This window comes from Periplaneta americana, chromosome 6, assembly GCF_040183065.1.
Source record: "Periplaneta americana isolate PAMFEO1 chromosome 6, P.americana_PAMFEO1_priV1, whole genome shotgun sequence".
NCBI classification, from domain to species: Eukaryota; Metazoa; Arthropoda; class Insecta; order Blattodea; family Blattidae; genus Periplaneta; species Periplaneta americana.
In genome coordinates this window covers 132,268,266-132,329,510 of record NC_091122.1, presented here as the reverse complement: position 1 = coordinate 132,329,510, position 61,245 = coordinate 132,268,266, and the positions used below count along the sequence as shown (strand labels likewise).

The 61,245-nt window shown below is 35.5% G+C and overlaps 1 protein-coding gene across 1 annotated transcript; it reads right to left on the bottom strand.

The window, feature by feature from the left end:
- Positions 1-14,215: 14,215 nt before the first annotated feature.
- Positions 14,216-60,956, bottom strand: LOC138701739 (uncharacterized). The gene is made up of 4 exons (XM_069828966.1): positions 60,796-60,956; positions 38,681-38,833; positions 27,067-27,225; positions 14,216-14,522 (listed from the first exon to the last, which is right to left on the bottom strand). Exons 1-4 carry the CDS (start codon positions 60,865-60,867, stop codon positions 14,355-14,357), a joined length of 552 nt encoding a protein of 183 aa, XP_069685067.1. The 5' UTR covers positions 60,868-60,956; the 3' UTR covers positions 14,216-14,354.
- Positions 60,957-61,245: the final 289 nt, after the last annotated feature.

Below are 61,245 nucleotides of genomic sequence, written 5' to 3'. Positions count from 1 at the left end.
TTACGACAAGTAAATTAGGATTTGAAACATTGTCTGAACGAGTGGGAAGAATTTTTTCGCTGTACAAATTTTGAAAATATTTATCCTACATAATTTATAATAGCGACGGGTCAGTTCAAAAGGGAAAGAACTCAAACTTTAAATTTTTTATAAACCTGCGTTTTAAAGCTTGATGTTGCTGTGAAAAATCTATCCATCTTGAAATTACTCCAAATTCTGTTAATGATGTTTTACATGAAATACGAAAAGCCTGAAGTCCCATAAGGGCAACGGTATCCTACAGCAGTGTAAGGTGAGCTGAAGGTCTACTACACTCGGGGAGCCAGTCCAAGAGTGCTTATACTATAAAGGTAAAGCTATCCCCGTAACATGCCATGAAGGCACTTGGGGGGGCATGGAGGTAGAGCCCCATGCTTTCCATGACCTCGGCACTAGAATGAGGTGGTGTGGTCGGCACCACGCTCTGACCGCCTTTTACCCATACACTTACAAACTAAACACGAAAAAGTATACAGACTAAGCACATAAATTATACAAACTAAAAACACACACACAAAATTATACAAACTGAACACACAAATTATGCAGTATAAACACACACACACACACACACACACACACAAGCTATCCAAACTAAATAAACAAGAAATTATGCAAACTGAACACAAATTATACAGTCTTACACACACACACACACACACACAAACTATCTAAACTAAACACACAAAAAATCTCTACAAATTGAACACGAATTATACAGTCATAAAATACAAGTCCACAACTGTTGAGTAACGGTTAGAGCGTCTGGTCGCGAAACCAGGTGGCCCACGTTCGATTCCCGTCGGGACAAGTTACCTGGTTGAGGTTTTTCAGGTGTTTTCCCTCAACCCAATATGAGCCAATGCTGCGTAACTTTCGGTGCTGGACCCCGGACTCATTTCACCAGCATTATCCCTTCATCTCATTCAGACGCTAAATAACCTAAGATATTGATAAAGCGTCGTAAAATAACCTACTAAAATAGAAACAAAAATTAAAACGCAAAACTATATAAACCAAAGACATAAATACTACAGCCTAAACACACAAGCAAACTATCCAAACTAAACACACAAAAAACTATACCAACTAAACACATAAATTGTGCCAACTAAACACACAAACTAAACACACAAAAACCATACAACTAAACATATAAATTATACCAATTAAACACACAAATTTACCAGCTAAACACGCAAACAAACTATTCAAACTAACACACACAAAAAGAACTACATAAACAATACACAACTATACACAGTTTACATAGTGTTTGGTAATTTCTTCCAGTCTTTTCCATGCCTGCCTGTCCCTCGCTGTTCTCGTCCACTGTGCTCCAGTCTCTCTCCGGAAAGTGTCCGACCACCTTCTGCTTGGACGTCTTCTGCTCCTTTTCCCAATGCGTGGGTCCCACATGGTCGAAGCATAGGTCCACCTGCTGCAGTCCATCCTACTCACGGTCTGCCCCATTTCCATGCGCCAGCATCACTGCATCCTGCATACCGCTTCTTATTCGGATGTCGGTGTTCCTTATCCTGTCTTGCTTGTGTTATATGGTGTGTGTTAACTGGATTTTTCACGGAAACATGGAGCTGTAAAATGCGGGTTTCTCAAAACTTTGAATTTGGAGTTATCTCCGTTTTGAACTGGCCAGTCGATATAGCTTCCTTTCTTTCTGTTCACTCTCAGAATTATAGGTTTTCGAACGCCAGTTCGAAATTCCAGTTATAATGTTTTATAAACATTCACTGCCATACCTGTCATGTCGATCAATCGGTAAACGACAGTTCATAAATTTTCCACCAGGTACAGGTACAGTAAGATTTGTAAATTAATAAATAATTATGTAATGTACAAAATTTATAAATACTAGGCTGCCTTACAAATAGTGTGCGATAAATATGTTAAAGTGATTTACTTTTGTTTGTAAGTATGCTACACTCATCGTGTGGCCTCGTTTAGCAAACATCCCTACTCTTAAAATAAATTGCCACTTTTAATACTTGTATCGTAAATAACATTGGCTCAAACAAGTCACCATACTAAGAAAATAGAAGCCACTGAAATTTTAATTGATTTAGTTTACCCTGGATGCATTTAACTAATTTTTTTTTTAGAAATGTCATTTACACCCCTTTACTTCTAACCGCCTCAATTGAAATTTTATTTAAATAACTAAAATACGATCATTTTGGTCGACAGAGAACTCATTTGATGTAAGGACAATTTATTTAATATGTTTCTTAATTATTATTATATTCAAATAATTAAAATAGGATTGTTTGGTTCAGGGAACATCCGTTTTTAGTACAAGGATATTTCGTTTAACATTTTTCTAAATTAGTCTTGAATGCATTCTTCAATAAATCACTCTAAATTAATGTCTATAAACAGTGTATTGCGTATGAAGAAAATTTTTATGTTTGCCTCATTGTGCATCTTTTTTTTTTTTTTTTTCCTTTGTTAAGTTTATTTATACACGCATAACATCTGTATCATGTCTGGTGTTAGAATGTATGGGTATACCAGTAAGACGTTTTTACTCGTGTTGAGTTCCTGTTTCTATTGCGTGTTATTTTCCTTAGTTATTTAACGATTCTGTATCAACTACGAGGTTATTTAACGGAATTTGTGTTAGCGAAGTGATATTTGGCGAGATGAGTCGAGGATTCGCCACAAATTACCTGACATTGAAAAAAAACCTCGGAAAAAACCCAACCAGGTAATTAGCCCAAACGAGAATCGAACTTGTGCCCCAGTGCAATTCCAAATTGGCAGGTAAGCACCTTAGCCGAATGGGCTGTGTTGTAAATGGCTTATGTATATGTAACTGATTGTAGATTTTGATTAATGTTTATCGTATTAGTAATTGAGGCGGTGATGAATCATAGCATGTAAATTTCCAATCTGGCATTTGCCTTTGTGACTAAGGCAAACCATGAAAAACTCCAGTCAGATTGGTCGGCCACATAATTTCAACCCGTGACCTCCCGAATGCAAGTCTGAAACTCTACCATCTAAGCCAGCGTTGTCAGACACAGCCTAAACGGAGCGGAGCGCTCCACTATAACTCTTTGCGTGCTCCGGTGCTTCCACAGACATAAGCAAGTTCACGCTCCGACTGGACGTCTCTAGCACCACAACCGATTTCGGAGCTTACAACTCTGACACTACTGATCTAAGCCAAGTCGCACGGTTGGTGTCATTATTTATGTAAATGAAAAAATGAAAGTTCATGTGGTACATAAATATTATTTTAAGAAACACATGAAACGACTATGGGTAAATTAAGAGCGCAGGAACGCCATTTCGTGATACTTTGTAAAATAACTTGGCTCCAGTGAGCTCAATGTTAAAATACTAATTTTTACTCCATATGTGCTATATTTTTGGACCAGTAAAAATACTCATTTACGACAAAACTCTTAAAAATACTGTTATTGTCTGTGAACAAAAAGAAACTGAAGTGTATAAAATTAGAGTATTTTATGTGGACCAAATAAAGTTTAAATTATCAAGTAATGCAATATTGCTACAGAATATCGAGTTTTCTGTGCGTAAAGATATAGGCCTATTTTAAACTTATCTCAATCCTCAATTCACTCAGGAGTTACCATAATGGCATGTAGCATTATGTCCATCTAGAAAAACTACACATTCAAATAGTGAAGGAATTAACTAAATCGGTTAAGTAGATTCTGAGATTACTTCATACAAACACACAAACATTCTCTGTATCTTAAAATTGATAAACATTTATACATATACACACACACACACACACACAAACATATATATATGTTCCCATCACAGAAGACAATAAAATTATATCCGTATAAAAATAGTGTTAAATGAATAATATTCTACATCTTGATTACACAGCTTTTAACACTGTATCACTTCGGAATATATATTATATGACTTTCTTGTGTTAAATTCTATCGTACCTGGTTTACATGTTTCGACCTATTATGGATCATCCTCAGAACTGGTCATTGTTGGTCTTGGCGCCTCTTGTTTTGTTTCCTCTTAGGGTGTGTTCGTGTGGTGTAATGTGGAGTCAAAGAGTGTGTGTGTTTTGATATTGAGTTGTGTGTTGAGAATTTCATTGGGGTGTGTTTTTGTGTGTTTGTATATTTCATATTGTTCTAGTGTGTTTAGTTTCTGGCTTTTTGGTTGGATGCCTGGATGGCTACTTAACCGATGTCTGTGTTGATGTTTCTGTAGGTGTATTCTCCGTTTGTTGTGCAAGACCACCTTAAATAGACGGAGTTATTTTGTTTTCATTTCATTACAGCCTGTTAGTCTGAGGAGGCGCTGCTAAAACGTATTATTATTTTAAAACTCGTATATCTCGTTAAATATCAGTCCTTTCTACATTTTGAAAAAGTACAACTTATCGGGAACAGTTTTTGAAGATACATTTGTTATGTAACATTTTCATGAAAATCAATAATAAGTGGGATATTTCGATTTAATTCAGACCCCTTATAACCGCCGTTTTAAATAAAGTGTTTTCAATGACATATAGCCTAAAATTTAAGTTAGACGAACTTAATTTATATTCCAGTTTTCATATAAATCGGTTCAGCCATTATCGCGTGAAAAGGTAACAAACTTCCACACAGACACAAACAAAAATTTCAAAAATATGATTTTTGATCTCAGGATGGTTAATTATACATGTTAACACCAATCATTTATGGAAAAGGGAAAATGACCAGAAAAATTTTGGTTACAGATTTGTTATTATGGTCCACACCTGTGGAGTAACGGTCAGCGCGTCTGGCTGCGAAACCAGGTGGTCCGGGTTCGAATCCCGGTCGGGGCAAGTTACCTGGTTCAGGTTTTTTCCGGGGTTTTCCCTCAACCCAATACGAGCAAATGCTGGGTAACTTTCGGTGCTGGACCCCGGACTCATTTCACCGGCATTATCACCTTCATATTATACAGACGCTAAATAACCTAGATCAGTAGTGTCAGAGTTGTACGCTCCAAAACCGGTTGTGGAGCTTGATCGGAGCGTAAACTTGCTTATGGCTGTGGAAACACCGGAGCACGCAACGAATCTAGTGGAGCGCTCCGCTCCGTTTAGTCTCTGTCTGACAATGTTGGTACAGCGTCGTAAAATAATCCAATAAAATAAAATAAAATTTATTATGGTAGTATAGAAGATTAATTTTGTCGGCATTCGTTTCATCTGACTTACATGACGTGATTTTTTTTGTTGTAACACTTTCGCATTAAATTATCCAGATAAAATTTGTCTGATATAGTCTAACTGTATTCTATAATATTTTATTATTTGCAACAGTTTTTTTTCCATACGTGGATGTGTAATACATTAAGATAATACGATGGAAAAATGAATGGAATGTAGATTTAGGAGCACAAAATAGCATTGGTTACTATTAGGATGACTACAAAAAAAAATGAATAACATCATGTAGTGGAGGGAAAAAAAACGTTTACTTGGTTGCTATTCAATTGTAGCACTCTCGTCTGCAACACAATTGTAAATTTTCATATTTTATAAAATTGGGCATGAACACTTGGAGTGAAACCACATTTACACAGATCAAGCAAATCTCCTCCCTTATCCGCATCTATTTCTGGAGGCGAAGAAAATTAGTATTGCTTGAGAAGAATGCTCTTCGTCTTTTGTCGAATATTTATTTGTTCAAAATCTTGTTCATAGAAATGCTTACAGAGATTGGCAAAAGGATGCTGTTTCTGACCTCCACGATCTTAATATTACACCACTTATCATCATTTTAATTACTGGAAAAATTATATCACGTTTGTTGTGTTAAGTCTTTCAAATCTAAGATGTCTGGTGTAACTAGCTGACTGTGTACATGTTGCCTTTCTTCTTGGCCAATTTCAGTACTGATTCCCATTTCATTGGCAATAATGACGGTAGGATCCTGAAGTGAATCATCAGATAAAGTTGTCTGGTCGAAGAACGAATTCATAACATAAAAGAACATGATAACAGAGTATTTTTAACTTTTTACCGAAATCTGAACTATTGTTTGTTATTTCTTGATTACAGATTAATGATAATCATAATAATTATGTAGTAACATTATAAAAATTCAATAACAATAATTTCATAATTATTGCTCTGGTAATTATTTGCAATGTTGCATACGTTGAAACTTCTGCGATATTTTCATCACCATTATTATTATCTTCAATCAAGGCTTTAATACCAAGTCCAGCATTCATCTGTCTTTACTTTCCATATTTAACACAATCACGGGCAATACAAAATTCACAAGGATTAATGTTTCAAAGCTGTGTGGATGGTAAAGACAAAATTAATGATAATAATGATTTTAAACAATGCAGCCAACATTATGCTACCATTATGGTAGGGACTGTATTATCAAGTAGGCCAAATCTAAACTCAAACCATGAATATTTGCAATGCGAAAGTGTTACAACCAGTGGCGGTTCGTGCCTAAAATGACAAGGGTTTCACTACGTTTATGAGTATTTCATATTTTTCCAGCAATTTAAACAATATCTCATTTCTGAAAAATTAGAAAAATACTAGCTCTTTAAAGTAGATAATTGCCTTAAAATGAGCCTGATTATGATGATGATTAATTATTTTTGAAAGAACATAGCAATTTTTACTTACGTTCCCATTCTGTCCTTCAATATTCTCTCTTCAAAATGAGCTAATCTGTTGCCTAATTTCTGTTCTTCCAAGGACTGATAAATCTAGGCAAGCATTCTTATGAGCTATAGATACCTCATGCTTCTTAATATTCTTTGTCAAATGGCTTAAATCTGACACACCAGTGCATGTCCAGCTCATATCTTTACCATTAGCAAATAGCAGGCACGGGAAACAAAATAATTTATTTGTAGATTCACAACAGGAAATGCAGCAGTTTATTTCATATATTTCTACATTAAAAGCCCTGCAAAATGTCTTACCTCGGCTTGTTTGTGGTTGCCTTAAATCAAGTTGAGGTAACAGCCTTCCAAGATTCTTTATTTTACACTTATCTTCCAATATTAAAACTGAAAAATTTGTTTGTAATAGTAATATGCTTTACAAGAGCGGTATGTTGAAGTTTTCATGTTCGAGGAAAAGTTTGAAAAAGCGGAACGTAGTTGAGCTTTTTTAATTTCCGAGAATTGAAAGAAAACATACCGCTCGTGTATCGTACATTATTTTGTGCGAAGATCGTTTATTACATACCTGAAAGAGGAATTTCTAGTTAGTTGCAATGAAATCTCCATCTTGGTTTCTGTTCAATGACGCAAATTTGCAAAACAAAAATATCTATCTTCAACATTTTTGCTTTAAAGTGTTCTGTGTTTACTATACTCTAGCAGGCCGTGATATACGTCTGTCTTCCCCCCCCCCCAGTCTATAAATGCGAACTTAAAACAAACGGTAAGGTTATGTAATGATTTATTTTTTCATTTTAATATTTTAACAATATTATTAGCCACCGGCGTGGCTCAGTCGGTTAAGGCGCTTGCCTGCCGGTCTGAAGTTGCGTTCGGGCGCGGGTTCGATCCCCGCTTGGGCTGATTACCTGGTTGGGTTTTTTCCGAGGTTTTCCCCAACCATAATGTAAATGCAAGGTAATCTATGGCGAATCCTCGGCCTCATCTCGCCAAATATCATCTCGCTATCACCAATCTCATCGACGCTAAATAACCTAGTAGTTGATACAGCGTCGTTAAATAACCAACTAAAATAAAATAAAAATAACAATATTATTTATATAACATATTGCAGTATTAACATCGCATCTGGAATCTTGTTGATTTTTTCACGGCTTCCTTAATGTTACTTGCATCACGAATGCAGTAACTTTAGTGGAGTTGTAGAGTTTACTTAATTTTTGCAAATATTTAAAAATAGTAATTAACAGTGCAATTTAGATGAAATTGCAGTGGTAAGTTTCCAGTTTATAATTATTACTATATTGAACGTCTTTAAAAATAATATGTTAAAAGCCTAAAGCAGTAAAATCAATATGTCACTTAAGCGGTAAGAAGAGGGAAATTGTTATGTGTGTTAGGTTGGGAATACTGAATGTGGAATTTTACACTTTCTGCGGATTGGTTTTGTGGGGAAACCAAGCAAATACGCACGATCTCACACAAAAGATATTGAACACTATTTATTTCCCATGGAAACGAACACTGGTCACACTCACAAATGACTATATTAAGACTAAAACAAAGTGCAAAGTGAACATAAAAGAAGTAGTTACTTTGATATTGCTCAAATTATTCACACATGTACTCTTCTTTCTCCAGTATCAGTCACTTTTCCCAGTTGCGCACTTCGTATTCTGGTTTTGTCGAATTGTTACCGTTTGTTATATAGATTTATGATAACAGGACTATCAGCCTGATATCGTATTCGGCGAAGATTCTCCTGCAAATACTGAATCGACGTTTATATTCTAAGGTGGGAGGACAGTTGGAAGAAGAGCAGTTTGTCTTCAGAAAAGGAAAATTACAAGGGATGCAATTAGACTACTACGAACAATCAATAAAAGATACCTAGAAAAGAATAAAGAAGTGTATATAGTATTTGTGGACTTAGAAAAGGCGTTTGATAGAGTGGATTGGAAAAAAACTGATGAAGAAAATAGATACGGATTGGAAAGACAGGAGGCACTTCAGTAATCTTTATATGCAACGAGTCAAAGCCAGGATAGGAGAAGAAATGTCTGAAGGAAGTGAAATAGGGAGAAGAGTACGACAAGGATGCCCTCTATCATCTACCATGGTCAACATCTACTTGGAGGATTTGGTGAAGAACTGTTTTCAGAATATGGGAGGGGTAAAAGTACGAGGAAGAAGAATAAATTCCATAAGATTTGCTAAACATATAGCGTTATTAGCAGAAGAGGAGATCATACTAAGGGATATGCTACTTGAGCTAAATGACAGCTGTGAGCAGTATGGGATGAAGATAAATGCAAACAAGACGAAGACTATGGTTGTCGCAAGAAAAATAAAGAAGGTAAAGTTGCTAATTCTAAATGAGGCAGTAGAGCAAGTGAACAGCTTCCAGTACTTGGGATCAGTAACATGAGCTGCAGCCAGGAAGTCAGAAGGATAGCAACGACAAAGGAAGTTTTTAATAGAAAAAGGAGATGTCCTGTGGACCTTTTGAAAAAAAACTAAGGAAGAGACTAGTGAAGTGCTTTATGTGGAGTGTGGCATTTTATGGCATAGAAACATGGACATTACGACGAAGTGAAGAGAAACGAATAGAAACATTTGAAATGTGAATATGGAGAAGAATGGATCGTGTGAAGTGAACAGAGAGAATAAGAAATGAAGTTGTGTTGGAAAGAGTGGGTGAAGAAAGAGTGATGCTGAAACTGATCAGAAAGAGAAAAGGAATTGGTTGCGTCACTGGCTAAGAAGAAACTGTCTACTGCAGGATGCACTGGAACGAATGGAGAACGGGAGAAGAGTTCGGGACAGAAGAAGATATCAGATGACAGACGACATTAAGATACTATATGTACGTATGTACTTATGTATGTATGTATGTATGTATGTATGTATGTATGTATGTATGTATGTATGTATGTATATATGTGTGTGTGCGTGCGTACGTATGTATGTATCATAAAATACACGTAAGTTCAATAAGACGTGGAACTGGATTGTCTTCTTTTTCCAATAATATATATACAGGGTGTTTAAAAGATATTGTAAAAAATTTAAGAATGGGAAGTGGAAACGAAGAGAAGCAAGAAAGTTCTAGTAAGCATGGATCCTCAAGTTAAGAGTTTACGAGATAGATACGTAAGTAATGTCATTAATTTCTTTGGGACATTTCAAACGAAAAAGTTTAATATTATTTTGCTTATTTTTGCTTCCTTTTCGAGATAAAAATATTTTTTATGAAACATTTCATAGCGTATTTTGGGAAAGTCATTGATTGAAATCCAATATACTCAGTCATTTTGAGAGATCAGTGTATTATGACTATAAATGATTGAATTTTATTTTTGCCTACTAATTGTGCAGATATTTGATCTGAACAAATCTAACGGCACTCTATTACACTCCTACACACAGAAAATCTCTGAGAATATTCGAAAACTGATCGAACTGCACCAAAACTACACAATTATTGGCAACCAAAGCACCAGCTTCTACGCATAAGACCTGAACTTAAATGGTGAAGAGGCAAGTACTCTTGTATTTAGATAGCTTGGCCGGTGTTGCGCGCGAACATTTGAATTGGGATGACGTCAGTTTCTCAGCATATTCAGTGGGGATAGGAGGGGAAAGGAGGAGAACTGCATGCATCCTGACGTAAATTAATTTATTTATATTTATAATTTAGTTGAAAAATATTTGTTACATACCTGCACTCCATTTAAGATGACAGTTTTTCCACTCACTTCTATTAAAACACCCATACTTAACGCAATGCAGTCTTCCCTTTCTAATCCTACACTACAATAAAATAAACTATAGATTGACAAATCGAACTGAAACCCTAACCGAGTTACTACGTGAGCACTAGCTGTCTTGGGGAGGAGCAAGTGAGAAAGCACGGGAGGAAGGGAGAGAGCACTACTTGCAGGTCCACTCACAGTTTGTCAAACCTGCTAACAAAAGCATTAAAAGGTTTACCAGTTACCTGCAATGCTAACATAATGTAACCTTCCTAGCCGACAGTCGAAGCAAAAATGAAGAATCCGTTGTTGTGGTAATACTGGAGAGTGGTTCTTCTATTGGTCGCGATGCCAACACACACCCTTTCAGATATTTACGTGGTGATTGGTGACTGAATGACGAGGAGCGAGGGAGAGAGAAGAAAGAAAGAGAGAGATTCTAGAAGTTGGCGTGTTTTACGGGGTTTCACTTGAAGTTGTCAAACTATACTATTTCTTTATTGGTTTCTTTACGACAGGGCTGGGCACCAAGAGCGAATTCTACTCTCTCACGGGGAGCCATATGACTTTTCTTCAACCCCTTTCTTCCCCGTCGAACACCGCGCAGTCGTGACGGATGAATATTAAGCGTCCCCGTTTAGAGTTTGAATTCGCTCCCGGTGCCCAGCCCTGCTTTACGGTATTAATGTTTTTGCAATAGTTAGTAGGGTTATTCAAAAGTAAGTTACATTTTGAAATAGATATAACATTTTTTAAAATTAACGTATACACAAAATGATAACACGTTTGCGTGTATCGAACAATGGAATTTGTTCATTTATCACACTCATTTGTTCTGGTTAACATTGTAACAGGTTTTGTTTATAATGTGCCAAAAGTAAAAACTATCGTGTTTTAAAATGGTTTTGACTTTACCTTTCCATATTTATACATCAGTTAAGTGATTGTTACGTAACACGTTTGGTGATCGCATAATAAGCAGAAATTTTTCTAATACTTGGCCAGCGCGTTCCCCTGATATCAATCAAGTAGATTTTTTTACTGTGAGGTTATTTAAAAGATCGAGTTTTTTTTAACTGATCCTACGACTACTGACGAACTAAAATATGCAATTTCGCAACAAATTGAAGATATCCCACCAGATCTATTAGCAAATACTGTTCGCAACATAGAAGAAAAATTGTTTCTTCCATTTTGAACCTTTCGTACACTACTTTTAACACTTGAATATAAATACTTGATTAAATGGCGAACTTACTCGTGTTAATTATGTAAGCATGTGTGGCTTACATCTGTTTCGGTGCTACTTGACACCATCCTCAGAGCCTTCTGTGTCTTGGCGTCATCTCAACATCGCTGCCTGTTGTGTGGGTGTGTTCGTCTGATGAAGAGTTGAGTCAAACACACGAACACACCCACACAACAGGCAGCGATGATGAGATGACGCCAAGACATAGAAGGCTCTGAGGATGATGTCAAGTAGTATCGAAACAGCTGTAAGTCGCGCATGCTTACATAATTGACACGAGTAAGTTCGTCATTTAATCAAGTATTTAATTGTTGCTTGTTGAACAAAATGGCGGACATATTCAACATTTAAACTGAATCCAATAAACCTCATATCTGTATGAGTATAAGAGTATTCTTGTTCTGTGTGTAACTTAATTCTGAAAAAAAGGTTATGGCGACGTCAAAATGTAGCTTGCTTTTGAATAACCTGATACTACGCACGTGCACGATAAAAAAAATAACTACAAAGCTGCACAGCAACTAACCCATACATCCCTTTTTCTTGTCAGTAACAAATGGATTTGCCTGGTTTACTGCACTGAATGTTACAAAAGCCAAGCTATCTAAACACAACAGTATAGTCCGATCATCGGATCTGTGCCCCCGTGAGATATGCGAACTGAACCTTAATTCCTTTTCAGCCTCGGCAATTCATTTCTCTCCCTGTATTCCTATTTCTCTCTTTTCTATCCCTCTCTCTTTCTCTCCCCCACTACTCACAATTTTGAGCCTTCTTGCGGGACAGTTTATTTGCACTTGCAGTCCAGTGTTGTCAATTCAACATGAATACTGTAGCACGGAGTGGTGAAAGAAATGTTATTAAGCAAGTAATAGCATTTTGCATAAGTCAATCAGCGTCATTAGACCTACTTAAATTAAATTATGAATAAGTAATAATTAACCTTACATTATTATAAGCAATATTCAAGAGACATGATACTGTTTGACGGAAGTTTGGCAACATCCTTATTCGGCAAGTTTCGTGGCCTGCTGTTTGACGTAGTGGGAGAGAAACGGGTGGAATGGGGTGAGTAGAGGCGTTAACTTTTCCAAGAACGACGACAGCGCTGAAGGGGCATAGATCCGATGGTCTGACTAGGCCTATAGTTTAGTTGCCAGTATTTCGAGGTCCCAAAGCACGAGACCCGCGAAGGCTTGCGCAGGGATTGTGCGCACACATTTTATTCCTGCCTCTCGCCTTGCGTAAGGTCCCTGAACCAAATAAGGCCATGTATACCTTTAACGCCACCCTTTTAAAATTTGTTAACGACACAAGTTTTCGGTAGTGCATTACTGTAGCCTGCATTCGCTTGCAATCTAGTGATGAAATGAGTTACTAGCTGTCCGCTGACATTTACGAGTGACATTATATTCCATCATTTTCCTGTTGTGTGTTGATAGTGAATGGCTGTTCTTATATCAAGGTAAGAGGTAATATTTTATTTTGTGTGTTGAGCAAATAATAACTATATTAAACTATATATTTTCGTGATCCTTAAACTTTTTCTATGTATAGAAAGTATTTGCTATCTATAAAATTTGAAAATGTTAGAGAAACAGGCATGTCATGTTATCAAGTACTCAGTAGCGCTTTAACGCCATGTGGCGTTAAAGGTCTACAGACAAAATTTTAGGTTATGTTAGTACTAAGGCTGACAGTACAGCATCAGTGTGAAAACGTCAGGAAAATCACTAAGCTTTCAACTTACAAATGTTCAGAATGTGCAGTGATGATATTGGTTCAATTGCTTATCGAATTCTTATTTTTTTATTTTACATAACTTAATTTTTTTGTTTTACTTATTGGAAAACATTCATATTAAAGTAAGGTAAATGCTTTTGTGTTTAATAACTTTCTACTGTGTCACATTGTCTCTTTTTTTTTAAGTAAGGAGTCACTGGAAAACATATTTTCCTAATCCATCTGGTGTTTCAGTTTCAGATCAAGAATCTTTCATTAGTATTGAGTGATTTTGTATCTTTTATTAACAGAAACTCAAATTTAGTCGCTTAGTTAAATTTGTGTTGCTTATGAAAAATAATTCATTAGCAATATAAGTGTATAGGTTACTAGAAAATAGGTGGCGTTAATTGAACAACCTGTTTCTAATAACGCCAGTTTACAAAGTTTTCCTATTTTAGTTCTAATTCTTGTTCGGTATATAATATAGCCATTTTCATTGTGCTATTTTGTAAAGATAAGATTACAGTTTCTATTTCATAATGTTCGTGTTTGTACATAACTTATTTCCAGAGCAAAAGTGGCTGAAGTGTTAAGGTGGCGTTATTTGGTACGTGTACCTTACAGCTGTTGGCGCGCCTCTCATTATTCCTGAACAGTTGTGAAAGTGGAAACGACACTTCACTTCATGAGCCCGCTCGTAGATTTGGGACGAATAACGGCAAGTTAAGGCTCTGCCATTAGATAAAAAAAAAGAACACTGTATTTCTATAGATTAAACACTTAGGAAAAATCACTTAATAAGCAATTTATTTTAACTTAACACATTTTATAATATTCATTTAATATATCATTAAATTTTACAATTGTGTTCATGACAACAGTAAGGATATATATTGCTAGAAACAAATTCATGAAATGTGTTTTCAGGCTCATAACTTCAATGGTTGGCGTTTTATTTCTGCATAGCCTTTCCCGGTCAAGTATTCCTTTCCATCGGCTGACGTCATATTTAATTCTAGCATCCATTCATTAGGAGGCGGTATATCATCCGGAAAATTCGCTTCGTTGATGTCGTATCCTTTTATTTCGTATACCCCCTGTAACAAAACAAAGCAATTGTAAAATTATATTCACGTATGTAAGTAAATACAGAGTATCTCATAAGTCTGGTACCATATGCCAAATCTCTGAAATACTGTTTCTTCTTCTTTACAGGTACTTCTGAATACGGAGTGATGTAGTTAAGTAAAGAGGAACGCATTTGTGACCCTGTTTGTTGGCATCCACAGTCACAGGGAAGATGTCCTCGAATTTAATCGGTTGCACCTTGAACGACCGCCGATTACACAAAATTTGATGAGAAATCTCATTAAAAATTTTTAGAGACGTGATAGACAAACTGCTCAGTGGACCACGAGAACGTCAACAGATAAGGGGACAGTAAGTTTTCGCATGCGGCTGCTAACAAACAGGATCGCTTGAATATCATTCCTCTTTACTTAACAACATCACTCTAGCTTCAGAAGTACCTGTTAAATAAAAAGAAAGTAGTGTTTCAGAGATTTGCCTGTGGTTCTAGACTTATGGGACACTCTGTAGAATTTGCAATCATTGTATTGAACTTGTACCATATCTTGCATATTTTCATCCCGGTTGGTCTAGTGGATATCATGCTAGTCACTGGGTTCAGAGTTATCTATTTGAAACCTCGACTTTCTCTTTAAGAATTGATATTTCTTATTTAAAGAGTGAAATTGTGTTTCTTTCAAGCAGCATAGGCCTACATATTTTCATGTAGGCTTTCGCGGCTGGTGTACAGCTGTCAAAAAAAAAAAAAAGTGGCCGCACTCGTGAACAGCGAATATTTTCAAAGTCCACTTCGGGTCGCGGCGATGTTACACGATGCATGTGCTTGTACAAGCAGTTCCCGAACTATGAAAGTGTTCTATGTCTGCGCCTCGTAGGCCAGCGGTAGAGTGCTTGTTTAATGATTCAAAGGTTGTGGGTTCGGGCCTTTTTCAAGTTTTCATTTTATTTTTTAATCGTTCTTTAGCGATGTAAATGCTATTCAAATTATCATTTATATCCAGTTATCGTTCTTTATGGATATCACGTTATTTATATTTTGTTATCGTTCTTTAGTGATATGAATAAAATTCAAGTCATCATTTGTATTCTGTTATCGTTTTATAACGATATGAATAACAATTATTATTATTGTATCTCCAATGGTGGTTAGCCCTATTTTACATATGTATGTTAGGCCTATAGTTTCATACACAAAAAAAATAAGCATAAAGAGAAATAGAAAAGAAAATTAAATTAGCTTACGCGATGTAAACAAAATATAAACAAACCGTAAATTAGGCATTGCGATTGCAAAATAAATATCAGGTATCAATTTGAAACATACAAAAACATTAACAACACACATACGTAACACATCTATAACACAAATACGCAGCTTTCCGTACCATACATCATAAATTAATACACAATAGTCACACAAACACAATCAAACTATAATTACGACATTGCGACGACATCAAGCATCACATAACTGACTTACATGTATAACAAATCAAGCATCCGTTACAACACATACACTTCAACATAGTAACCACACTTTTAAAAGTTACAAATTTGGCTCCAAGAGGAATAAATAGGACACTGTTACTAATTACTATTCTTCTACAATTTCTTAAATACATCTGTAATAAATCTGAGAAATTCCGATATGAACAATATTCAGGTTTTTTATATTGTTATCGTTCTTTAGCGATATAGATAATATTCAAGTTATCATTTATATTCTGTTTTCCTTCATTAGCATTATAAAATAATATTCAAGTTATTTATATTGTTATTGTTCTTTCGCAATATAAATAATCTGTATTTTATGTAAGTAATTATTATAACACAAATAACCATCTTTCTTTGTAAAATAGGTTATTTTATTTAGATAATTAAATAAGTATTATATAATATCTTATATTAATTAAACAAACCGGTATTTATCATTTATATTCTGTTATCGTTCTTTAGTGATACTGTATAAATAATATTCAAGTTGTTTATATTGCAATCGTTCTTTAGCGATATAAATAACATAAAATTAATATTAGGTTTTGAAAAATTCAGTTGCATAATACTGGTATTAGTTTTTCTTTTTGTATTATTACATTATACTATCTTGAATCACAATAAAATGAAAAGGAGTAACGAGGAATTGAACCTGAGACGTTGACATCTAAATTTCGACGTTCGTCCGCTGAGCCACGAGGGCAAAAGTGTGGAAACATTTTCGGAAAAATTGGCCCAATCACACTCTAAGATTTTCTGATGATTCGTAGAAGCTAGTCCAGGATGCGGGGGGCAAAGGCTAATTGAGATTTCCCGGTCTCTGATCGGGTCAAACATCCTGATAGAATTAATATTTAACCCTTGCCGTGACTTTCGGTGAAGTCCGGAGGGCCCAATTAGTCAAATCCACTCTCCTCATCTCCACGCTTGGGTCCCCTGGAATTTAATAAGATGCGAAAGAGATAGTGGTGTGCGGAAAGCAACGGGATGTTACCGCATTTAGGCCTATCCTTCCCAAGAAAAACTGCAAACATGAACAAAGGAAGCTTTTAATAGAAGAAGAAGGATATTCTGCGGCCCTCTGGAAAAAGAACTAAGGAAGAGACTAGTGAAGTGCTTTGTGTGGAGTGTGGCATTGTATGGGGAAGGAACATGGACATTACGACGAAATGAAGAGAAACGAATTGAAGCATTTGAAATGCGGATGTGGAGAAGAACGGTGCGTGTGAAGTGGACAGACAGAATAAGAAATAAAATTGTGTTTGAAAAAGTGAGTGAAGAAAGAATGATGCTGAAACTGATTAGAAAGAGAAAAAGGAATTGGTTGGGTCTCTGGTTGAAAAGAATAATAGAGACATTAGGATATGTGGATCATATGCAGAGACTAAGAGGAAGGCAGAAAATAGGAAAGATTGGAGATTCCTGGGTTTGCAATGAAAGACCTGCCCATGGACAGAACACTTATGTATGTATGTTCAGAATGCCTGGAATATCGTGTCTAAGAACAGTCGCTATTTGCAAAGACTAGTCAATTCCATGCCCACTCGACTGCAAGATGATTGAGATAAGACTAAATATTGAATTGTGGCTTTTTGTTTTGTTTTTTGAACGCTTAATTGTTTGAATGTTTTAAGGCCGACGCCAGTAAATTTGTTTTGTTTATGCCACGAAAGATATTTTTATTGAGAATAAAATCTTTTTTCTTTCCATTTGCAGCCACAATATCATAATGATAAAGTCATGGCATAATATATTAATGAACCTGATGTTAATTACTAAAATAATCGTAAAAGAGAAAGGAGCCATTATGTATAATTTGTCTCTCTCAAAACATAACAAAAAAGAACATAAAAAGCACGAGGTTGTAGTCGAACGCAGGACCTCATGAATAAGAGGCCTGAACGCTACCATTACGCTATCGAATCACAGAGAGAATACTTCAATTATAACTGTAGATATCAGGCAACGTGGTCCAACAACATGTAACATCGCCTGTCTCCGAATTATAGCGAAGATACCCGAAGGGAACTTTGTTCCAGGAGAGCGGCCACTTTTTCTTTTGACAGCTGTACATGGTGTGTGAATAAGCTTCAGGGCCAGTCATCGGTCTGTCTCCGTGAAGTGCAGGCGTGTTCACTGTCATCGTTTATCATCCACAACTCATTCATGTTTTTTTAAAATAGTTAGTCACCGGTCGGTGCGGTACTTCGGTGCTATTTATTCAGTACATAACAGAATACAATTTTACATTAGAGAATTTAGCTGGCTACATGGGATCATTGAATTGAACCCGAGGCCAAGAAAGAGAACGAAGAAGAAGAAGAAGAAGAAGAAGAAGCTTCAGGGCTTCTACCGCGTTGTCTTGGTGTTGGTGGCTGAAGTTTCGACCGCCGTGTTGTGGTCATCTTCAGAGCAGTTGTTGGATAAGGAAATAGTCTCGATGGGGGGAGTACTTGCGGTGATAGGTCGTAGGTTCTCCTTCTGGCATCTGATTGGTCCTACGTTGTCCAATCCGATTGACAGTATTTAATATGAATACTCCCCTTCATACAGACTTCAACCGGATTGGACAACGTAGGACCAATCAGATGCCAGAAGGAGAACCTACGACCTATCACCGCAAGTACTCCTCCCATCGAGACTACTATATACGAGCTCGCAGACTATTTCCTTATCAAACAACTGCTCTGAAGATGACCACAACACAGCGGTCGAAACATCAGCCATCTACACCAAGACAACGCGGTAGAAGCCCTGAAGCTTATCCACACAGCAGCGTGCATATTTTGTTTGACAATGCTTTAACAATTTAACTGGATTTTCTGTTTCGTTGAAATTCTAGCTTTTGGGACTACATTATTGATACTTAATGGGTCGGTTTCTAAAACAAGGTCTAAACCATGGCTATGGTTTTAAACCGCATTTGGATTTATGAAACGAGGTCTTTTTCATTTTTCTGAGCCATGGCTCGAAACCATGGTGTGAAGCAGAGACCACGGCTGGAGTAGGTTTAAAACCATAGGTTGATGTATACAAGATGGAGGTAGTAGATCAGCTGGATGATTATAAAAAAAATGTGTATATGAGCATTAAGAGTGATTAGAAACAAAAACAATTCTTTGTAACTATATAACGACAATAATTGCAGACGAATATTTCGATTTTCGAAGGCATCAACATAAAATTTAACATGAATGCTAAATAAAAATCTGCAACGAAATGCAAGACGCGGCAGGTTGACAATTTTTTTTTTTTTTTTTTTTTTTTACATTTTGTTGCTTTGAGGAAAATAAGATATAATATTTTATATTAATTATATATTTATGCCTAGAAGACGATATAACTTAATTCTTAGTAGTTACAGTAGTTTTGGACATTTTATTTAATATTCGAAAATGATGTGGACCTACAAGAATATGAAGCAAACGTGATTTCCTCTTCTTATTTTAAGTTTTATGCTACTGGGGCTTTCCACGTAGTAGGCCAGTTATATGTGAAAATACAACCATACTACATTTTAGTTTCAATTGAAATATTAATCGAGTTAATATTTAGGTTATTAATTCCTTAGAACCGGGTTTTCAGGTGCTTAGTTAATGTTGGTAGTAGTTATGAACAAATGATGAACTACAACATAAACGCTCGACTTGTGATAATTATTTGGTCAATATCATTCTGGTACCTAAAAATCAGTTCCCTATTAAATAGTAATGCTAGTATTAAACGCACATAACCTATATTCTATAAATCAGTAAATACAACAATAACTTAGCTGAGAACAAAAGAATGTGACTTACTGCAATTCAATAAAAATATTAATCCCTATGTTCATTTCTTTCTAATATCGACTGTTTGTCAGGAATAATCGATTCTTAGCTGCGTTGCCATATATAAAACCCACGAACCTTGGTTTCTTCTTAAGCCGCGTCTCGATCCCGTTTTAGAAATCGCATAAGGATTCAGACCTCGATCGCGGTTTAAAACCCGAGGTTTCGAACCACGATTTCGTCCGTATTTTAGAAATCGACCCAATGGGTTGATTTCTAAAACGAGGTCTAGACCACGGCCATGGCTTTAAACTGCGTTTGGATTTATAAAACGAGGTCTTTTTCGTATTTCTGAGCCATGGCTCGAAACCATGGTTTGAAACAGAGACCACGGCTGGCTACGAATATTAAATCCTGGATTATAATGATGAAAGCCAGGAATAACCCTTTGTAACTATATAACGACGATAATTTCATGCTAATATTTTCGATTTTTGAAGGAATCAACGCAAAATTTAGCAAGAATGCAACGAAATGCAAGAGGCGCCAGGTTGACAAGTTTTTTTTACACCTTCTTGTTGCTTTGAGGGAAGTAAGATATAGGCCTAATATTTTATACTAATTACACCTTTATGTCTATAAGGCGATGTAACTTAATTCTTAGTATTTATAATAGTTATGGACATTTTATTTAATACTCGAATATAATATGGGCCTACAAGAATATGTATGAACCAAGCGTGATTTTGTATTCTTATTTTAAGTTTTATGCTACTGGGGCTTTCCACGTAGTAGGCCTATTATATGTGAAAATAGAACCATATAATATTTTAGTTTCAATTGCAACTTTATTAATTCGTTAGACCCGGGTTTTCAAGTAGTTAATGTTGGCAGTAGCTATGAGCAAATGATAAACTACAACATAAACGTTCGAATTGTGCTAATTATTTAGGAAATATAATTCTAGTACCTAAAAATCAGTCCCTATAATTAATGCTAGTATTTTAAACACACATATATTCTGTAAATTAGCAAATACAACAATACCTTAGGTGAGAACAAAAGAATGGGACTTACTGGAATTCAATAAAAATATTAATCCCGATGTTCATTTTTTTCTAATATCGACTGCTTACAAGAATAAAAATCGATTCTTAACTGCATTGCCATATATAAAGCACACGAACCTCGGTTTCTTCTCAAGCCGCGTTTCGATTTCGTTTTAGAAATCGCATAAGGATTCAGACCTCGATGGCGGTTTAAAAGCCGAGGGTTGGAACCACGATTTCGTCCGTGTTTTAGAAATCGACCCTTTATTTTATACTCGAATATGATGTGGGCCTACAAGAATATGTATGAAGCAAACGTGATATTGTCTTCTTATTTTAAGTTTTATGCTACTGGGGCTTTCCACGTAATAGGCCTATTAATCTAAATGTGAAAATAGAATCATACAACATTTTAGTTTCAAATGAAATTTTAATCATGTTGATATTTAGGTTATTGAATCATTAGACCCGGGTTTTCAGGTAGTTAATGTAGGTAGTAGTTTTGAATAAATGATCAACTGCAACATAAACGCTCGATTTGTGCCTTATGCTAATTATTTGGGAAATATCATTCTGGTACCTAAAAATCCGTTCCGTATTAAATACTAAGTAATGATAGTATTTTGAACTCATATAGCCCTTATTCTGTAAATCTATACTAATAATAAATCTGTAGCCGAAATTTTTCTGGTAATTTTCGATTTTCCAAAAATTATTGGTCCTAACAAATATAATTAACCACCCTGAAACCGAAAATCGCTTTTTTGAAATTTTTGTTTGTATGTCTGTCTGTCTGTCTGTCTGTATGTTTGTTACGTTTTCACGCGATAATGGCTGAACGGATTTCGATTAAAATTGGAATATAAATTAAGTTCGTTGTAACTTAGATTTTAGGCTATATGGCATTCAAAATACATTATTTAAAAGGGGGATTATAAGGGGGCCTGAATTAAATAAATCGAAATATTTCGCTTATTATTGAGTTTTGTGAAACATGTTACATAACAAAAGTTTCTTTAAAAATAATTTGAGATAAGTTTTATTCCGTGAAAAATTTTGATAGGACTGATATTTAATTAGATAAATGAGTTTTAAAATTAAAATAACTGCCATCTAAGGCCGTGTAATGAATTAAAAAACAAATGACTTCGTCTATAAGGGGCCTTGGACAGCAACAATCGAGAGCTATGAAAGATAGCCTACAGAGAATGTTTCTGTGTTTGTATGAACTATTATCGGAAAATAAATTAACCAATTTGTATAATTAATTATTATTTCACCATTGGGAAGTGTAGTTTCTCTAGATGGACAATGCTATAATGTTATTACAGTAACTTCTGATATAATATAATATAATATAATATAATATAATATAATATAATATAATATAATATAATATAATATAATATAATATAATATATGTAATGTAATATTATATAATATAATTTAAGTTATTTAAAGGGTTCTGAACCATAGTGGGCCAAGCGCCATATACTGAATACGTAGAAGCAAGGATTAAAATTAAGTTATTGCCATAATTCAATGGAAACCTATAACAAGTAAAATAAAATATACACATTAAATCTAAATGATGTCAATCTTCATTAAATTATGGTTGCATGTAATAAAAATTAAGAAACATGTTAAAGGAATTGTCATTGCACCAAATGAGTGTCTCTGGACCAAAATGATCGCATTTTAATTATTTGGATGCAATTTAAATTAAGTAACATATTGAACGATTTATCCTTCTGTCAAACACGAATGTTCCCTGGATCAAAGTCCTATTTTAATTATGCAATTACTTTATATTTATTTCTAACGGGTGCAGCGGAGCGCACGAGTACGGCTAGTTAGTAAATAAAACAATACCACAGTCTACTATATACAGTCACGAAGCTTGAGTTTTGAGGGTGCTAGAAACAATAGACGGTGACGGTACTATTTTGCATTGCCTGTAATGAGGCGATATTAGCGATCCTAGTGGTGAGCAACTATCTAATGTTTGCATATTTACTACGTATTGAGCTTCGCGACTGTGTATACTAGACTGTGACAATACCTCAGCTGAGAACAAAAGAATGTGACTTACTGCCACTGCCTGCTGGATCGCATCTTATCGCTGCCATAGGATGTGCTCCAGCAGGCAGTGCTTACTGCAATAAAAATATTAATCCCGATGTTCATTTCTTTCTAATATCGACAGTTTAAAGGATTAAAAATCGATTTTTAGCTGCGTTGCCATACATAAAACCCACGAACCTCGGTTTCTTCTCAAGCCGCGTCTCGACTTCGTTGTAGAAATCGCATAAGTATTCAGACCTCTATTGCGGTTTAAAAGCCGAGGTTTGGAACCACGATTTCGTCCGTGTTTTAGAAATCGACCCAATGTTTTCGTTTAAGAATACCACGTGATATTATGTGGGTACGAATCACGAATTTACTTATTGTTTTTCTGGTTTTTTCAACTGTAAGGCGATTATCAGGTAATTCTGATTAATTCTCAGTCTCATCTCTCCGGAATAACACTTTCCTAGCAGAATTTACACCCACGCTAGATAAAAACCTTGTCTTTAAATATGTCGTTGAAATTATTCTAAGAGCCACCAGCATAGCTCATGCAGTAGGTACGTTATTCTTCCGTTATCGGCTTGTATTTTTCAAAGGTTTTCCCCAGCAATATGAAGGAGCTCTGTCAGGTTCATAATATTTATTAAATCAAGACTACAGTTGCAAATAATGGCTTTTGATTTAGAACGATGTCTTTCCCTTCACTAGATAAGCTAGCTGGAGGGAGACAAGTTGGAAATTGGCCGTTATAAAAATAGGAATTCCCTTGGCGCCATAAGGAGAAAACGGGAGAGAGAAAAACACAAGGAGGAAAGAGGGAATACAGGAGAAAAGGGTAACTACAAGAATACAAAGGGGAATAGAAGGATAAAAGTAGAAGAAGTGGAAATACAAGAAGATCAAGAGGAACACAAGGACATGAAGAGGGATGCAAGAAGAACAAGTAGAATACAAGGAAAAGAGCACAAGGAGGACAAGAGGAATATAAACAGAACAAGGGGAATAGAATGAGAAGAGTTTCGAGTCCAAATTTCGAGACTTGAAAACAATAGAGACGAAAATTAGTCTTTTTAACAAGCCGTTTAATTTCGCTTGCAAAGATGCTCTACAAGATCTGCAAATGGAACTTGCTACTTCGCAGAATTTATAGCCATGAAATTTTCTCAGAAAGAAGGTTGGGACTTCTTCATATCTTTACCCAGTGAAGCATTTCTCAGGTTACGAAGGTTTGATGCAAATTTAATGACAATCTGTGATTCTACATGTATCTCTGGACAGATGTTTCGAAAATGAATCAAATAAAAAGCCAGTATCGTAATAGAGCAGGGCACGATTTGGTCTACCTTTTAAGACTCTGTTGTTCATCCTTTTCGGCAAATACGAGTATTGATGAACTGATTAGAAGTAAACAGTGCAAGAAGAGTCACTGACAGAAAGATGTTCAAGAAGCTTATTTGATTTTCTTTCATCAGAAAATAATGACAATAAAATTAACTGAAGCCGCCACTGTAACAAAGCGACAGTAGAGAAGTTTGTGACGTCATGACTGCGTAATAGCTCCGTAAAAAGTGAGTGGAGGTAAATTCGCCATCCCCTCTTTCGCGTAAGGTTGGGCATCGCTGTTTACGATCCTTTCACAGTTAAGTGAAAGTAATAGAAGCCTGCAAAATACGTGGTTCCATTATTTTCAAGAAGGTCATCTTTTGTGTACTTAATAACACTGGTACAGATCGGATAGGATTAATTTGTATCATCTCGGGGGGTGCGGTTTGTTGCGAGTGGGGTGGATTTGCTTGCTTTTTCCTCTTTGAAATTAATCTCATCCGAGCTTTGCCAGTCTTATTAAGTACACAGAAGATGCCTTTCTAGGAAATAATGTAACCATGTTTTTTGTAGGCTTCTATTATTTTCACTTATCTGTACTTGGCATCGGAAAGAATCATATGTACCCCTCCCAAAAATGCTCGATTTTCTTGGGCATTGCTGCTGTGAGACACCGTGCACTCTGACTGTGAAATCACTCACTACTGGTCTGCCACCTCTCGCCACAGTTCAGCTGTCGTGTGACTCCTAACGCAAATAACGTCATTCAAAGTCGTTTCCAAATATCGGAAACAACCGTCTGTAGTAATAAAATTGTATTAGTCAAAATATTAATAATTACAAATGAACAGATAATAAAATCTGTAGAGACATACTTTTGAGAAGTGCGAGATTCCACAATTTGGGACTTCTGGCCGACATCTACGGCTGACCACTAGGATCCAGAATACAAAGCAGAGGTTAAATTAAAAATAAAATACCGGTACAATATGATTTGGGGAGAGAATACAGAACAATGATAAATTTAAAAATAAAGTACAATTTGATTTCGGAGAAACATGAAATGAAAGTACAATGAAGAGTAATGAAATGGAGTAAAATAATATTACGTAGTGTTATACAAGTGATTGTGTAAAATGGATAATGAATCTCTCAATACCATTAGACAAATTTTGTTAATGTCCTCATTAGAGAATTTAAGAGAAAGGAGAATGGTTTTGGTTAACTTAAATGAAGTTCCCCTAGCGCCAAAAAGAAGTCCTTTCACTTCCCATGCATTAATATTCACTTTGTATCTCTCACTGAAGTGAGGAATATATGGGTTGTAAATAGACTTCTTTTCATCGTTAACGTTATTGGCTTGTTAATCATTGTTCTCAAAATGGACAGTGGAGTCAAGAATGAGGCTTTTTTGATTCCGGCGATCTATGGCTATAATGTCTGCTCTTCTGGTTGACCCATTCTCAGCCAAGCAGTGCACTTCTTCGTAAGCCTCACACTTTGTCTTCCGAAGAGTGGTTGCGATGGAGCATATGTGCATTATGTTTGTATGTAATATAACTATACTACGCGACCAAGGCGGAACCCGTCGTGGCAGAATGAGGAACTCCGTGCTCGCTGCGTATGTTTATTGCTGGAGTGTCGTCACATCCAATGCCTAGCGTTTCAATCTGGTCGCAATGCCGCGTGTAGGGAGACGTGTGTTTCGTAGCCAAGCGCGGAGCGTTATTTATAATGCCATAAAGTTTTGTGATGAAGAAAAGACAACTGGTTTAATCTTAACTCTATCGAAGACAACAGAGCGTCCTGCACCTAATGTGAAGTTAAATAAAGAAACAATTAGTAGGATTAGAAAAAAAGGTAAAGAATATGAGGACAAGAGTGTAGAAATATCGACACCAAACAAAGTTAGATGACCTCCTGTAAATAAGGTTGTGTTAGACGACATGGACAAATGTATCATAAGAACAGAAGTTCATAAATATTATAGTCTCTACAAAGAGCTTCAAACATTAGGAAATTTGCATAAATTTTGTAAGAGAGGGATAGGTTTTAAAGGGTGTAAGGAAACTTTACGAAAACTCATACTGTCCATGGGTTTTGCGTTCAGAAAATGTAAAGATAAAAGGAAATATCTAATAGAACGCTCTGATATAGTAGTCCGTTATTTACCTGGACGAAACATGGTTCCATACCCATTACACTGTCCACAAATGTTAGCAATACGTAAACGTATCAGGAGTTTATACAAATAGCAGTGCAGATCAACGACTCATAGTAGCCCATGCTGATGATGATGATTTATGCCGGGTGCTTTCCTCATATATGATGTCCGGAGTCCCGGTCACTTTAAAATGCTAAGGTGAGAAATGTATATCAAATGTAATATTGTATAAAATACAGTCCCTACTTTAGTTTACGTTACTTTCTATTCATGTTCTCTCCTTTACGAAAACCGATGTTTTGGTGTTTTTCTGAATGGATTCCTATGTTAGCATATGATAAAATAAAACTAAACAATAAAGTTAACTATATATACGAACATATAACATATAAAGCGTGTTAATAATAATGAAACAAGAGCGCAGTTCGGCATGTGCTTCATTTTGCATCTGATGCGGACTTTACAACACGGCCTGTGTTGTGAAGCGAATCGCAGCGCCACCAAACAAAACGGTTCCCGCCTTGGTCGTGTAGTACCTACCTACTTATTTTGTATATTGATAATGAATGACTAATTCTGCCCCTCACGGAAATATTCTTCTTTCCTGTAGAATCATTCTATAGGCATACATTGCAACAATATTCCATAATAATTATAAATTCATTTATGAAGAGGTAATACTTACCTTCTTGATTGGACACTTTTCTGGAAAGTTTGCCTTCTTCATACTCGGCCAAAATACATTGTCGCTTTCTATAAACTCACAGCAGTTCTTCGGTGGTATGCTCGCGGGTCCTTTTACGAACTTTCCTCCGCCCGCGTTCTGGTAAGCTTGCACAGCGCACTGTAAGTAAACAAATCAAGCACTTCTTAAAAAAATGCACTACTGCTAAATAATGTGTTCCTCTCCAACAAGGCCGGCAAGGAATACTCCCCGCTTTGGCAATACAGAACTGGAGTGTGCCGGTATGCACAACTGAGTCGCTGGGATATGAAAGGCCATGCTCATGGGTGGGCAACTCGTGCTCTCAAAGTGTCAACACAATCTCAGTGCAGGTAGAACGGACTCTGTACTAGCTGTATTCTCTGTGTGCGGTTCTTTCAAGACACAAGTTCGATCGCGTCTGCAGTAAGTGGCGGCTCGTTTTAAGTGAAAAACAATATAATTCCCAGATCATATCCCTTTAGTTACCAGTAAGAAGAGAATTTTTTTTATTATGAAGAGAAGTAAAGCTTGTATTCTATTACACTTTCGTACGCATGACATTTTATGTTACAAATAAACAGTGACGGTTTTAGTAAAGAAATACTGTCTGCATCTGCTTTAGAACAGCTAAAGAACAGAACAGCTAAAGGTAAAAATGAGATATCAAGAAGGTGAAACTGAAATCAAATATCATTAGCACGTTTTGCGTGCGAGTTACAGAATTGTACGACATATAATCGACTAGCTAAGAACATTTATGGATAAATTTGAACTGTGGTAGTATCATGTAGAACATAGACAACTTCACTTTCTCTGACTATAAACTATCTTGAAGAGTGATAAGAAAATCTTCTTATCAAATATAAGACCCTCAAGACCTGCTAAGTTTGGAGAAACAGTGACAATTGACAAGGAATCAAAATTTTTCTGAAATCTTTTTGGCTTACACCGATAGGAAATCCTGAAAATTTATAGCTTGAATTAATAAATCTACAGAACAGCACGCCATTCAGATTCCAGCAAAATCAGGAATCGAACTGTTCGTAATGTTGCCCAAGTCAGAATTTCCAAATATACTCTTTACTTTCATATATACTTTATGCTCTTGAGGCAGAGTTTAATACAAGAAAGAAGTGTAAAAGCTCTCAAAGTAAAGAAAGAGCTCAGAAGTAAGCGTATTTGAACTGCCGTAACATGTAAAAAATACTTCCTTGAATTTGTTATAGTTTGCGAATACAGACTATTACCTTTCTGAGAACAGAGAAATACTCTTTAATGTATAAAGACTTGTAAATTCTCGCGTTATATGTTTCAAATAAGACATATAATAAGAAATATTAACAAATAGTGTAATAATAATTAAGTATTGCAACTATATTAGTTGTATCTTGAAAAGGTTGTATTCAGTTTGTATTTTCAGTACTAAACTAATTTACAAAGCTAGGAAATAATATAATTTTGTTATGTGTTAAGGTATAACCTGTCTAAAATTACTATAATTACTGTACCATGCGTCATTCTGAAATTCAAATCATGGAGTAGATATCACGATCACCTGCATGAGCCGCCAGAGCGCACCGTGACTTTTGCAGCGAAACTACAAACAACTTGTAACTGCTCGGCTGGCTCCGTCTGCCTTTCTCTCTTTCAAGGTTTTTTAGCACTTTGGGAGCACGAGTTGCCCATCCATGGCCATGCTTATACAGTGCGTTCGAAGCTCGGCCGGACTTGCCGGTCGTTTACGTGTAACTCAGGCGGCAGGAGCGCCAATCTTCACCCAGTCCAAGGCCGCCGCGGTACGGTCCGGCGGAGCTACGAACGCACTGTATCTTATCAGTAGTACCACTGCTTCTGTGATTGTAAATAAACTGTAAGTAACTAATAAAATAAGCAGTAACTAGAGAAACAAACTAAATTAACAGTAACTAAACATGTTTTTTCTACTCGTATTAAATTATAATACTCTTTACTATGCTTGAATAGTAGCAGTAGCAGTAACAGCAATAGTAGTAAAATTATAGTAAACACATCACACCTTTTACGTTAAATTTCTTGTCAAAGAAAACCACATCACAGTTTGTAAACCTAAAACTTTATAAACAACATAAGCGTAACTAGCAAACAAACACATTATAGTGAAAAGAATTAACGCAACAGAAACGAATACATAAGTTTCATACACGGCAAAAGTTTTTGAAAATCAGAATACAAAATAATAATAAATATATCTTATTGCCGAAGAAGATGGATTTACAAGGGTCTTAGATTTCTTTTTTCCCCTCCTGTCTTTTAATAATATTTTCAATGGATGGTGTAATGAACTTTGATATAACAAGTCTCTCTATAGCTCTTAACCTACGAAGTGCAATCCGTCACACTTGCTTTTACTTTGTCTTCATTCTTTTCGTTCTCGATATTATGCTTCTGGGTCGAACTTTAGATTGTTAAACACATTAAATACTTACTTACTTACAGATGGCTTTTAAGGAACCCGGAGGTTCATTGCCGCCTCACATAAGCCCGCCATCGGTCCCTATCCTGAGCAAGGTTAAACCAGTCCCTACAATCATATCCCACCTCCCTCAAATCCATTTTAATATTATCCTCCCATCTACGTCTCGGCCTCCCCGAAGGTCTTTTTCCCTCCGGTCTCCCAACTAACAATCTATATGCATTTCTGGATAAAAATTTAAATACAAATTTAAATAATACCACTTACACTTACGTCTTCACATAGTACAGCGAGTAAATTCATCATTTCATCACTGCTGTTGTTGTTTAGTCTTTACAAGAAAACGTGTTTTCTTTCTGTAAACGGCCCCAGGGAAACTTACTTTCTGGGGGCCCTTGTAATTGCGCTCGAGTGGCCAAAATTTGTATACGCACTTGTTTTGACATTATTAACATAGTGGAAGAAAAGCAATTAACTTTTTTATCTACCCCCATAAGAATGTTTGTTAGTTAAACCTCTCCCTGCGCCTTTATTCTTTATCTGTATAAGGATGTCAGGCACGAAGTTACGCACAGTAATGACTAATACATATAGGTAATTTTTTGTTATTAATATGACTAAACATTCACAAAAATGTACGTAAAAATAAATAAAACAAAATACAGGGACATCATTTTATTTTTAATAACATTTTAAATATTAACTTGACTATACCTCTGGATCAACGCAGTTTGCTACTTCCTACCACGACTGGAGTTCGATGATACTGGTGTAATATACAAACAAATCACTTTAGTAGGTATAGGAGGGAAGAAAAGTAGTTCATCCATTTACATAAAGTAGGAAATATCGCGCTTTTGAGTTTGATCATTGTCATTAGGTTTTTGTTTAATCAAAATACAGTGCAGTATTAACAATAAGTGTTTTTACTCACGAACTGAGCTGTCCATGCGGACGTATTCATTATGCAGTGTATATTATACTGTCTACAGCACATTAGCATACAATATAGAGAATGAAGTTAAATTGAAAAATAATCATAATATGGATATTTAAACACATTTTTGAAAATGGTGGCCGTTCATTTCGATACAGGCTTCAGTTCTAATGTGCATATTATCGCACTATAGACTATTGCACCTAATCCTAATTAGCAGTTTCGTCCTTCGTACTAGTAACTCATGTTGAAGTAATTCTGTACCTACTCTATAAAAGAGTATCTTACGTACTGTAAATTCAATCTTCACTTCTGCCCGATCCGAAAAATGAAATTACTCAGACATACTATTTACTGTCCGTCAAAGTGGTTATGTCGTAGGGTCGTAGAAAGGGAGGAAATCACGTGACAGTTAATTACTTAACGATACCCTTTCATTTAAGTTATTTTAAACAGTTGTATCATATTACGTAGACGTCCAATTCCTAACAGAAATTAATGTTCTCAGAAAAGAGCTGGCGAATAAAAGCTGGTGGGGGAAACCGGGATACGACGCAGGCAAATGGACGACAGTACCTGTGCGAAAATGATGCTAACATATATTTGGAACGTACTGTTTACTATAACCGTTTACTATGACTGTATATGCGGTCTTGGATCTGTGTGGAGTACGGTTGAACTTCATTGTAGAAGGGGTGGAAGTGAAGTACATTCAAAAAACTTAGGTACAATAAAAATTGAAGTAAAAATAAAATGATTTCCGTGTATATCAGAGGTCTCCAAAAAGCGTATCGTCATTCGTGCTCTCGATGCTGCCCGCCGAACACAGTGTGCTGTAGGCTAGAGAAGAGGAAGAGACTCGTACCTCAACAGATGGGAGCAATCAGTGGGGGATCGCGGCAACGGTCTGCATATGTTTACAACTAATAATATCAAAAGAATAAGAAATATCATACGTTTGTACATTATTTTGACATAATATGAAGCTGGAGTCTCGTCTGTTGCTATTGACACAAGCCGTTGCAAATTCAACCTCTTCTGTTCTATGGTGCCTTTCGGTGCCTGGAAAAGATCTTCTCCAATTGTATTTTGTAATTACATCTAGAAGACATTCATACACAGTAAAATGTTCATTAACTCCTCGGATGAAAATGGCTACGTGAACTTTGTCATTTCTATCTGTGCTTTCGTCCAATGCAAGTGAGTAAGCTACAAACTGTTTAATTGTGGTTTCGACTTCAGATTCAATTACATTTACAATTTTGAAATTCCTTCTCTGAACTGTAATTGAAAACAATTTAATTTTCTTAAACTTTGACTTTGTTCTGGACACAGTATTTTTGTAACGTCCTGTATGCACGATTTTATAATGATGCTTCTGTAAAGGACTTCATTGATTTTCCAATATTCCAAGCTAGAACATAGCTACAAAGAAGTTTTTTTTGTTTGTTTAAGACTGAGGACACGTGTATGATTTGTATTTGTATTTTCTTGTTTTATATTTATCAATATTTGTAGGCCTACGCATTTCACCTAAAATTAAACGAAAAACTATATGTTTGTCAAGCCGAACTGAGTGTAAACGTATTGTAATATACTGATTATTATGTATAACCAACAGTTATACAGATAGCCCCAAAATAAATTATTTTAACATGCCCAACATGCCTGTAATTGTATGATATTCGTCGTGATGAGTCGAGTAGTGTCGTCGCATTTCTAATTTTAACACATCGTTAAAAATTTTCGAACACATTAAGCATTTCACATTCTCCCCACTAACACAAAAAAATTTCTCTTCCTATTCATCCTTGAATGTACTACGTCCATGATTAGAAGACATTGTGAAACGTGGAACACTCCGTCCAACACAATGATAATGGCAGTCCGCCACTGCTCTTCGTTTGCGCATAAACATTGAGTACAGTACAGGTGGGGATGGATGAGGCGGAGCGCGCTCATCTCGTACTGGCTTCGGTTCCGTTCAGGGGCTTACTCGCGAGTACGCTTTTGGAGACGTCTGCTGTATATAAAAAAACTCATATGCTCATAGTACGGACTAGTATTGTACAATGTTCGAACATGAGAAAGACAACAAGACATTACAAACTTCGTCTTATTCCACATGAAAATCCAATTGCGATATATGTGCTCAAATCCTTAAACAGTTTAAAATAGTGTCCTGCAATATTCAAACATGGGAGAGGCAACCAAGACATTACAAACTAGGTCTTATTTTATACGAAAAACTAATCGCAAGATCTATTCTGAAACATGAAATGGTGGGAGAGGAGGACAGCGAATATTTTATAACAATGTGGCACAAACACACAGGTTTTCTTCTGCAGAGCGAATATCGACGAATGTCGAACTTCGACATACTCGACTAACTTGAATCGAACATATTGCTTGTAATGCATGTCACTAATACTTTTCATCATCCATATAGTCACACAAAAAATATTGTTACCGAGCAACTGTGATTTAATTGAATATTATGTAAAGAATGTAATTATAACTATTTTCTGTCTATAATCGATACAGTATCAACTGCCACGTATTTTTAAAATATAATGTGATTTACCTCCTGCTTGCAGACGCTCATTCAATCCTGAACAGATGGAAAAACTATTTTGGACAACTATTAAATATACATAGGCCAAAGAGAAATGATTGGGACGAAATTGAAATACAAACTGCTGAGCCATTTATACCCTTACCCACACTTTCTGAAGTCGAAATTGCGATAGAAAATCTGAAAAATTATAAGTCTCCAGGTATCGATCAAATTCCAGCAGAATTAATACAAGAGGGTGGAAGCGCATTATCTAACGAAATTTATAAGCCTTTACTTGCTATCTGGGAAAAGGAAATTGTACCAGAACAATGGAAGGAGTCCATAATAGTACCCATCTTTAAGAAGGGAGACAAGACTAACTGTAGTAACTTTCGAGGAATATCACTTTTGTTGACGTCGTACAAAATTTTGTCCAATATTCTTTTGAGAAGATTAACTCCATATGTAGATGAAATTATTGGGGATCATCAATGTGGTTTTAGGCGTTATAGATCAGCTATTGACCAGATATTTTGTATTCGACAGATAATGGAGAAAAAATGGGAGTATAAGAGCACAGTGCATCAGTTATTCATAGATTTCAAAAAGGCATATGACTCGGTTAAGAGAGAAGTTTTATATGATATTCTTATTGAATTTGGTATTCCCAAGAAACTAGTTCGATTAATTAAAATGTGTCTCAGTGTAACGTATAGCAGAGTTCGTATAGGTCAGTTTCTGTCAGGTGCGTTTCCAATTTACTGTGGGCTAAAGTAAAGAGATGCACTATCACCTTTACTTTTTAACTTTGCTCTAGAGTATGCCATTAGGAAAGTCCAGGATAACAGAGAGGGTTTGGAATTGAACGGGTTACATCAGCTGCTTGTCTATGCGGATGACCTGAATATGTTAGGAGAAAATCCACAAACGATTAGGGAAAACACGGGAATTTTACTGGAAGCAAGTAAAGAGATAGGTTTGGAAGTAAATCCCGAAAAGACTAAGTATATGATTATGTCGTGACGAGAATATTGTACGAAATGGAAATATAAAAATTGGAAATTTATCTTTTGAAGAGGCGGAGAAGTTCAAATATCTTGGAGCACAGTAACAAATATAAATGATACTCGGGAGGAAATTAAACACAGAATAAATATGGGAAATGCATGTTATTATTCGGTTGAGAAACTTTTATCATCCAGTCTGCTGTCAAAAAATTTGAAGGTTAGAATTTATAAAACAGTTATATTACCGGTTGTTCTTTATGGTTGCGAAACTTGGACTCTCACTTTGAGAGAGCAAATAGGTTAAGGGTGTTTGAGAATAAGGTGCTTAGGAAAATATTTGGGGCTAAGAGGGATGAAGTTACAGGAGAATGGAGAAAGTTACACAACACAGAACTGCACGCATTATATTCTTCACCTGACATAATTAGGAACATTAAATCCAGACGTTTGAGATGGGTAGGGCATGTAGCACGTATGGGCGAATCCATAAATGTGTTAGTTGGGAGGCCGGAGGGAAAAAGACCTTTAGGGAGACCGAGACGTAGGTGGGAGGGTAATATTAAAATGGATTTTTGAGGGAGGTGGGATATGATGATAGAGAATGGATTAATCTTGCTCAAGATAGGGACCAATGGCGGGGTTATGTGAGGGCGGCAATGAACCTCAGGGTTCCTTGTAAGTAAGTAAGTAAGTAAGTAATGTGATTTACCTATATGTACTGTAGTGGCAAAAAAAACCGGACCGACCCTTGTAGCTGATACAAAAGAATCCTATGCTGTGTATTGTGTCAAACTGTGGTAATTTCAATATGGATAGTGAAGCCAGAGATATGTACTGCTATTTAATGTAAAAATACGCAGTTATCTTTGCCGAATAGAGGTAGAAATGTAATATTGATGCCAAGTGAAAATAAAACTCTCAAAGTTCTTTCGTCTGTAAGTTTGAGACACTGAAGGAAACAAAAGACGGTAAGAATCGAACAAATGCAATAAATTTCATTGTTACAATTAATTATACAAGATGGATGTGTTTTGTGACTAGCAAAATTTGAATCTGTGACTCTGAAATCAGCTACAAGGGTCGGTCCGATTTTTTTTTTTTTTTGCCAATACTGTACAGTCTTAGAAAAAAATTTCGTCGCACAGATACTGTACTTTATTATAAGTTCCAGGAATGAGGCAGTGCGCATGATCAGATGTACAACGAAACAAATCTAATTTTATTACCTCAACTAGTCCTTCTCTTGTGAACCAGGTCGCTCATTCTTTGATCACGCACCCTGTCTCCTTTCTGGGACTTAAAGTATCTGTCCGACAAAACTTTTTTCTAGGATTGTACATATATTTTTTTCGATGTTTAATCATATTTTTATAATAAAAATTACCTGTCCTTACATCTAAATAAAACTTTACAAGATATCTTCTAAAACCATAAAGGGATGGGAGGAGAGGTTAGGAGGGCCAGCGAACTTCAAGGGCACAGATCATACAAGGCGGAAGTTCAAGCGAACTTTGAGAGATCCGCTTCTTCGAAGAAGGCTTCGGTTCTTGCCACTCTCGACAAACTTGAACCGAACATAGACCTTGTACTGCACGACACTAATTTATTCCTACCGCTAAACATACTGTTGCAGTTTCAAAAAGTTGCAAAAAAATTCAAAATCTTACTGATGTTATTAGAGGAAATGTTACAAATATGAAATAGGGGTATTTTAATATCAAATAGTGTCATATACGACCTGCGACGTGTATTCTAGCGAAAGCTTTCCAAATTACTACGCACTGATACTCTCTTTCGCGGGAATGTATTATTTTGCAGTTAGAAGTTGAACTATTGAAACGTTTGTCACCTACGTTTTCGAGGAAAGTGAAATTTTTGGCGGTAAGTTATTTTCCTGAATATACATTATTATTCCTCGATGTTAGAAATATTAATGTTATATTTTTTAAAGAGAAATAATCTACGTTTGTAGTAATGCATGTTTAATTGATTTTGTTTTTAAATTATGATATGTTTTGAGTTATGACTTAAACCATTAGTACGACACAAATATGAAGTCCCGCTCATATCTGGCCTCGGCCAGTATGATCCTAGGTTACGGCGTAGACACCAGACAGGTCCATTAGCTATACTCTTGAGACAGAAGGACAGGGAGGCTGGCGTTACTCCCAGGTTTTGGTAGTCACGACTCAACTCCATGAGACTTCTTGGATAGTGCAACCGTTTTGAAATGACCTTGTCTTAACTGGGCTAAACAAAATCCCTCCCTGGCAATATCTACATTTGTTGATCGATGGAACTATCATAGAGCCAATTGGCTAGTATATATCCATCGATTCATAGAGTCCTTCAACCTAAGAGCCAGCTGGCTAGTCTCTGAAATTGAGACAACTCATCCTGCCTAAGGTTTTTCCGTGGTTTTCCTAAGGCGCTAAGACAAATGTCGGGATGAGCCCTAAAAGAAATGGGCCACGGACCTGCATTCATATCCCCATGACCCCTTTACTTTAAATTAATTAATAATTACATCTATCATAAATTCATAACTCAATCGACCTATTACCTAAAAGCCAAATTGGCTAGTCTCTTATTTTGAGACAACTCATCTGCCTAAGGTATTTCCGTGGTTTTCCTAAGGCGTTAAGACAAATGTCGGGATGGGCCCTAAGAGAAATGGGCCACGGACCTATATGCCCTTCCCCATAAGTTCCGCCCTTTTTTTTCTAACAAACAACTTAATGCCCTAGTTCAGAGTCTATAAAATTATGAAATACATGTGCAACGTCACTCATGTAGTCGCAATGCGAAAGGACAAGGAACCTTTCAATTTGCAGATTCAGAATTCAAGGCGTCTCTCCAGGCGGTCTTCACCTTCCTTGTCATCGAACAGCAGATGACACAGTCTTCTCGACTCCTCCTGCACTGCGAAATGACACAGTTGATATCAATGTGGAGATTTACACCAGCCATCTCATCCTCGTCTCGTCCCGTCCCGTCCCGTCCCGTGATTTTGATCACATTTCCGTCCCCCTCGCGTATGTGGTACCTAAGAGGTTACGTCCATTTTCGGTTTTCCCCTTCAAAATTTTCTAGAGCTCCTTCAGTGGAGCAGCGTAACCCTGAGTGAGACTAGTGGCCAACAGGCTTGGAGCTCAGCCCCGAACCCCTTGTAAGGACGCGTTTTGCGTACCTTTTAAATTTGTCCTCCCAATTCACATCTTTCAATTCAATTCAATTCAATTCAAATATGAAGTACTAGTATTTTTAATATTCCATCTTTATACCCTGGTTTCTGTTTCGTTACTTGTGTTTGGCACCTGTAGGAGGAAAAAAAACCTCACCTTCCAAAAAACTTGGAAAACAGTGGAATGAAAAGCAATGCATGAAGGCATAAAACAAGCTCGAGAAAAGACGTGAGAGACGATTCTTCTGTATTCAGTATTATGATTGGAAAAACACTTTCTAATGAAGATGCTGAAGGCTTGTTCTGTGCTTTTTTATTAGAGATCATTTTGACTTTGCAATTTTGTTAATATTGTAACTTGTTAATAGTATTCCATATTTGTACCTCCATTTTTATGAAGGAAATATGTTAGATTTTCAGAAAATTATTTTGTTTTCAAACATCTTATGAACTTCCAAGTCCGGTGAGCATTCACAGGGACTTCAGCTATAAACAGGATGATAATTTACTTTCAGGATTCAAAACATGTAGGTTTCAAAACGAAAAAACAATAGTAATATGCGTTACAAGAGCGGTATGTTGATGTTTTCATGTTCGAGGAAAAGATTGAAAAAGCGAAACGTAGTTGAGCTTTTTTCATTTCCGAGAACATGAAAACAAACATACCGCTCGTGTATCGTACATTATTTTGTGCGAAGATCGTTTATTACATACCTGAAAGACGAATTTCTAATTAGTTGCAATGAAATCTCCATGTTGGTTTCTGTTTAATGTCGGCAACTTCGGAAAACCAAAATATCTTTCTTCAACATTGTTGCTATAAAATGTTTTCTGTGTTTACTATATTCCAGCAGGCCGTGATATACGTCTCTCTTTTTTTCTCCCAGTCTATAAATGCGAACTTAAAACAAACGGTAAGGTTATGTAATGATTTATTTTTCATTGTAATATTTTAACAATTTTATTTATATAACATATTGCAGTAATAACATCGGCATCTGGAATCTTGTTGATTTTTTCACGGCTTCCTTAATGTTACTTGTATCAGGAATGCAATAAGTTTCGTGGAGTAGTAGACTTTACTTAATTTTTGCAAATATTTAAAAACAATAATTAACATTGCAATTTAGGTGAAATTGCATTGGCAAGTTTCCAATTTATAATTATTACTATGTTAAACGTCTCTAAAAATAATATGTTAAAAGCCTAAAGCAGTAAAATGAATGTCGCGCTTAAACGGTAAGAAGAGGGAAATTGTTATGTGTGTTACGTTGGGAATACTGAATGTGGTATTTCACACTTACCGCGTATTGGTTTTGTGCGGAAAGCAAGCAAATACGCACGATCTCGCACAAAATGATATTCCACATTTGTAACACTTCCTCTATCTATCATCAGTCAAACTAGTTCCATATCTATCTTTAACACTTTGTATAAAGAATCATATTGTACTTACTATTGTGCCGTTGTCGAAGTCTACCTTAATTTCAAGTGTTCCTTTAACCACAGAACCCTTGGATTGCTTCAAGATCTTCAATTTACGAAAGTCCACTAAATCTTTATTCATTCTGACATCTCCAATCCTTAGAGGAACTACAGTAAAGGTGCGCTGAAAAGCAATATAAAAACAAATACACTTATTAAAAACTGGAATACTATCACCGCTGTACTTCCTTGCTCTTACAAAAATATGAAAGGGAATTTATTGCAATAAATAAATTCTGAATTTTCGAATTATCGAATAAAAAATCGAAATATTCCCTCAATTTTGCTTCTTGGCTCTTACACTCTCAAATGATCTCTTAATGATTATGTTATATTTCTCTTAAATAACTGCCATTGTGCGGAAGGATACATATTAGGGGTCAGTAAGTTATTTATTATTTTTACTGGAGACAAAATAAAGATATCAGAATTGATAATGTAAGAGACATTACAAAATACAATTAATATTTTCACTTCGTTTCATTTTACCTTACTTATACTTGGGTTGGATAAAAAGTAATGGCAACAGTTCGACATTTCTGACATGGCTTTATTCACAGGGTACAACATTTACGTACCTTCTGTATAGTCGCCCCCTATAGTCGCCCCCCTTATTTATTACCTTTTGCCAAATGTTTGGAAGGCGTCGTACACCATCAGCGCGTCCATCTTTGTTCATGTTCCGTATTGACAGCCCTAAAGCACGGATAAGTTCATCTCTAGTATTGTACCGGATCCCTCGCAGTGGTTCTTTCACTTTGGTGAAAAGATCGTAATCGCATGGATCATATCGGGTGAGTATGGAGGATGTTCCAGAATCTCCCATTGCCAGCGACGCAAGAGGTCCTTGACAGCAGCAGCGGTATGACTCTTTGCATTATCATGAAGAATGATGGGGTTCTGTACCCCCAAGTGTCGTCGTTTTCTCCTGAAGGCTGGACGAAGGTGGTGCTGCAGGAACCTGCAGTAGTAGTCCGCGTTTACCGTCTGCCTTGGAGGTACAGCGTGGTGCAGTATTACCCCATCAATGCCATACGCCACAATGAACATCACCTTCACAGCACTTCCAACAAGGCCTTCCCGAAACGCTTTAACCCATCGTGCCACTGTGAGATACGGCAACGCTGCATCGCCACATGCTTCACGCAGTCCCTGAAAACATTCTTGTGCACTACGACCTCGTACCACTTCAATTTTGATCCAGGAACGTTGCTCTAGTTTTGTAAACATGATCTTAGGGCGCTCGCACTATCCCTATGAAAGTGAACGTTCTACACACTGCAGTAGATTGACAGAGTACTGTCGCCGCTGGCTACAGTAACTCATCTAACAGTCCTTGTTCATGTCCATACAGCTGGCAACTCTCGAACGCACCATCGTCACGTGACAGCAGTGTTGCCATTACTTTTTATCCAACCTATGTATTTCACAGATTTTCCATGAGCATTGTAGTTTTGAGATGTAGAAATAGTAAAAAATTAAAAAAAAATGTATTATAATACACAGCAAGTGGATTAATTCAATTTACATGTAAATTAATTCCTCAGTTGAGTAGAAGGTATGAATATGGGAAAAAATGTATTAGTTCCATTCTGAATCTTTTTTCTTGCTCCTTCAAAGCTTCAAGATGATTAGGCAGTGTATTGAAGACCATAATGCATTAATAATGAACTCCTTTTTTTTTTTTTTTTTTTTTTTTTTGTAACAGATGCGGTTAACAGAGTGTAGATGGAGATTTGATTTATATTCTGTGTCACGAATGTTCTGATTGGTAGGTCTATTAAATGTATTTTGATTTTATCTATAGTAATCTCACTAGAATGTTTTTGATTTATCTAGAGAAAATCAAAACTCGAGTGGGATTTAATTGACTATTACATGATTAGAAGAAAGAATATAAAGATTAGAAGAAATAAAGTACTCTAATACATAAAATATTAACTGACTTTCTAAAATACTAAAGTGTCTTGAAAATTTATTATTGTACCATCTCATCATTACAAATATTCCGCTAGATGGCAGTAGTGTGTTATGATCGGCTGTTCTCTTGTTACGGTACCAGTTTAATGAACTCTATGAACGATTACAGGTCAGGAAGTCTTTGTTGATTCAGTTTCATTTTTATTGAAACAGTTGCATTCCACTTCAATGATCAATATAATATTAAACAATCTCTGATACGTATCTGTCCATAATCTCATACAGCAGAAACTATAACGTAACCTAAATAATATAAAAAAGATAAATGATAGAAACGTTTTAATTAAGGATGTTGAAATAAACATGACTGATTTTAAAAAAATACAATATTATTTAAAGTATAATGTTGGCAAACAAAGAAACAAATGCTAGGGAGGTGATAATAATTTTAGGATAAGCAGCCATGATTAGTGGAAACACGTCGTTCCGTACCGTTTTATTTGTCAAAAGTAGTATGACGTAGTAAAAGTGTAACAATAAAAAAAATCATGAGGGGAAGAATGTACTCACAATCTAGGTCCATTTATTTTGTAACGTAGAAACATATTTAGCTTCAGATGATTTACTCCAAAATGTTAATCCGCATTTAATCACAATAATAAAAACTTGTAAAGTGTGTAATTTTAAGGTGTTTATCAAATAAAAAACAGGGAACTTAATTATATAACAGGCAGAGCTCAGTTTAGGAGTGTTTCCAGTACAAGTGATATCCAATTTCAAACCAAGAAACATATTACTTATAGATTATTTGAGAAAAAATACCATTTAATCTGTTACTAAAGGAAAACTGAACACTATTATAAAATCTACTAAATTTGATTACACTTGTTTCTTCAATATTAAGTGCTACTTTACTAGGAGTGAACCGTTCGTTAGCTTGAACACTGTATTTCAATTTCTTATAAACTAATAATTACCCTATTTACTCGAAAGATAATTACGCAAATAAATTAGTATTGTTGTGACTAAATAATTAATATTAACTAAAAGCAATAATGGATCTAAAATGGAGATTATGAGGTATACTTATTTTTGTATGCAGATTTATTTATTTATTTACTAAATCTATTTATTTATTTTTATTTTTTTTCTTTATTTATTTACTTATTTTAGTTGTATGTATGTTTATTTATTTATTTATTTATTTACTGAATTTATTTATTTATTTATTTACTGAATTTATTTATTTATTTTTATTTTTGTTTGTTTATTTATTTACTTATTTATTTATTTACTTATTTTAGTTGTATGTATGTTTATTTATTTATTTATTTATTTATTTACTGAATTTATTTATTTATTTTTATTTTTGTTTGTTTATTTATTTACTTATTTATTTATTTACTTATTTTAGTTGTATGTATGTATGTTTATTTATTTATTTATTTACTGAATTTATTTATTTCTTTATTTATTTATTTATTTACTGAATTTATTTATTTATTTATTTACTGAATTTATTTATTTTTATTTTTGTTTGTTTATTTATTTACTTATTTATTTATTTACTTATTTTAGTTGTATGTATGTTTATTTATTTATTTATTTATTTATTTATTTATTTATTTACTGAATTTATTTATTTATTTTTATTTTTGTTGATTTATTTACTTATTTATTTATTTTATTTGTATGTATGTATGTATGTATGTATGTATGTATGTTTCTTTGTTTATTTACCTATTTACCTATCTGTCTATTTATGAATTTAACTATTTATATGTATATTTCTCTATTTATCTGTTTATCTATTAATTTTATTCCTCCTTTTAACTATTTTTGTATTTAACTATTTAAATATTTATCTACTTATTTATTTATGTATTTGTCTGTTTGTTCGTTTGTTTGTTTGTTCGTTCGTTCGTTCGTTCGTTTGTTCCTTTGTTTGTTCGGTCGTTCAAATTTTGAATGCCCAACCTTAGACTCGTTTGGCTTGCATTTGCACAGCTGACATTTTTATCAGCGTATGATATTATAATTTTCTTTCGTACATCTTTTGTTCAGAAATTTCCATCTATCAGCTGATAAAATGACGAAGGCCATGATACTGCTTCTAAAATTAACTTTAGAAACTTCATCTTACACTAAAATTGTTACAACTTTTCCCAGTTTGGAGATCGAATATAGATGTTTCACTTCAAAATTTCACATTTTATGTGTAACAGGAAACTTTCAAGTAAATTACGCAACACTCGAAAAATCCAATCATGCGTACATTTTTGAATGTGCAGTATCTAACGGAGACTTCTTGGACTTAATGTTATGCTAAAAATTGTGATTTTGTCATTAATTGAATCAGTGAGTGGAAGAGTACATGTCTAACATTACCTACATTGAGATATTGAGGGAGATAATTTTAAATATCTAATCATGCAAAAGACGTTAGGAATTTCTAATAAATTGCTCCTCAGACTTTTAATTGATGCACAATTTAATTTCCTAATATAATGAAATTCGTGTTTTTATTGAAGGGTTCATAACAAAAACCGGACATGTCCAAAAATTCAAATTTTGAGAATAGTACAGTTCTCTTCACCTCATCTCAAGCGGCATCTATTGACATGACAAGTTTCTACAAAAACCGGATTTGTGTCATTGAAATGAATGTTTGAAAGTGTGGCGTTCTCCAAAAAGCGAATTAGTCCGACGTCTGTCTAGCAAAAGACGGACAAGTCACAAACTTATTCGGTTCTTGTTTGAAAATATCATGAAGATGTGCATTAGTGTTGTCTTCTTTTGTTTCATCGCCATATTAGCTGTTATTGTCGGTATTATTGGTTAAAATTTTCATTTTACAAATGAATGATCATAAAAATGAAACAGGTTCAAATATGGAATGGCCAAAGAAGAGGAAGAGAAAAGTACAGAAGAAAGACAAAATAAGAAATGCCAAAGTTAAAGGTGGAGAACATACAAATCAAGTTGGGAAACTGATTGCAAGACGTGTGAAAACAGCTACAATAATTTGTTGGATTGAGCAAAATGTATTATGTTGTTATTAGAATAATTACATTTCGGTACGTGCCAAGAAGTAAAAGGTTGAAGGACTTGTTTTTCTTGTTCAGGAAATCATTCCAACATTAAGTTTTTATTTTAATAAAACACTTATAAAGTATTTATTTGTATGTTGATACAGTTGACAATATTAATTAAATATTATTTCATATAATTTTTCTCAATGTGTGTAATACAAATTTTTCTGCAAAAAGTGGTTAAGTTCAAATATTTATTTTTTCCAAGGAACCATATAAAAGAGAACAGTGAAACTTTTTACCAAAGATGGTAGATATATGAGATACCTGTATAAAATATGACAGATTATTATATTATATGAGAAACGTGACGGACAGTTTTCTTCACTTTCAGAAAAATTAATATTTTGGACTTCTCCGGTTTTTGATATCAACCCTTCAATTGACCAATTCAAGAGAGAATAATTTATAAATAGGGTGAATTGGTAAGCCTACTCTTTATTGATTCACATTAATGTGATACATCTTTTGAAGAAATTTGAATTCACACGCAAAAGTTCTCCTTTCCTTATTTTTATAATTGCTGTTTTTATATTGTCTTTCAGTTCATTGTTAGGGGGTGAAACCATTCTGGAAGTTAACAAATGTAAATACCTAGGAATAACATTTAGCAGCGATCTCGGCTGGGGGGGAACGCGTTACTGACACAGCGGGAAAGGCATGGAGGGCGTTACACTTTGTGATGAAGGTACTAAGGAAAGGCTCTGATAAATCCAAAGAGATTGCATATAAATCACTAGTTCGTCCAGTAATGGAATATGGTGCTGCATGTTGGGATCCTTACAGATTAGAACATATTAAGACACTGGAAAAGATTCAAAAACGGGCTCTCAAGTGTTGTCGTAATAATTCACCATTAAAATGGGACACACTCACGGAACGGAGAACGCGAATTCGATTATGTGCAATGTTCAAAACATACAGAGGTGAGCCTGCCTGGAGCGAAATAAAAAATAGGTTGCAGCCGCCAAATTACTCTTCAAGGAACGACCACTCATATAAATTGAGGGAAAGAAGACAGAGGACGGACACTGGAAAGTTTCTTTTCTCAATCGTACTATCAGGGACTGGAATGCTTTACCTGCAGACTTACTAAAGGCTTTACCAATAACCAAAAATGTATTTAAAAATAGGCTTAAGGACTTTACTAATAGACGGTAGTAACTATTTAAAGGGTGTAATTGATATCTTGTTATTTGAAGTGTTCTATCAGTGAGGAAGTGTGCTGTGTCAGTGAAGTGTGTAGTGTCAGTGAAGTCTATTGTGTAAGTGAAGTGTGCTGGTGTCAGTGAAGTGGCTTTGCAAAGTATTTGAACAGTGAAATGATTAGAAGTGTTAGTGAAATCAGGTAGAATCAATGCAGTGAGTGAGTTGACAGCGAAATAAGTGTAGTGCCGAAAGGTACTTGTGCAGATATGAACCTGTCAGACTCGTGGGTCTTAGTTCGAGCTTAGGGTTAAGATACAAATTAGATTTACATTAAATGTTATTATAAGTGGCCATGCTTCATTTTAATTTAGGATGCTCCTTGTTATTATTATTGTTATTATTATTATTTTATTATTATTATTACTACTGCTATTATTAATTATTGTTTTTATTAGATGTGTTTATTATTAATTGTCATTATTGAGTGTAATTAGTTACCACTGCCATCGGGTATATACCCATTTACAGTGTGAATAAATACATACATACATATATACATACATACATGCATACACACATACATGCATACACACATACATACATACATACATACATACATACATACATACATACATACATACATACATACATACATACATACATACATACATACATACATACATACATACATACATACATACATACATACATACATACATACATACATACATACATACAGTTATTTGACAGTGTTCTGCATTAGATCAGTGCTTAATCGAACTTGTGCTGTATTGGTTATGTACAATTTTTTGTGATCGTGGAAACGCTTATTTCAAATTCACGTACTGTTACATTTTTTGAGAGACCATCTAGAAATCTAGTAGAAGGAGTTTATGTTTGAAGTGGATAACTAACAGAGCGCGGCTAACACACAGAGTATCTTAACTAGCTGAAAGCTCCCGACGTTACGGAGAGAGTAGAATTAGGAAGGAACGAAAATGGCGGAGGATGTCGAACAGTCCATCGAAAAGGCCTTCGAGATGCTAATAAACGTGACGGAGGTTAGTAAAAATTTGCGCCAAGACTTGAAGCAAGATATTGTTAAAGCAGTAAGCAAATTAAGAGAATCGGTGTCCATGTTGAAAAGCGAGCTGACTGATAAAGTCAATGAGTTAAACAATCTCCGTAGCGAGGTGAAGAATATACGGAACCCTCAACGATCACGGAACCACTGGGTCGCATCAGCAATGTCATCTGTTAATGGATTCCCGATGCTTCAAGGCTCCATATCAGACTCCTCTGTGGTGGTACCAACTACTACACAGAAGATGAACTACTCGGCTGTAGTGGGCGGAATACAGCAAGTAAATCAGCCAAATTCCTTCAAACTACTGGTTAAAAGCAAAAACAACCAGAGCGTTGAGTATATGAAAACACTACTCAAAACGAAAGTGAATCCTATTGAGCTTAAGGTAGGCATTAATTAATTAAAAGCCTAAAAAATGGCCAGTTATTGATAGAATCAGGCAATAAATCTGAAGCTGACATTATTTGCAAAAACATTAATGAAAAATGCGGTGAAGAATTGGAAGTGAACATGAGCAAAAAAAGTAATCCAAACATTATCATATTTAATGTACCAGAAGATATAACAGTGGAAAACGCAGTAGAAGCTCTCTCTACACAGAATGAAGAACTTAACAATGATAAGGGAAATCTGAAACCAAAATTTGAATTTCAAGATAGGAAAAAATGCAAGAACCTTGTTGTTGGAATTAGTTCTGAATTAAGAAAACAAATACTAGGGAAAAAACTAAAAGTTGGTTGGAATATGTGTAACTGGCATGACTACATAAAAGTCACCCGCTGTTACAAGTGCTGCAAGTTCAATCATCGTGCCCAAGATTGCAAGGGAATTCAAACATGCCCGAATTGCACTGGAAATCACTCATTAAAGGAGTGCCAGGAGAGAAAACAGAATTACAAATGTATCAATTGTGTCAATTACAATAAATATAACAGACAACTGCATGAACGAGAACCACTCTGCGCTAGACAAAGATTGTCCTTGCCATCAAACAGTACTTAAACGGTACCAACTAAACACTGACTATTAGAATGGATTACCATGGACTCGCGTGTTTCCAGATTAATCTGCAACATTCGAGAACAGCGACTAGCAATTTGGTGGAGCTTATTACAAATCAGGGCATTGACATAACATTCATTCAGGAGCCCTACACTATTAATAATGAATTGGCAGGAATATTGAACACAATGAGGACATATACAGGGACATCACTTTATTTTTACCAACATTTTTAACATTAACCTGGCTATACTCGGAAACACTGTTACCCCCCTTCCATTACAGGAGTTTGGAGTTGCTAGTGCAATATGTAAACAAATCATTTTACTAGCTATAGGAGGAGAGAAAAGTGGTGTATCCATTTGTATTGCAGGGAAATACAGTATTACGATTTTAAGTCTGATCATTACTTTTACTGTATTTTATTAAAAAACATTAGAATAGTAACAATTTTTTTTCACAAACTCAACTCTTCAGGAGGTTATATTCATTATGTAATGCCTACTTTATTCAGCATATTACTGACCTAATTTATTCCTGAGAATTTTGTGAGCACTTCCAATAATAAACCCCAATTTCCACAGCTAACTTTTTGACCGACTTATTAGGACTTCGCTGCATCCTTTCTCTAGCATCTTCTCCAGCATTTTCTGTCACCTTTGTTGGCCATCTTATACTTCTCTTCCTTTCTGTACACTCAGTTGCTCTAAATTTATATACCAGATTAATGACATTTCTACGAAAATATTCCGTAATGATATAATCAGGAAATTGTGAAAAAACTCTTGTTCACATTCGGTTATATTGTAATTCCAGTTTCCATCATCGTCCTTCATACAAACAGTAAAACTCTTGTTTAAATAATGCTGTTAAGTACCGGTACCATATTATAGGGTACCGTACTGTCGGTAACTCTAATCTTCACTTGTGCTCAGTCCACACAGATAAATTCAGTTATGCTACACACGATACCTGTGTGAAAATAAACTTCAATAATATAAGCTCTTTCTTCTATAGAAAATGCAACATATTTCTGAAACGCACTGTACTCTGCACTGTTTACTGCTAGCAACAGCGGCCGTAAGTTTGTGTGACTGACGTTAGCAAGGACAATAGTGAAAGGGGTGGGATTCAAGTACATTTAGAAACGCAGGTACAATAAAAATTGAAGTAAAAATAAAATGATGTCTCTGTACAAGTCGCCATAGAAGAAAGAGGGCAGCGGTAATTGTCAATAACAAAGATATTGACGTTACAACAATCAGGCAAATCTCAGATGAAGATTGCATAGTCGTTGAAGTTAATTACAAGAAGAAAGTATTTTTTGCCTCAAGCATGTACTTTGATAGAGTTTCAAACATAGAGGAAGATATTAGGAAAGTTGAAAGAATTCTCACGCACATTAAGGGAAGAGGGCTACTAATTCTTGCTGACACGAATGCTAGAAATAAGCTATGGTATGACGACATAAACAATGAGCGTGGAAGGCTTTTTGAAGAAATCCTTACCGTTAACACCTTGCACATACTGAACGAAAATACGGAAATACCATCATATGAGACGGCAAGAGGCAGAAGTTCAATTGATTTAACCATCACAAATAACATACTCCTAGGGCACATAATGGATTGGAACATAGCGGAGGAAGAGAGCTGTTCCGACCACAGCATAATAACTTTCAAGATAGGCGAAGTGAACAGAGGCAAGACAAGCATCTACCACAGAGCAAGAAGAAAATTACGAAAAATTTGATCGCCTACTAGCAACACAGCTTAGCACAACATTCGGGTGTGAAATTAACGCTAAACAGTTAGACGAAGAACTAGCCAACAAGATGAAATTTTATGAAGATACGAAACTACTAGCTAACAAATTACAAAATTGCATAAGTGAATCATGCAAAGGATCTTTTAGAATAAGTATGGCAAAAGCAGTGAAACATAGCGGCAAATCTGTTCCGTGGTGGACACCGGAATTAACTGTGCTTCGAAAGAAAGTAAACGCACTTAGGAGGCGATATCAAAGGACACAAAACAACGAGCAACTGCGACAGGACAGAAAAATTAAGTACCTGGAAGGTAGTCGGCAGTACCAGTCAAAAATAAATATGTGGAAAATCAAATCATGGAAACAATTCTGTACGAATACGAAAGGATCCAATCCATGGAATATCCTGTATAAATTAGCCGCTAATAAATTAAGAGGACAAAGATCACTTACTACACTCCGAAAGAACGATGGAACTTACACTACCGACACAGCAAGCACAATAGAATATATGATCGCTCAATTTGTCCCGGATGACAGCGAACATGATGACAGTGAAAAGCACAAACAATTAAGGAAACAAACTACGTATACCTTACAATATATGATAGACCATTTTGTACCTGAAGACAGCAGACATGATGACAATGAACTTCAAGCCCAGTTGAGGAGGCAAATGGCAGAAACGTTGACTACGCCGAACGATGTGGCATTCACACAGGAAGAGATCCTTCGCATCCTACAAAATTTTGATCCCACAAAATCGCCCGGAGAGGACGGTCTGTCCAGTGATATTATACTGAGTTTCTTCAAACAATTTCCTAAATTCTTGACTACAATCTATAACAGATGTCTTGAAACTGGACACTTCCCAAAAATCTGGAAACGATCTACAATAATCCCAATAGTTAAACCTGGAAGAGAGACATGTTACAGTGTGTTAAAATATCGACCCATCAGCTTAATCAATGTTGGCGGCAAAGTGCTGGAGATGCTAATGATAGATCGAATACAACATCACATAAATTCAAGCAAGTTGTCTAGCACACGACAATTTGGATTTACACCCCAGAAAAGTACAATAGACGCCATAATGACAGTAAAACACTTCGTACTACAAAGCCTGCAAACCAACAGCTATGTTGCCTTAATCAGCCTGGATGTACAGGGTGCATTTGACGCGGCTTGGTGGCCTAGTGTTATGAGTAACTTAAGACAGAAGAATTGTCCTAAAAACTTGTACACATTAACTATGGACTACTTCCGGAACAGGAAGGCAAGCCTATGCACCAACGGATACAGCACGGAAAAAGCGGTGGAGAAAGGATGCCCACAAGGTTCATGCTGCGGGCCTGGCCTGTGGAATATTCTATACGATCCTCTACTACAATTGGACTACACATAACACTCTGAAGTAATCGCCTTTGCAGACGATTTACTTGTTATGACGAAAGGTGGAAGCATAGTGGAAACGGAAAACTACGCAAATCAAGATGTAATGAAAATCGAACGGTGGGCTCGAGATAATAAAATCAAATTCAATGCAATAAAGTCTAAAGTGCTAGTTATTACCAGGAAGAAAAGACATAACGAGGTCATAAACATCTACATTAACAACAAACCAATAGACCAGTTAATGAATTAAAGTACCTTGGAGTGTATCTAGACAGATCGTTCAAATTCAACAAGCACATAGATTATATACACGACAAAGCAATCGCATTAATACATATGCTATCAAAATCGGCAAAACTTAACTGGGACCTAGGACATAAAGCTTTATATACAATATACAAAGGAGCAATAGAACCAATCCTGACGTATGGAGCACCGGTGTGGGAGGAAGCCCTACGACAGTCCAGAAACGTTAGCAAACTCCAACGCATCCAAATGTTATGTAATATTAAAATCATCAAAGCATACAGAACAATTTCATTTGATGCGTCCTGCATTATAGCCGGCATCCAACCCATCAACATCATAATAGATGGTAATATTCAACTATATAAAGCAACGCACGGAGCGAGAGATTATGACACACCCCTAGAACCAGTAAATTGGAACCATCATGCACAAGATAAGTCTATCATAGGAACTCAGGACAACACAACCTACGCAATAGAAATCTACACAGATGGGAGCAAGACAGAAGACAAAGTAGGAGCAGCTGCAGCAATATTCCAAAACGAGGAACTCATCTGCCAGTTGAAGTACAGATTACATGCAAGATGCTCTAACAATCAGGCCGAGCAAGTTGCGATCTGGAAAGCACTACAGGAACTACAGAGAATGGAGAAGATACCGGATGAAGAGCGAGTGGCAGCTGTGTATACTGACAGTAACATCACAATATCCTTGCTGAAGAGAAACACAAAGCACAACAGACTAATAGCTCACATTCATAATACTCTTTCTGCACTACAACAGAGAAACTGGACAATCCATTTTGGCTGGGTTAAGGCCCATGCTGGCTTGTATGGAAACGAACTCGCCGACAGACTGGCAAAAGCAGCATCCACGGGAGGTGAAGTAATATACAAGAAAATCCCAAAATCGACAATCAAATCAGAAATATCACGATTAGAACTTCAAAAATGGCAAGAATGTTGGAATAGTACCATTAAAGGAGCGCTGAGCAAAGCATTTTTCCCTTCCGTCATGGACAGATTAAAAACAAAACTCCCGGTAACGCCGGAATTCGCTGCCATTGTGACAGGTCACGGGAAAACCAATTCATATTTACACCGCTTCCATCTCAAAGATGATCCAGCCTGCACATGCCACAGAGGACAACAAACGGTGAACCACCTAATCTACGAATGTCCCAATATGACAAATCAAAGAACCATCCTCATAAAAGAGATATCACAAAATGGAGGAACCTGGCCAGTCACTAATCAGCAATTAACATCCAGGCACCTACGAGCATTTCGGAAATATATTCAATCCATGAACATCTAGAACAAACCATCACACCATCACTAAATAACTCAGCACATATTAACTCTCCAAAAAACAGAACAATAAAATAATAAGTATTCCAAAAACAATTGTATTCTATAAATAGCGTCACAAACGTATGTATTTATTATATGATCCCAATTGCAAATATCAAATTGTACATTTTGTCATAACATTTCATTTGAGATCATTTTGTAAATATATATATATATATATATATATATATATATATATATATATATATATACTCAATTAACTTGTAGATACACAATAATGGAATCAATTACAAAATAACAATAAGATAAACAAACTGTAAATATAGAATATAAGAAAACAGATGGCTAAGCAGATATAAAATTCAGGTAGTCGATCTTACAAACAAATATAATCTAAGGGTAAAAGAATAATAAAATTGTACATGTGGCTCACTTTAGATATAATGTAGATATTTCAAGTTTTTTTTAGGTAGGCTATAAATGATAAAAATTGGCAAAGATAAGATGAACTCATTTTCATATTATGGAAACATGTAAGAAAATTATCAGGAATATTGTAATTTTAAATGTAAATAACCCAGGCATATATATATATATAGAAATTTCAAGCTTATAATTAGAGATTAAAATTAGTAAAGGCGATGGGCAAATTCAACTCTCATATTATGAAAAAAGGAAATTGTAGCATATTATTGTAATACCACGTGTAAATTATTCAGTATAATGCATGTAATATTACTATGTAATGGGGCATGCAGTTGATGTTCTCAATAAAATTAAAAAATACATACATACATACATACAGTGATAAAAAATTTAATCCTTAATAAATCCCCAGGAGATGAAAAAGTAACAAGTGATATTCTCCTAAGGGCATTCCGGCTCTTTCCCCTCTTCTTTACCGCAGTCTACAACATGTGTCTTCAGAAAGGCATCTTCCCAAAGCAATGGAAGCGCTCAATAATAATTCCAATTATCAAACCTGGCAAAGAAGGAAGTGACAGTGTAGCAAAATATAGGCCTATTAGTCTACTAAATGTCAGTGGAAAAGTTTTGGAAAAATTAATGATAGAAAGAATCCTCCATCACATACGTTCAAGAAACTTATTCAACAAGCGACAGTATGGATTCATGCCCCAAAAAAGTACGATAGATGCAGCAATAGCAACGAAACAGTTTGTGCAACAAAATCTACGCTTACATGGCTACATTATCCTAATAAGCCTTGATGTCCAAGGAGCATTTGACGCAGCGTGGTGGCCTATTATCCTGAACAAACTTAGACAATTAGAAATCCCAAGAATTTGTACAGCTTGTCGCAGGATTACTTCCAGAACAGAACAGCAAGTCTATGTACTAATCAATATAGAACAGAAAAGGAAGTCAAGAAGGGTTGCCCCCAAGGTTCTTGCTGCGGACCAGGCTTCTGGAATGTTTTATACAACTCTTTGCTTAATATGAACTTCACCCACAGGACAGAAGTTATTGCGTTCGCACATGACTTGTTAATCATGACAAAGGGGAAGAATGCACTGGATGCTGAAAATTTTGCAAACCAAGATATTAAAAAAATTGAAGAATGGGCTAAGGAATCCAAAATTAAGATTAATGATGCAAAATCAAAAGTATTATTAATAAGAAGAAAGAAGAATATAAGGAATGAGAAGGTCAACATCTACCTCAATAATAAACCTTTAGAACAGGTGGATGAGCTCAAATATCTTGGCATTTGGTCCACACCTGTGGAGTAACGGTCAGCGCGTCTGGCCGCAAAACCAGGTGGCCCGGGTTCGAATCCCGGTCAGGGAAAGTTACCTGGTTAAGGATTTTTCCGGGGTTTTCCCTCAACCCAATACGAGCTGGGTAACTTTCGGTGCTGGACCCCGGACTCATTTCGCCGGTATTATCACCTTCATTTCAGCTAAATAACCTAGATGTTGATAGAGCGTCCTAAAATAACCCAATAAATTAAATTTAAAAAATCTTGGCATTTGGATTGACAAAAATTTCAGATTCGACTATCATATTGACCAAATACATAACAAAGCTATAAACCTAATACACGCCTTATCTAAAGCAGCTAAACTCACTTGGTGACTGGGGAATAAAGCGCTGCATACGATATACAGAGGTGCAATAGAACCTATTTTGGCATACGGAGCGCCTGTGTGGGGAGAAGCCTTACAAAATCAGAAAAACGTGAAGAAAATTCAAAGGATCAGAGATTATTCAATATAAAAATCACAAAAGCTAATAGGACAATCTCTTACGATGCTTCCTGTGTTATAGCTGGCATTCAACCCATCGACATAGCAATACATGGACAAATTCAACTTTACAAATATACACATGGACAGTGGGAATACGACGCACCTTTGAAACCTAGAGACTGGAAGCATCCGACAGAAACTCTACAAATCAAGGAAACTGAGGATGAAGCGTACTATACCTTACAAGTATACACGGACGGCAGCAAAACAGGGGAGACGGTGGGAGCAGCAGCAGTGATATTTCATTATGACACACCCATTCGACAGTTAAAATATAGGCTAGATGGAAAGTGTTCCAACAACCAGGCGGAACAGATAGCTATACTGAAAGCTCTTGAGGAACTTCGATCCATTACCGACTTCCAAAGGAAGGAAAGTCTGCAGCCATATACTCGTATTCAGATAGTAAAGTAACCTTAACCATATTGAAAAACAACAACAAACACAACTCAATAGTAGAGGACATCTTGACAACAATTAAATCTTTGGAAGAAAATCAATGGGAAATTCACTTCAGATGGATGAAAGCCCATGTAGGCATTGTGGGCAACGAGTTGGCGGACAAATTGGCAAAAGCAGCTGCGGAAGATGAAGATCTACAGAGCATTTATAATAAAATCCCAAAATCAACGATCAGGATATCAATGGAAGAACAGATGGAACAATACAAACAAAGGGGCTCTTTCGAAATCCTTCTTCCCTTCCATCAAAGAAAGACTCAAGATAAAACTACCCCTTACACCGGACTTCACAGCAATCATCTCGGGCCCATGGAAAAACGAAAGAATACCTACATAGGTTTCACATCATAGAGGATCCAAGATGTACATGTAACAACATCCGGCAAACTGTAAATCATCTAATCTATGAATGTCGGGACACACGACAGCAGAGATCAGTTTTAATAGAAAATATGCAAAAAAAAAAATGGAGGAACTTGGCCAGTTACCAACCGACAGCTCATAACATTTCATTTGAAATCATTTTGTAAATATATATATATATATATATATATATATATATATATATATATATATATATATATACTCAATTAACTTGTATATACACAATAATGGAATCAATTATAAAATAACAATAAGATAAACAAACTGTAAATATAGAATGTAAGAAAACAGATGGTTAAGCAGATATAAAATTCAGGTAGTCGGTCTTACAAACAAATATAATCTAAGGGTAAAATAATAATAAAATTGTACATATGGCTCACTTTAGATATAATGTAGATATTTCAAGTTTTTTTTAGGTAGGCTATAAATGATAAAAATTGGCAAAGATAACATGTATTCATTTTCAAATTATGGAAACATGTAAGAAAATTATCAGGAATATTGTAATTTTAAATGTAAATAACCCAAGGCATATATATAGAAATTTCAAGCTTATAAGTAGAGGATTAAAATTAGTTAAGGTGATGGGTAAATTCAACTCTCATATTATGAAAAAAGGAAATTGTAGCATATTACTGTAATACCACGTGTAAATTGTTGAGTATAATGCATGTAATATTACTATGTAATGGGGCATGCAGTTGATGTTCTCAATAAAATACAATACAATACATACATACATACATACATACATACATACATACATACATACATACATACATACATACATACATACATACATACATACATACATACATACATACATACATTGATGATATGTGGGTTATTTCTATAAACTCTTTCGTTGTCATGCGACCGTAAGTCTTGGACTACAGTAACTCTGGAAGGTTTCAATTTTAAAAGTTTAGTATCCGTATGGGCTGAAGTTTTTAATACGCCTACTTCTTGTGCAACACGACGTAAAGATTTATTAGGAGAACGTTCAAGTGACACACCAGTATCATCAAGTTTTGCTTCTGTTAGAACCCCTCGTTTTGGCCTACGAAGTTTAGAGTTCAGCGACTCCGTTTCTATTAATCTAATGACATGGTTTGGAACTGTACCTCTATTTGAAGGTCGAATATCAGGGAATTCCTCTACATATTGCCTACACATTTGTCAACATGAATCTGTTTTGATGTAAGTTTCGTACATAAATATTCTCACAACCATACAGAACAACCGGTAATATAACTGTTTTATAAATTCTAACTTTCAGATTTTTTGACAGCGGACTAGATGCAAAAGCTTCTCAACCGAATAATAACACGCATTTCCCATATTTATTCTGCGTCTAATTTCCTCCCGAGTGTCATTTATATTTGTTACTGTTGCTCCAAGATATTTGAATTATTCCACCTCTTAGAAGGATAAATCTCCAATTTTTATATTTCCATTTCGTAGAATATTCTGGTCACGAGACATAATCATATACTTCTTTTCAGGGTTTACTTCCAAATCTATCGCTTTACTTGCTTCAAGTAAAATTTCCGTGTTATCCCTAATCGTTTGTGGATTTTCTCCTAACATATTCACGTCATCCGCATAGACAAGAAGCAGATTAAACCCGTTCAATTCCAAACCCTCTCTGTTATCCTGAAGTTTTCTGATACACTCGGGAAATTATAATTATTTAAATTGTAGGTTATATAAGCTATGTATAACACTAATATAAGGAACAGAACAGGTATTCGTGGCTAGACAAAGAGTTACAGTACCACTGCACCACGCCCTCTGCGGTGGCTGAGTGGGCAGACCTTTAGCCTGTCACGTAGGAAGTCCGGGTTCGAGTCCCGGTCAGTCCTGGGACTTAAAAATCTATAGTGACCCTTGTGGCGGACAAGGTCGCAGTTGGCGGTTTTTCTCGGGGTTCTCTCGTTTCCGCATATTAGGCACCTATATCATTCCATCACCATTTCTCCAGTTCGTCATCATTCCGTAGCATTCCCCAATCGCCGGCTGGCGACGCACCGAGGGGGCTGGCCTAGGGACGAGGGGGGATTGCCTGCTCGAAACTTGGGTACGCAGAGAACCTTAGTGTAGTCAGCCATTGTGGGTTTGGAAATGCGCAGAGCTTGAGGGTTAGAGCAATATATCGTAAAAGGTCGCAGTGTCGGATTATAGTGTTCCCCTCCCGAAAATTCCGTTCCATTCCATACTACTGCACCACGCTAGCTGCGATCAGCTAATGAAATTACAGGGCATGGTTCTGTACTACGGCTGAGGACGGAGCGGTTCGGTTCGGAGCAGTTACTGTGACGTCATCACTCGGTTGAACCGAGTACAAATTTGTGGCGGCAGATTTTAATTTTAGATAGATTGAGTCGATTTTAGACCGTACTTTGAAAGTGGAACCAAGCGTGTTTTAAAAGCGTCGTAGTAAAGAGCTTTCGCTTTGCCAATTGACGAGAAAAAAGTTCTTCTCCTCATTTCAAAATGGCGGTTACAAATTTCATTTGCGTGATTACAACTATTTGCGGAGTTATTTTTTTATGAAAGGCCTATTTAACTTTCAGTGTTGTTATATATGACAGACGAAACAAAATTGATAATAGTACATTATGCAACGACGCGAGGATGTTTATGAAACGAGCGCAAGCAAGTTTCATAATTTTCATACGAGCGTCTTAATTACCATTAGGCTATAGGCAAGTTTCAGATGACTTTTTATGCTCGACCATATTTCTAACTTCAAATTATTCGTAAGTATTCATGTTATTGTTATGTGAGTGAGTGCAATAGCCTACCTCATAATTGTGAGATGTACGCAGACGCGAAAGTATTGTTTTTTTTTTTCGGGAAACGAATATCGACGACCTTGATAATAGTAAGATACACATTAGTCTTGATATAACCTTGAAATTGAATTCGACATTGAAAAACGAGATGACAAATTGAATTTATTTGAATATTATTTACAATTAACGCTAATTATTATAGTAACAGAACATAACCTTCTGCGACAGTATTGGATTTCCAGCCTGCGTGACGTTTTGCTAGTTGTCTTCCGATTGCTTATCCGAGAATAATCGAAAACCTTAACTTTAATGAATAGGAGTACTTTAATGACATGCATTAAAGGACTGCTACCAGTTGTATAATTACTACATTTCGGCATGGTCGAGCATAAAATAATTTATAATACTAACAGCTAATAAATTAACATGTGAGGTAAACGTTAAACGCTGGAGCTAAGTAAAAAAGAAGATAGAAACGGGCACCATTAAGCGCTGCCTAAAACACTTAAAAATAACACACAGAATTATTTACTATTACGGAAAGTGGATAAAATAATCAATAAAACGTGGAATCTTAAACTGAAGAACATAATGTTTATTTCTTTTGTAACATTACTAGCCTTCAATACAATCATGTTGTCTTTGGTGAAGAGTAATATTATTGAAGTAATTAAAGTAATTATGTAACATAATTCGTAGAAATAAATACAAATAAAATGATGACTGATGTGGTAACACAAATCCAATAAACACAAATAGAAGGAAAATATAATGCACTTCCTTTTTAACATATTTCAATATTAATCAAATATTCTAATATGATGATGATGATGATGATAATAATAATAATCATTATTATGTACAGTAATATGTTCAGACTGTCAGTGTTCATTAGGCCCACTTGGCAGGTCATATAATAGGATGAACTCCTCTTCAATACTAGAGGCCTTTCAGCCCGCCTTGGGGATAAGGAAATAATTTGTCCTGCAGCAGAAAATATTTAAATACAACAGTACCAATGTTGTTGTCTGCTAGAGTTAAGTAAAATACATGAACTCTGAACATTTGAACTGACCGGTAACGGCTACGGTTAACCGAGTAACTTCGGTGCTCCGCTGCCAAGCACATAAACCGATAGAACCGAGTAACTCAACAGTTCTACTCGCTCCGTCGTCAGCTCTATTCTGTACTGTTCTTAACCTCAATACAATTATATCTATGACGAGGAAATGATGATTTGGAATGCTCGAACACAAATGTTCTCAATCTTACTGCATCAACAGAATTCAGCCTCTTTGGGGTGAGATAACGGAAACCATCAATTGGACGGAGTTATGTAATATAGACCAATTTGAAAAAAAAATGGAGATATTTGCAGAAATCTGTTGTTGACTTGATTATTTAACTTATAAAAAAAATCAAGAGTGCGATATCTGTACTCTGCTGATATTTATAAACAAAATTCTTTTATTGCATAAAATTTATTTATTTATTTTGCTTTGCAATAGTAAATCAACTACTGGTCTATTATTAAAAATCGTTTACCCTTTTTTATATAACAATTTGTGGTACTTTTGTAATAGTATGTGTTACAATACTTCTTACGTCAAATGTATAATAAATAACCAGATTTACTACATCTCGAGAACAGGTTTTTGTCGGTTGGTCTCTTATTGCATAACTCCGTCCAATTTGTATTCAGCATAAACCTAGGTTGTAATTACTCATAAATAAATTTAATAATAATAATCGATATATGTTTTCCTGGCTTTTAGTTATCAGTTCATACAATTCCTGAACATAAAGCTTGTTTAATTTTGCTGCAAGAACACATTTAGCAATAGAAATATAATTGTGGGTTACCATTGTCTTACCCCAAGGCGCTGAATTTAGACTAACATTGTCTATCAAACTAAAAAACGCCGTTCTTGGACTTGTAATATTTATTTCACTGATTCAATTGTACCTCAAACAAAAGACAGACGTAGTCCCACAATCAGAGTTTAAGCCACAATCGCATTTGTCACATTTTGCTAATCGATTTCCAAAAATGCAAAAAATGTTGAATGCAAATGTGCAAAAATGCGACAACCACTTTCAACTTTAGAAACTAAGATGGTAATGGAGAAAATTAAATCAGAGATGTGTTTAAATTAATCTGAATTTAAATGAAATGCTAATGGCATGGGGAATGTTCAAAAAGATATTGAGCAATACATTTACAGGAATTGACTTCAAAGAGTTGATGCAATTCATGTAAGTTAAGTGAACAATTTCTTCTAATTGATTTATATAGTTCCTTTGCATAGTGTAAATTGTGAGCGAAGATTTAGTTGTGTGAATCTTGTAAAAATTGGAATTACAAAATTTCAGTAAAAAGAATTAGCACTCTGCTAACAATAAATCTTGACGGGCCTACTAGTAAAGAATTTCAATGTTTTTAGAGTGCCCATAAAATAACGCATTTTAATATGATGTAAATTCAGCGGTAATTGATTATAAACATACCTACGTCTAATGATTTACTTACATATTGTAAGTATATCTAGAGTGTGATAATATGGATTGAGAGTAATAAAACTGCAAGAAACAAATTATACAACTTTTTGTTTCTGCATACTTTATTAATTTTATCTTTCTGCACAATTATTTATAATATTGCACAAGCGTTCCGCAATTTGCACAAATATAATTTTTCATTTGTGCATTTTTGCGACAATTATTTAGTTTCTAGCTTAAACCCTGCTCGCAATCGATGGAATTTAAAAATAAACTGCCATTTTTTTTCGTGTTTTTATTGGTTATTTTACAACTCTTCATCAACTGCTAAGGTTATCTAACGTCTGGATAAGATGAAAGGTGATAATGCCAGCGAAATGAGTCCAGGACTAGCACCGAAAGTTACCCAGCATTTGCTCTTAATTGGTTGAGGAAAACCCCGGAAAAAACATCAGCTAGGTAACTTGTCCCAACCTAGTATTGAACCCGGGCCCGCTCGTTTGACGGTTAGGCATGCTAACCGTGATGGACTCTTTTTCGTATTAATCATATTTTAAGTGTTTAATTTTTTTAGAAAACAGCTTTAGAAAAAGTGAAAAAGCTAGAATCTTTTTCGTAAAATTTGTGTATAAAAAGCTCCGATTCATGGGAACTTCGATGATTACAGCAGAAAAGAATACAATTCAAGCACACATACCTTACTTGCCGATACCCAAGATAAACAAGCGACTGCACTAATAAACGCAACAATCAGCAGTTTTTTATCCATGTTGTTTGGAATATGCGCTTCTGCGAACTAGGTGTGTAACACTTACTTCGGTTTTTATATTTCACATCTGATGATTATAAGAAGTGCAAGTATACTGTGTTATTATCATTAAAAATTCATTTTATATCGTTATGGCCAAAAAAATAAAATACAGAAAGTGATGTAAGTAGAGATTATAGGTAAAAAAATGTCGGAACAAAAGCTTCCATTGTAAACATTACCTCTATTTAGAAGCAGGGATTACATGCACACAATACAATGTACAGTGCAATACAGAATGACTTTTTAAATGGTATCTGCTCTGCAAATCGGTATCCTAGTATTGCATGTATGATTAATTAACGTATGATACATATAATGTAATAAAATATGCTTGCT

Coding starts and splice junctions, on each gene's coding strand:
- LOC138701739 (XM_069828966.1), bottom strand. CDS start 60,867: ATGGATAAAAAACTGCTGATTGTTGCGTTTATTAGTGCAGTCGCTTGT. Junction 38,834..60,795: donor CTTGGGTATCGGCAAGTAAG/GTATGTGTGCTT, acceptor ATTGCTTTTCAG/CGCACCTTTACTGTAGTTCC. Junction 14,523..27,066: donor AAAAGTGTCCAATCAAGAAG/GTAAGTATTACC, acceptor GTTTTGTTACAG/GGGGTATACGAAATAAAAGG.